This window comes from Cryptomeria japonica, unplaced genomic scaffold (genome assembly GCF_030272615.1).
Source record: "Cryptomeria japonica unplaced genomic scaffold, Sugi_1.0 HiC_scaffold_38, whole genome shotgun sequence".
NCBI classification, from domain to species: Eukaryota; Viridiplantae; Streptophyta; class Pinopsida; order Cupressales; family Cupressaceae; genus Cryptomeria; species Cryptomeria japonica.
In genome coordinates, this window is record NW_026728860.1 from 101,890 (window position 1) to 173,978 (window position 72,089).

General features: G+C 30.6%; 2 protein-coding genes across 2 annotated transcripts in view; both read left to right on the forward strand.

The window, feature by feature from the left end:
- LOC131862173 (uncharacterized) overlaps positions 1–5,103 on the forward strand; it is a 16,477-nt gene extending 11,374 nt beyond the window's left edge. The window contains exon 3 of the mRNA XM_059214985.1: positions 4,964–5,103. Coding sequence (XP_059070968.1) covers positions 4,964–5,103 — 140 coding nt within the window. The remainder of the gene's footprint in view (positions 1–4,963) is intronic.
- Positions 5,104–16,598: 11,495 nt separating this feature from the next.
- LOC131862174 (uncharacterized) lies at positions 16,599–33,020 on the forward strand. The gene is made up of 3 exons (XM_059214986.1): positions 16,599–16,785; positions 24,007–24,135; positions 32,881–33,020. Exons 1-3 carry the CDS (start codon positions 16,599–16,601, stop codon positions 33,018–33,020), a joined length of 456 nt encoding a protein of 151 aa, XP_059070969.1.
- The last annotated feature ends 39,069 nt before the right edge of the window (positions 33,021–72,089 follow it).

The following is a 72,089-nucleotide window of genomic DNA, read 5'->3' on the forward strand; positions in this document are numbered from 1 at the left end:
GGTTATGTTAGCATAAAGATTGGGGATAAGGTAAACCATAGGTTGGATTTATAATCGAGGTCGCTTCAGGGTTATGGTTGACATTCAAATTAGGGTTGAAATAGTAAATATGGTTAAGGTTAATTTTAGGGTTAGGATTATGGTCAGGGTTAAGTTTTACTTATAAGGAACATAAGTTTATGGTTAGGGTTTAGTGTCAGGGTTACAATTAAGTTTAGGGTTTACATCAAAGTTAGGGTTAGAATTACGGTTATGGTTAAATTGGTATTAATGTTCTATTAGGATTAGGGTTTGGGCTAGGTTAAGGTTAGGAATAGATTACGATAAAATCTCCATTTGAATTAGGGTTACATTTAGGGCAGGATTTTTGTCAGGGTTAGGGTTTAGGATTATGGTTAGGTTAGAGTTAGGATTAGGGTTGGGGTTGGGGTTAGGATTATGATTAGGGTTATGGTTAAGTTTATTATTGAAATCATGTTTAGCACTAAGGTTAGGTTTAGGATGATGGTTTGGCTTTGGCTTAGGCTTAGGCTTAGGGTCATAGTTAGGATTATGGTTAGGGTTAGGATTTACATCAAGCTAGGGTCAAGGTTAAGATTAGGGTTTGGGTCAAGGTTAGGGTTAGGATTTGGGCTAGGGTCATTGTTAATATCATTGTTTGAATTAGGTTTAGGCTTAGGGTTAGGGTGAGGATTATGGTTAATGTTAAGGTTTGAGATTAAGGATAGGGTGAGGGTAATGGTTTGAGTTAGGGTTTAGGGTTAGCATTAGGATTATGGGTAGGATTTACTCTTAGGATTAAGGATAGGTTTTGGGTTTTGGTTAGGGTTAGGGTTTAGGGTTATGGTTAAGATTGTAGTTAGTTTTAGGGTTTAAATATAGGTCAAGTTATAGCTTAATTATAATTATGATTCGTGCATATTGAGGGTTATGGTTACATTTACTTAGGGTTATGGTTAGGCTAGAATTAGGGTTACTATTGTGCTATAATGCTTAGATTCATTTATATTTAGATTAGGAGAATAATAATTATGATTAAGGTTATGGTTAGGGTTTGAGAAGGGTTACGGATAGAATTATAATTAGGGTTAGGGTTTGGATCATCATTAGGATTAAAATTAGATTCAAGGTTTGGGATAGGGATAGAACCTTGGTATCAAAGATAGAACCCCAAGTTTAGTGAGTCACATATTTGTAAATTTACAATATGTTTTAATTAATTTGAAATGGATATAATCATTTAAGAAAATACAAAACCAAAAATAAATCTAAAATTATAATAAATCTATTAAAATAGATTTTAATTTTTATACCCAAAAACATGAAATTTTATAAAATAGTATATACTATAATTTATATAAATTTTATGAAATATTCAAAATAAGTTACATGTGCATATCCATGACTAAGATGGTGGTAATTGCATAGATTGAGCTCAAACCTTCTAAGCAATTGGTAAGTTCTGATCAATCAAACTTTTCACAAAAAATGAACTTAAAGTCCTAAAATTATGAAAGAATCTAGGTCAACCTTTCTATGTATCCGTGGTACTACACAAGTGGTAAAATTTATGAGCATTGTATAATTCATTTGGATATCTTATGAGAGAAAATTTTGAATGCATTGTAAAAATATTAATTAACATTGATTTTCTATTGTTAATATATATGAGATAGACATATTTATCGACAAGAAAATTGACCACCAAGAAAATGTCCAAATTTACAATATTCAAATTAGCAAATTGTATTCATAGATTCAATTGGAACCATTATTAATATGATTTAAAATTAATTTATATTAAATATATGAAATAAAATCTTGATAACATAAAACAGATAATAATCTACTTAAAGCACCATCATTGATTTGATTTCTATGCTTATCAAAAGAGTAATATTATTTTAGTACCATTTATTTTGTGCATTATTAGTATCTATTCAATTAACGCACTTAAATCTCAATTTTTTATATGCAAGCTATAATAGTATTCAAATAGGGTTAGGGTTTAAGGATAAAGCATGGTGTGCAGGTTAGGATTATATAATAAAGCTTTATTTTAAGGTCAAAGTTAAGGTTTAACTAGGCAAATCTATATAAGGATTATTGTTAGGGTTATGGTTCAATTAATGTTAGGATTAGGGTTAGGATTATGATTATTTTTATGATTAAGGTTTATGTTTTTTGTTAGGATTATGGTTAGGATTAGGACTATGGTTATGGCGAGGGATAGGTTTACTTCATGTTTAGTATTAGTGTTTGGTTAGGGCTAAGGCTAGGGTTTAGGGTTAGAATTTAAAGTTAGGGTTAGGATTGTGTTTAGGGATAGGGTATACATCATTGTTAGGGATAGAGTTAGGGTTAGCAATATGTTTTGCATTATATTTAGGGTTAAGTTTATAGGGTTATGGTTAGGTTTTGTTGTCAAGGATAATAAATATTTAGAGTTATGGTTATGTTGCAGTTGTTATTATAGGATAATGCATTCATAAAACTTATTATCAGTTTATTATAAAATATTTAAAAAATCCTTCACTATTATGTACTTTTGTTATGAATTGGTTTTCATTATTTAAATATTTTTATGAGATTGATACATTTAAATTTTGTTGTAATAAAAAAAAGGCATTTTAAAATAGATTAAACTTAGTTTTAATTAAAATAATCTTATTAATACAAATACGAAAATAGTTTAAACTTTCTTTTGATTTAGATTACTTGTTTTATTCTAACTCTACTCTTATAAAAATTAAATGATAACCCAATACAACATTAATGCTATCCCTAATACAACCCTAACCCTAACCGTAACTAAACCACAATCTTATTTAAGGGTATAACATTTGAGAAATATAAATTTTGTTTTTTCAATATAGAAACATTATATTTTGATGACTAAAATTATTTGTTTAAATATGTGATTTTGATTTTTTTAATTTAGAAAAATTAAATTTTATGTTTACAATTTAGAAACATACAAGTTTGTTTTTATCTTTCTAAATTGATAACTAATATTCTTGCAACATTATCTTAACAAAAACGAGAAAAATAGTATGTTCTATCATTCTATGCAAATACAATTTAGAAACATTACATTTTTATTACTACAATTTAGAAATTGAAAAATCACATGTGTATAAATTTGATTTTTTCAATATAGAAACATTATATCTTGATGACTAAAATTATTTGTTCTAATATGTGATTTTGATTTTTTAAATTTAGAAAACTTAAATTTTATGTTTACAATTTAGAAACATACAAGTTTGTTTTTTATCTTTCTAAATTGATAACTACGATTCTTGCAACATTATCTTAACAAAAAAGAGAAAAACGGTATGTTCTATCACTCTATGCAAATATAATTTAGAAACATAAAAATTCCTTTTGATCTTGAAAAATCACATGTATATAAATTTGTTTCTTTCAATATCGAAACATTATATTTTGATGACTAAAAATATTTGTTTAAATATGTGATTTTGATTTTTTAAATTTAGAAAAATTAAATTTTATGTTTACAATTTAGAAACATACAAGTTTGTTTAGGAGAAAAACGGTATGTTCTATCACTGTATGCAAATATAATTTAGAAACATTATATTTTTATTACTACAACTTAGAAACATAGATTTGATTTTTTCAATATAGAAACCTTATATTTGGATGACTAAAATTATTTGTTTAAATATGTGATTTTGATTTTTTAAATTTAGAAAAATTAAATTTTATGTTTACAATTTAGAAACATACAAGTTCTTTTTTATCTTTTTAAATTGATAACTAAGATTCTTGCAACATTATCTTAACAAAAAAGAGAAAAACGGTATGTTCTATCACTCTATGCAAATATAATTTAGAAACATTTTATTTTTATTACTACAATTTAGAAACTTAAAAATTATTTTTGATCTTGAAAAGTCACGCGTATATAAATTTGATTTTTTCAATATAGAAACATTATATTTTGATGACTAAAATTATTTGTTTAAACATGTGATTTTGATTTTTAAAATTTAGAAAAATTAAATTTTATGTTTACAATTTAGAAAGATAAAAGTTTATTTTTATCTTTCTAAATTGATAACTAAGATTCTTGCAACATTATCTTAACAAAAAAGAGAAAAATGGTATGCTCTATCATTCTATGCAAATATAATTTACAAACATTATATTTTTATTACTACAATTTAGAAAGATAAAAAAAAATTTTTGATCTTGAAAAATCACATGTGCGTATAAATTTTATTTTTTCAATATAGAAACATTATATTTTGATCACTACAATTATTTGTTCAAATATGTGATTTTGATTTTTTAAATTTAGAAAAATTACTACAATTATTTGTTCAAATATGTTATTTTGATTTTTTAAAATTAGAAAAATTAAATTTTATGTTTACAATTTAGAAACGTACAAGTTTTTTTTTATCTTTTTAAATCGATAACTAAGATTCTTGCAACATTATCTTAACAAAAAAGAGAAAAATGGTATGTTCTATCACTGTGTGCAAATATAATTTAGAAACATTATATTTTTATTACTACAATTTAGAAAAATAAAAAAGATTTTTGATCTTGAAAACTCACGTGTGTATAAATTTGATTTTTTCAATATAGAAGCCTTATATCTGGATGACTAAAATTATTTGTTTAAATATGTGATTTTGATTTTTTAAATTTAGAAAAAATTAAATTTTATGTTTACAATTTAGAAACATACAAGCTTTTTTTTATCTTTCTAAATTGAGGAAAGCTAAGAGGTCTAGTAGTGAGTCTACCAAAAAGAGCTTGACCATTGACTCGGAGATTCATAACTTGGAAGAGGAAGATGTGAAAGGAACAAAGCAAGAAAAAGTTGAGAGTAGCTTGGGGGAAAGAAGGTCAGCTAGGCTTTGTGACAAAGAGAGGAATCAACCTACCAAGACTGAGACTAATTTTTATGAAATTTATTATATTGAAGATGAGGCTGACTCTCAGGATAATTCTAAGGATGAGGATGTTAATGTGGATGAGGAAAAACAGACTGAAATCCCTAATGAGAACATGGACGAAGAAGAGGAAATTAAAGAAGAAAACAACAAATCGGAAAGTGAACATTAGTCCCTTTTCAAAGAGCACAATGGCCTAGTGTCCTCTAAAGATATGGAAATGGGTCCCTGTTTGCCTTTGAGGTCGACCCCAGATGCTAACAACACTAGTTAGGAGCAATTGAATGACATGAAGGAGAAAATTGCAAGGCTAGAAAAGAAATATGATGAACATGATAGTATAATGAAACTTTAGTGTGATGCTTTTAATTCTCTCTGTAATATCACAAATGGGATAATGAAGAATGCAGTCCTAGGTACGGTTTCTGGTAAAGGTAGACTGAATACAATTAGGAAGAAGAATGGAAAGAAGGGTATAAGAGAAATGACAGAGGAGGATGAAGAAGATCAGAAGGAGACATGGAAGCAGAATGTCGGCAGGCTCGAGTGGGAATGGAATCTAATAAAGAAGTAATGGTCTCTTGGTTTTCTCTATTTTGGTCTTTTTGTTATGTTTTTCTTTAGATGGCTACTTGGGACATGTGTGCCCAATTTGATAAAGTTATGTTAATTAATTATACTAAGACTGGCTCGGTTATGTTGATAAAGATAATGCTGGAAACATCATTAGTAGTATAGCTTATGATAATCGGTATTGTGATACTTCTGCTATTAACATTGGGTATGATACTAGCATCCGTAGAAATAGTCTCAGGGGTAGGAAAATTTTTGATCATTTTTTATTAGAACTGGTTCCTTTTTGTTAGCTATTTTATAGTTGGTGTTTGGTTTATGATGTAATTCTGCTTCTCTTTTCATTCAGGGCCATCTCCCTGCTTATCTAATAAAAAAAAATAAGACTAAGACAATAACCTTAAATAAATAGAATATGTTATTAATTAATTAATTATTTCCATACCTGGAATGGCATTGTTTCCCTTAATAACTAACCTTTGATATTCTTTTCTCCGTTCATTAAGATGGAACTTTCAGTCACAAGATTTGAACAAGGAACAGATCATATCTTGCTTCTAAAACTGACCTTTTCCAACACATAATCTTTTGGCATTTCAAAATTTGTTACTATTTATTCTTGTATAAACTTCTCAACATTATTTTATAGACTTTAGGTTCTTCATGGAATTGGTTGTGCTTGCGTATTAGAAAATTTATACCGATCTTCTGTATACTGCCGTGCCAACGGGTGGCTGCAGTTTATTCTTTATTTATGCACGATACGTATTAAATATGTATTCTAATCCGGGAAGACTAAATCAACATTTATTTCGACTACGTGAATGAATAAAAATATACAAGTGAAAGAAACGGTTGAAAATTTACACCGATCTTGTAAATACAGCCGCACCACCGGGTGGACTATTGATGCACTATAGAATGAACGAATCCAGTTTTATTTGTCTGTCTTGAGAATGGATGAGAACAGGAGAGGAGCGAAAATTGGTTTCAGTGGCTGTCCATACGGTGAGATTCGGAAGCAGGGTCTTCAGTATTACGGAAGAGGCGCACATGTGACCAGTTTTGGTCTGATAAAACAGACTTCTTTGAGAGCGGTACGGCCATGGAATATGGTTGCTGAGGCCGCACAGGTGCCCAATCCGTCTCTGATAAAATAGATTTCTTTGGGGGCGGTTGGGGCGAAGGACATGGAATAGTGGTATGGCTGCACCTGGCCGAAACATGCACTATAAACAGAAGGAAGTACACAAAAAACAGTACTATCAGTTTCCAACGCATGAAATTCTCCATAATTTCTTTATTGTGTTAAGCGCACAGAAAACACTTTACGTTTCAACTAAATGATCAGTTAGCAGCCGGAAACTGATATGACATCCAATGCAATACTCTCATCTATATATAGAGGGAGCCCCAAATTTAAGAAGCTCCTACGAGGACCTTTGTTCCGTCAAATGATGCATTCAATGTGTTGTGCGTAGTGGAGACCAAAAAAATTACGATCTGCTCCCTATTCAAATTAGAAGCTTTGACTAACTAATTACATCTTAAGAAAGCATGAAAGAAATCTCCCAAAATTAATTCAAAGTGCGGGGCTTCCTAATTTTAAAAAAGTAAGACCTAGCTTACATATATTTTATTTTAATCAAATATATATATAATACATTCAGATATCCTTATGGAGACGCCTATTAGAATTCGGGTACATGATAAAAATAGGCGATAAGGATATATGAAATTTTAAATATCTATTTAGACTATTTTATATAATTTATGTGTTGCAAGATCAAAGCAAATACTAAAATCTAAGATATATTAAACTTTATTTCATGATAATATTAAACTTTATTTAATTGGAGTAATATGGTTATGGTTAGCATTAGGGTTAAGGTTAGTGTTATGGTTAGGGTTAAGGTTTACATAATGGTTCGGGTTAGATTTATGATTAGGGTTTGGGTTATGATAATGTTTAGGGTTTATATCATGGTTAGGGTTAGCATCAACATTAGGGTTTGGTTTTGGTTTAGGATTATGGTTAGCATTAACGTTTAGTATTACAGTTAGGATTATGGTTAGGGTTAGGGTCATGGTTACGGTTTAATATTATGGTTCAATTTATGGTTAAGGTTAGGGTTTAGTGTTAGGGTTTAGTGTCAGGGTGACAATTATAACTGGGGGTATGGTTAGGATTGTAGTTAGTTTTAGGGTTTAAATATAGCTCAAGTTATAGCTTAATTATAATTATGATTCGTGCATATTGAGGGTTATGGTTACATTTACTTAGGGTTATGGTTAAGCTAGAATTAGGGTTACTATTGTGCTATAATGCTTAGATTCATTTATATTTAGATTAGGAGAATAATAATTATGATTAAGGTTATGGTTATGGTTTGAGAAGGGTTACGGATATAATTATAATTAGGGTTAGGGCTTGGATCATCATTAGGATTAAAATTAGATTCAAGGTTTGGGATAGGGATAGAACCTTGGTATCAAAGATAGAACCCCAAGTTTAGTGAGTCACATATTTGTAAATTTACAATATGTTTTAATTAACTTGAAATGGATATAATCATTTAAGAAAATACAAAACCAAAAATAAATCTAAAATTATAATAAATCTATTAAAACAGATTTTAATTTTTATACCCAAAAACATGAAATTTTATAAAATAGTATATACTATAATTTATATAAATTTTATGAAATATTCAAAATAAGTTACATGTGCATATCCATGACTAAGATGGTGGTAATTGCATAGATTGAGCTCAAACCTTCTAAGCAATTGGTAAGTTCTTATCAATCAAACTTTTCACAAAAAATGAACTTAAAGTCCTAAAATTATGAAAGAATCTAGGTCAACCTTTCTATGTATCCGTGGTACTACACAAGCGGTAAAATTTATGAGCATTGTATAATTCATTTGGATATCTTATGAGAGAAAATTTTGAATGCATTGTAAAAATATTAATTAACATTGATTTTCTATTGTTAATATATATGAGATAGACATATTTATCGACAAGAAAATTGACCGCCAAGAAAATGTCCAACTTTACAATATTCAAATTAGCAAATTGTATTCATAGATTCAATTGGATTCATTATAAATTGGAGCGAAAATTAATTTATATTAAATATATGAAATAAAATGTTGATAACATAAAACAGATAATAATCTACTTAAAGCACCATCATTGATTTGATTTCTATGCTTATCAAAAGAGTAATATTATTTTAGTACCATTTATTTTGTGCATTATTAGTATCTATTCAATTAACGCACTTAAATCTCAATTTTTTATATGCAAGCTATAATAGTATTCAAATAGGGTTAGGGTTTAAGGATAAAGCATGGTGTGCAGGTTAGGATTATATAATAAAGCTTTATTTTAAGGTCAAAGTTAAGGTTTAACTAGGCAAATCTATATAGGGATTATTGTTAGGGTTATGGTTCAATTAATGTTAGGATTAGGGTTAGGATTATGATTATTTTTATGATTAAGGTTTATGTTTTTTGTTAGGATTATGGTTAGGATTAGGACTATGGTTATGGCGAGGGATAGGTTTACTTCATGTTTAGTATTAGTGTTAAGGTTAGGGCTAAGGCTAGGGTTTAGGGTTAGAATTTAAAGTTAGGGTTAGGATTATGTTTTGGGATAGGGTATACATCATTGTTAGGGATAGAGTTAGGGTTAGCAATATGTTTTGCATTATATTTAGGGTTAAGTTTATAGGGTTGTGGTTAGGTTTTATTGTCAAGGATAATAAATATTTAGAGTTATGGTTATGTTGCAGTTGTTATTATAGGATAATGCATTCATAAAACTTATTATCAGTTTATTATAAAATATTTAAAAAATCCTTCACTATTATGTACTTTTGTTATGAATTGGTTTTCATTATTTAAATATTTTTATGAGATTGATACATTTAAATTTTGTTGTAATAAAATAAAGGCATTTTAAAATAGATTAAACTTAGTTTTAATTAAAATAATCTTATTAATACAAATACGAAAATAGTTTAAACTTTCTTTTGATTTAGATTACTTGTTTTATTCTAACTCTACTCTTATAAAAATTAAATGATAACCCAATACAACATTCATGCTATCCCTAATACAACCCTAACCCTAACCGTAACTAAACCACAATCTTATTTAAGGGTATAACATTTGAGAAATATAAATTTTGTTTTTTCAATATAGAAACATTATATTTTGATGACTAAAATTATTTGTTTAAATATGTGATTTTGATTTTTTTAATTTAGAAAAATTAAATTTTATGTTTACAATTTAGAAACATACAAGTTTGTTTTTATCTTTCTAAATAGATAACTAATATTCTTGCAACATTATCTTAACAAAAACGAGAAAAACAGTATGTTCTATCATTCTATGCAAATACAATTTAGAAACATTACATTTTTATTACTACAATTTAGAAATTGAAAAATCACATGTGTATAAATTTGATTTTTTCAATATAGAAACATTATATCTTGATGACTAAAATTATTTGTTCAAATATGTGATTTTGATTTTTTAAATTTCGAAAACTTAAATTTTATGTTTACAATTTAGAAACATACAAGTTTGTTTTTTATCTTTCTAAATTGATAACTACGATTCTTGCAACATTATCTTAACAAAAAAGAGAAAAACGGTATGTTCTCTCACTCTATGCAAATATAATTTAGAAACATAAAAATTCCTTTTGATCTTGAAAAATCACATGTATATAAATTTGTTTCTTTCAATATCGAAACATTATATTTTGATGACTAAAAATATTTGTTTAAATATGTGATTTTGATTTTTTAAATTTAGAAAAGTTAAATTTTATGTTTACAATTTAGAAACATACAAGTTTGTTTAGGAGAAAAACGGTATGTTCTATCACTGTATGCAAATATAATTTAGAAACATTATATTTTTATTACTACAACTTAGAAACATAGATTTGATTTTTTCAATATAGAAACCTTATATTTGGATGACTAAAATTATTTGTTTAAATATGTGATTTTGATTTTTTAAATTTTGAAAAATTAAATTTTATGTTTACAATTTAGAAACATACAAGTTCTTTTTTATCTTTTTAAATTGATAACTAAGATTCTTGCAACATTATCTTAACAAAAAAGAGAAAAACGGTATGTTCTATCACTCTATGCAAATATAATTTAGAAACATTTTATTTTTATTACTACAATTTAGAAACTTAAAAATTATTTTTGATCTTGAAATGTCACGCGTGTATAAATTTGATTTTTTCAATATAGAAACATTATATTTTGATGACTAAAATTATTTGTTTAAACATGTGATTTTGATTTTTGAAATTTAGAAAAATTAAATTCTATGTTTACACTAAGATTCTTGCAACATTATCTTAACAAAAAAGAGAAAAACGGTATGCTCTATCATTCTATGCAAATATAATTTACAAACATTATATTTTTATTACTACAATTTAGAAAAAAAAAAAAAAAAAATTGATCTTGAAAAATCACATGTGCGTATAAATTTTATTTTTTCAATATAGAAACATTATATTTTGATCACTACAATTATTTGTTCAAATATGTGATTTTGATTTTTTAAATTTAGAAAAATTAAATTTTATGTTTACAATTTAGAAACATACAAGTTTTTTTTTATCTTTTTAAATCGATAACTAAGATTCTTGCAACATTATCTTAAGAAAAAACAGAAAAACGGTATGTTCTATCACTGTATGCAAATATAATTTAGAAACATTATATTTTTATTACTACAATTTAGAAACATAAAAAAGATTTTTGATCTTGAAAACTCACGTGTGTATAAATTTGATTTTTTCAACATTATATTTTTATTACTACAATTTAGAAACATAAAAAAGATTTTTGATCTTGAAAACTCACGTGTGTATAAATTTGATTTTTTCAATATAGAAGCCTTATATCTGGATGACTAAAATTATTTGTTTAAATATGTGATTTTGATTTTTTAAATTTAGAAAAAATTAAATTTTATGTTTACAATTTAGAAACATACAAGCTTTTTTTTATCTTTCTAAATTGAGGAAAGCTAAGAGGTCTAGTAGTGAGTCTACGAAAAAGAGCTTGACCATTGACTCGGAGATTCATAACTTGGAAGAGGAAGATGTGAAAGGAACAAAGCAAGAAAAAGTTGAGAGTAGCTCGAGGGAAAGAAGGTCAGCTAGGCTTTGTGACAAAGAGAGGAATCAACCTACCAAGACTGAGACTAATTTTTATGAAATTTATTATATTGAAGATGAGGCTGACTCTCAGGATAATTCTAAGGATGAGGATGTTAATGTGGATGACGAAAAACAGACTGAAATCCCTAATGAGAACATGGACGAAGAAGAGGAAATTAAAGAAGAAAACAACAAATCGGAAAGTGAACATTAGTCCCTTTTCAAAGAGCACAATGGCCTAGTCTCCTCTAAAGATATGGAAATGGGTCCCTGTTTGCCTTTATGGTTGACCCAGGAGGCTAACAACACTAGTTAGGAGCAATTGAATGACATGAAGGAGAAAATTGCAAGGCTAGAAAAGAAATATGATGAACATGATAGTATAATGAAACTTTAGTGCGATGCTTTTAATTCTCTCTGTAATATCACAGATGGGATAATGAACAATGCAGTCCTAGGTACGGTTTCTGGTAAAGGTAGACCGAATAAAATTAGGAAGAAGAATGGAAAGAAGGGTATAAGAGAGATGACGGAGGAGGACGAAGAAGATCAGAAGGAGACATGGAAGTAGAATGTCGGCAGGCTCGAGTGGGAATGGAATCTAATAAAGATGTAATGGTCTCTTTATTTTCTCTATTTTGGTCTTTTTGTTATGTTTTTCTTTAGATGGCTACTTGGGGCCTGCGTGCCCAATTTGACAGACTTTATGTTAATTAATTATACTAAGACTAGCTCGGTTATGTTGATAAAGATAATGCTGGAAACATCATTAGTAGTATAGCTTATGATAATCGGTATTGTGATACTTCTGCTATTAACATTGGGTATGATACTAGCATCCGTAGAAATAGTCTCAGGGGTAGGAAAATTTTTGATCATTTTTTATTAGAACTGGTTCCTTTTTGTTAGCTATTTTATAGTTGGTGTTTGGTTTATGATGTAATTCTGCTTCTCTTTTCATTCAGGGCCATCTCCCTGCTTATCTAATAATAAAAAAAAAGACTAAGACAATAACCTTAAATAAATAGAATATGTTATTAATTAATTAATTATTTCCATACCTGGAATGGCATTGTTTCCCTTAACAACTAGCCTTTGATATTCTTTTCTCCGTTCATTAAGATTGGAACTTTCAGTCACAAGATTTGAACAAGGAACAGATCATATCTTGCTTCTAAAACTGACCTTTTCCAACACATAATCTTTTGGCATTTCAAAAATTGTTTACTATTTATTCATGTATAAACTTCTCAACATTATTTTATAGCCTTTAGGTTCTTCATGGAATTGGTTGTGCTTGCGTATTAGAAAATTTATACCGATCTTCGGTATACTGCCGTGCCAACGGGTGGCTGTAGTTTATTCTTTATTTATGGACGATACGTATTAAATATGTATTCTAATCCGGGAAGACTAAATCAACATTTATTTCGACTACGTGAATGAATAAAAATTTACAAGTGAAAGAAACGGTTGAAAATTTACACCGATCTTGTAAATACAGCCGCACCACCGGGTGGACTATTGATGCACTATAGAATGAACGAATCCAGTTTTATTTGTCTGTCTTGAGAATGGATGAGAACAGGAGAGGAGCGAAAATTGGTTTCAGTGGCTGTCCATACGGTGAGATTCGGAAGCAGGGTCTTCAGCATTACGAAAGAGGCGCACATGTGACCAGTTTTGGTCTGATAAAACAGACTTCTTGGAGAGCGGTACGGCCATGGAATATGGTTGCTGAGGCCGCACAGGTGCCCAATCCGTCTCTGAGAAAATAGATTTCTTTGGGGGCGGTTGGGGCGAAGGACATGGAATAGTGGTATGGCTGCACCTGGCCGAAACATGCACTATAAACAGAAGGAAGTACACAAAAAACAGTACTATCAGTTTCCAACGCATGAAATTCTCCATAATTTCTTTATTGTGTTAAGCGCACGGAAAACACTTTACGTTTTAACTAAATGATCAGTTAGCAGCCGGAAACTGATATGACATCCAATGCAATACTCTCATCTATATATACAGGGAGCCCCAAATTTAAGAAGCTCCTACGAGGACCTTTGTTCCGTCAAATGATGCATTCAATGTGTTGTGCGTAGTGGAGACGAAAAAAATTACGATCTGCTCCCTATTCAAATTAGAAGCTTTGACTAACTAATTGCATGTTAAGAAAGCATGAAAGAAATCTCCCAAAATTAATTCAAGTGCCGGGCTTCCTAATTTTAAAAAAGTAAGACCTAGCTTACATATATTTTATTTTAATCAAATATATATATAATACATTCAGATATCCTTATGGAGACGCCTATTAGAATTCGGGTACATGATTAAAATAGGCGATAAGGATATATGAAATTTTAAATATCTATTTAGACTATTTTATATAATTTATGTGTTGCAAGATCAAAGCAAATACTAAAATCTAAGATATATTAAACTTTATTTCATGATAATATTAAACTTTATTTAATTGGAGTAATATGGTTATGGTTAGCATTAGGGTTAAGGTTAGTGTTATGGTTAGGGTTAAGGTTTACATAATGGTTCGGGTTAGGTTTATGATTAGGGTTTGGGTTATGATAATGCTTAGGGTTTATATCATGGTTAGGGTTAGCATCAACATTAGGGTTTGGTTTTGGTTTAGGATTATGGTTAGCATTAAGGTTTAGGATTACAGTTAGGATTATGGTTAGGGTTAGGGTCATGGTTACGGTTTAATATTACGGTTCAATTTATGGTTAAGGTTAGGGTTTAGTGTTAGGGTTTAGTGTCAGGGTGACAGTTATAACTGAGGGTATGCTTAGGATTAGGATTCAGTTTATGGTTATGTTTTGGATTAGGGTTAAGGTTAGTATTATGGTCAGGGTTAAGGTTTATATCATGGTTAGGGTAAGGAATATAATAACAACTGGGGTGTATATCATGGTTAGGGTTAGCATCAAGTTTTGTTTTTCGCATGGGATCATGGTTAGTGTTAGGGTTAGTATTGGGGTTAGTCTTGGTGATTATAATTAGGGTAAAGTTTAAAGATTATAATTAAAATTAGGATGAAAACTCACGTGTGTATAAATTTGATTTTTTCAATATAGAAGCCTTATATCTGGATGACTAAAATTATTTGTTTAAATATGTGATTTTGATTTTTTAAATTTAGAAAAAATTAAATTTTATGTTTACAATTTAGAAACATACAAGCTTTTTTTTATCTTTCTAAATTGAGGAAAGCTAAGAGGTCTAGTAGTGAGTCTACCAAAAAGAGCTTGACCATTGACTCGGAGATTCATAACTTGGAAGAGGAAGATGTGAAAGGAACAAAGCAAGAAAAAGTTGAGAGTAGCTTGGGGGAAAGAAGGTCAGCTAGGCTTTGTGACAAAGAGAGGAATCAACCTACCAAGACTGAGACTAATTTTTATCAAATTTATTATATTGAAGATGAGGCTGACTCTCAGGATAATTCTAAGGATGAGGATGTTAATGTGGATGAGGAAAAACAGACTGAAATCCCTAATGAGAACATGGACGAAGAAGAGGAAATTAAAGAAGAAAACAACAAATCGGAAAGTGAACATTAGTCCCTTTTCAAAGAGCACAATGGCCTAGTGTCCTCTAAAGATATGGAAATGGGTCCCTGTTTTCCGTTGAGGTTGACCCAGGAGGCTAACAACACTAGTTAGGAGCAATTGAATGACATGAAGGAGAAAATTGCAAGGCTAGAAAAGAAATATGATGAACATGATACTATAATGAAACTTTAGTGTGATGCTTTTAATTCTCTCTGTAATATCACAGATGGGATAATGAAGAATGCAGTCCTAGGTACGGTTTCTGGTAAAGGTAGACCGAATAAAATTAGGAAGAAGAATGGAAAGAAAGGTATAAGAGAAATGACAGAGGAGGACGAAGAAGATCAGAAGGAGACATGGAAGCAGAATGTCGGCAGGCTCGAGTGGGAATGGAATCTAATAAAGAAGTAATGGTCTCTTGGTTTTCTCTATTTTGGTCTTTTTGTTATGTTTTTCTTTAGATGGCTACTTGGGACCTGTGTGCCCAATTTGACAGACTTTATGTTAATTAATTATACTAAGACTGGCTCGGTTATGTTGATAAGGATAATGCTGGAAACATCATTAGTAGTATAGCTTATGATAATCGGTATTGTGATACTTCTAGGAAAATTTTTGATCATTTTTTATTAGAACTGGTTCCTTTTTGTTAGCTATTTTATAGTTGGTGTTTGGTTTATGATGTAATTCTGCTTCTCTTCTCATTCAGGGCCATCTCCCTGCTTATCTAATAAAAAAAAATAAGACTAAGACAATAACCTTAAATAAATAGAATATGTTATTAATTAATTAATTATTTCCATACCTGGAATGGCATTGTTTCCCTTAATAACTAACCTTTGATATTCTTTTCTCCGTTCATTAAGATGGAACTTTCAGTCACAAGATTTGAACAAGGAACAGATCATATCTTGCTTCTAAAACTGACCTTTTCCAACACATAATCTTTTGGCATTTCAAAATTTGTTACTATTTATTCTTGTATAAACTTCTCAACATTATTTTATAGCCTTTAGGTTCTTCATGGAATTGGTTGTGCTTGCGTATTAGAAAATTTATACCGATCTTCTGTATACTTTCGTGCCAACGGGTGGCTGCAGTTTATTCTTTATTTATGCACGATACGTATTAAATATGTATTCTAATCCGGGAAGACTAAATCAACATTTATTTCGACTACGTGAATGAATAAAAATATACAAGTGAAAGAAACGGTTGAAAATTTACACCGATCTTGTAAATACAGCCGCACCACCGGGTGGACTATTGATGCACTATAGAATGAACGAATCCAGTTTTATTTGTCTCACTTGAGAATGGATGAGAACAGGAGAGGAGCGAAAATTGGTTTCAGTGGCTGTCCATACGGTGAGATTCGGAAGCAGGGTCTTCAGCATTACGAAAGAGGCGCACATGTGACCAGTTTTGGTCTGATAAAACAGACTTCTTTGAGACGGTACGGCCATGGAATATGGTTGCTGAGGCCGCACAGGTGCCCAATCCGTCTCTGATAAAATAGATTTCTTTGGGGGCGGTTGGGGCGAAGGACATGGAATAGTGGTATGCCTGCACCTGGCCGAAACATGCACTATAAACAGAAGGAAGTACACAAAAAACAGTACTATCAGTTTCCAACGCATGAAATTCTCCATAATTTCTTTATTGTGTTAAGCGCACAGAAAACACTTTACGTTTCAACTAAATGATCAGTTAGCAGCCGGAAACTGATATGACATCCAATGCAATACTCTCATCTATATATAGAGGGAGCCCCAAATTTAAGAAGCTCCTACGAGGACGTTTGTTCCGTCAAATGATGCATTCAATGTGTTGTGCGTAGTGGAGACGAAAAAAATTACGATCTGCTCCCTATTCAAATTAGAAGCTTTGACTAACTAATTACATCTTAAGAAAGCATGAAAGAAATCTCCCAAAATTAATTCAAAGTGCCGGGCTTCCTAATTTTAAAAAAGTAAGACCTAGCTTACATATATTTTATTTTAATCAAATATATATATAATACATTCAGATATCCTTATGGAGACGCCTATTAGAATTCGGGTACATGATAAAAATAGGCGATAAGGATATATGAAATTTTAAATATCTATTTAGACTATTTTATATAATTTATGTGTTGCAAGATCAAAGCAAATACTAAAATCTAAGATATATTAAACTTTATTTAATGATAATATTAAACTTTATTTAATTGGAGTAATATGGTTATGGTTAGCATTAGGGTTAAGGTTAGTGTTATGGTTAGGGTTAAGGTTTACATAATGGTTCGGGTTAGATTTATGATTAGGGTTTGGGTTATGATAATGTTTAGGGTTTATATCATGGTTAGGGTTAGCATCAACATTAGGGTTTGGTTTTGGTTTAGGATTATGGTTAGCATTAAGGTTTAGGATTACAGTTAGGATTATGGTTAGGGTTAGGGTCATGGTTACGGTTTAATATTACGGTTCAATTTATGGTTAAGGTTAGGGTTTAGTGTTAGGGTTTAGTGTAAGGGTGACAATTATAACTGGGGGTATGGTTAGGATTAGGATTCAGTTTATGGTTATGTTTTGGATTAGGGTTAAGGTTAGTATTATGGTCAGGGTTAAGGTTTATATCATGGTTAGGGTTAGGAATATAATAACAATTGGGGTATATATCATGGTTAGGGTTAGCATCAAGTTTTGTTTTTCGCATGGGATCATGGTTAGTGTTAGGGTTAGTATTGGGGTTAGTCTTGGTGATTATAATTAGGGTAAAGTTTAAAGATAATAATTAAAATTAGGATTAGGGTTAGGGTTAGGTCTAGAATTATAATTAGGATTAGGGATAGGGTTAGGGTTAAGATTGCATAGAAAGATAGTCTATGATGATAGCTACAAGAGTTAGGGTTTGCGTCAGGATTAGGGTTGTTAGGGTTAGGGATTAGATTAGAGGGAGTTATAGTATTATAGATAAAATGATAGTTATAATTGGTTTTAGTTAACGATTATAGTTATTATTGTAGGATAATGCTTGGGGTAAGGGTTCAGGTTCAGGTTCAATTAGAATCAATATTAGGAATAGGGATAGGGTTTAATTAAGGTTAGCATTACAACTAAATTAAGGTTACATTTAGTGTTATGACTCAGGAAGGGTTAGGATTCAAGGATAAAGCATGTTGTTAGGGTTATGGTTAGGATTAGGTTTTAGGGTTAAGACTAAGTATTATTGTTAGGGTTAGGGTTAATAATTATAATTAGTGTAAAAGTTATAATGAGGGTTAGGTTTAAGGTTTGGTATTGGGGTTAGTCTTAGTGATTATAATTAGGGTAAGTTTTAAAGATTATAAATAGTGATTATAATTTAAATTAGGGTTAGGGTTAGAATTAAAATTAGGATCAGGGTTAGGGTTAGGCTTAAGATTGGAATGAAAGATATTCTGTGATGAGAGGTGTAAGAGTTAGGGTTTGTGTTAGGATTAGGGTTGTTAGGGTTAGGGTTAGATATAAGGTTAGGTTTAGGGTCATTATCAGGTTAGGGTTAGGGTTAGGGTCTAGATTAGAGGGTGTAATAGTATTATAACTAAAATAATGGTTGTAATTGGTAGGATAATGCTTGGGGTAAAGGCTCAGGTTCAATTAGAATCAGTATTAGGATTAGAGATAGGGTTTAATTAGGATTGAGGTTAGAATTACAACTAAATTAATAGAGCTTTGTTTGAAGGTTAGCATTAGAATTTAGTTAGGGTTATGGGTTATGTTAGCATAAAGATTGGGGATAAGGTAAACCATAGGTTGGATTTATAATCGAGGTCGCTTCAGGGTTATGCTTGATGGTTATGGTTAAATTGGTATTAATGTTCTATTAGGATTAGGGTTTGGGCTAGGTTAAGGTTAGGAATAGATTACGATAAAATCTCCATTTGAATTAGGGTTACATTTAGGGCAGGATTTTTGTCAGGGTTAGGGTTTAGGATTATGGTTAGGTTAGAGTTAGGATTAGGGTTGGGGTTGGGGTTAGGATTATGATTAGGGTTATGGTTAAGTTTATTATTGAAATCATGTTTAGCACTAAGGTTAGGTTTAGGATGATGGTTTGGCTCTGGCTTAGGCTTAGGCTTAGGGTCATAGTTAGGATTATGGTTAGGGTTAGGATTTACATCAAGCTAGGGTCAAGGTTAAGATTAGGGTTTGGGTCAAGGTTAGGGTTAGGATTTGGGCTAGGGTCATTGTTAATATCATTGTTTGAGTTAGGTTTAGGCTTAGGGTTAGGGTGAGGATTATGGTTAATGTTAGGGTTTGAGATTAAGGATAGGGTTAGGGTAATGGTTTGAGTTAGGGTTTAGGGTTAGCATTAGGATTATGGGTAGGGCTTACTCTTAGGATTAAGGATAGGTTTTGGGTTTTGGTTAGGGTTAGGGTTTAAATATAGCTCAAGTAATAGCTTAATTATAATTATGATTCGAGCATATTGAGGGTTATGGTTACATTTACTTAGGGTTATGGTTAGGCTAGAATTAGGGTTACTATTGTGCTATAATGCTTAGATTCATTTATATTTAGCTTAGGAGAATAATAATAATGATTAAGGTTATTGTTAGGGTTTGAGAAGGGTTACGGATAGAATTATAATTAGGGTTAGGGTTTGGATCATCATTAGGATTAAAATTAGATTCAAGGTTTGGGATAGGGATAGAACCTTGGTATCAAAGATAGAACCCCAAGTTTAGTGAGTCACATATTTGTAAATTTACAATATGTTTTAATTAATTTGAAATGGATATAATCATTTAAGAATATAAAAAACCAAAAATAAATCTAAAATTATAATAAATCTATTAAAATAGATTTTAATTTTTATACCCAAAAACATGAAATTTTATAAAATAGTATATACTATAATTTATATAAATTTTATGAAATATTCAAAATAAGTTACATGTGCATATCCATGACTAAGATGGTGGTAATTGCATAGAAATTTACAATATGTTTTAATTAATTTGAAATGGATATAATCATTTAAGAAAATAAAAAACCAAAAATAAATCTAAAATTATAATAAATCTATTAAAATAGATTTTAATTTTTATACCCAAAAACATGAAATTTTATAAAATAGTATATACTATAATTTATATAAATTTTATGAAATATTCAAAATAAGTTACATGTGCATATCCATGACTAAGATGGTGGTAATTGCATAGATTGAGCTCAAACCTTCTAAGCAATTGGTAAGTTCTTATCAATCAAACTTTTCACAAAAAATGAACTTAAAGTCCTAAAATTATGAAAGAATCTAGGTCAACCTGTCTATGTATCTGTGGTACTACACAAGTGGTAAAATTTATGAGCATTGTATAATTCATTTGGATATCTTATGAGAGAAAATTTTGAATGCATTGTAAAAATATTAATTAACATTGATTTTCTATTGTTAATATATATGAGATAGACATATTTATCGACAAGAAAATTGACCACCAAGAAAATGTCCAAATTTACAATATTCAAATTAGCAAATTGTATTCATAGATTCAATTGGAACCATTATTAATATGATTTAAAATTAATTTATATTAAATATATGAAATAAAATCTTGATAACATAAAACAGATAATAATCTATTTAAAGCACCATCATTGATTTGATTTCTATGCTTATCAAAAGAGTAATATTATTTTAGTACCATTTATTTTGTGCATTATTAGTATCTATTCAATTAACGCACTTAAATCTCAATTTTTTATATGCAAGCTATAATAATATTCAAATAGGGTTAGGGTTTAAGGATAAAGCATGGTGTGCAGGTTAGGATTATATAATAAAACTTTATTTTAAGGTCAAAGTTAAGGTTTAACTAGGAAAATCTATATAAGGATTATTGTTAGGGTTATGGTTCAATTAATGTTAGGATTAGGGTTAGGATTATGATTATTTTTATGATTAAGGTTTATGTTTTTGGTTAGGATTATGGTTAGGATTAGGACTATGGTTATGGCGAGGGATAGGTTTACTTCATGTTTAGTATTAGTGTTAAGGTTAGGGCTAAGGCTAGGGTTTAGGGTTAGAATTTAAAGTTAGGGTTACGATTATGTTTAGGGATAGGGTATACATCATTGTTAGGGATAGAGTTAGGGTTAGCAATATGTTTTGCATTATATTTAGGGTTAAGTTTATAGGGTTATGGTTAGGTTTTATTGTCAAGGATAATAAATATTTAGAGTTATGGTTATGTTGCAGTTGTTATTATAGGATAATAAAACTTATTATCAATTTATTATAAAATATTTAAAAAATCCTTCACTATTATGTACTTTTGTTATGAATTGGTTTTAATTATTTAAATATTTTTATGAGATTGATACATTTAAATTTTGTTGTAATAAAATAAAGGCATTTTAAAATAGATTAAACTTAGTTTTAATTAAAATAATCTTATTAATACAAGTATGAAAATAGTTTAAACTTTCTTTTGATTTAGATTACTTGTTTTATTCTAACTCTACTCTTATAAAAATTAAATGATAACCCAATACAACATTAATGCTATCCCTAATACAACCCTAACCCTAACCGTAACTAAAGTCACAATCTTATTTAAGGGTATAACATTTGAGAAATATAAATTTTGTTTTTTCAATATAGAAACATTATATTTTGATGACTAAAATTATTTGTTTAAATATGTGATTTTGATTTTTTTAAGTTAGAAAAATTAAATTTTATGTTTACAATTTAGAAACATACAAGTTTGTTTTTATCTTTCTAAATTGATAACTAATATTCTTGCAACATTATCTTAACAAAAACGAGAAAAATAGTATGTTCTATCATTCTATGCAAATACAATTTAGAAACATTACATTTTTATTACTACAATTTAGAAATTGAAAAATCACATGTGTATAAATTTGATTTTTTCAATATAGAAACATTATATCTTGATGACTAAAATTATTTGTTCAAATATGTGATTTTGATTTTTTAAATTTCGAAAACTTAAATTTTATGTTTACAATTTAGAAACATACAAGTTTGTTTTTTATCTTTCTAAATTGATAACTACGATTCTTGCAAGATTATCTTAACAAAAAAGAGAAAAACGGTATGTTCTATCACTCTATGCAAATATAATTTAGAAACATAAAAATTCCTTTTGATCTTGAAAAATCACGTGTATATAAATTTGTTTCTTTCAATATCGAAACATTATATTTTGATGACTAAAAATATTTGTTTAAATATGTGATTTTGATTTTTTAAATTTAGAAAAATTAAATTTTATGTTTACAATTTAGAAACATACAAGTTTTTTTAGGAGAAAAACGGTATGTTCTATCACTGTATGCAAATATAATTTAGAAACATTATATTTTTATTACTACAACTTAGAAACATAGATTTGATTTTTTCAATATAGAAACCTTATATTTGGATGACTAAAATTATTTGTTTAAATATGTGATTTTGATTTTTTAAATTTAGAAAAATTAAATTTTATGTTTACAATTTAGAAACATACAAGTTCTTTTTTATCTTTTTAAATTGATAACTAAGATTCTTGCAACATTATCTTAACAAAAAAGAGAAAAACGGTATGTTCTATCACTCTGTGCAAATATAATTTAGAAACATTTTATTTTTATTACTACAATTTAGAAACTTAAAAATTATTTTTGATCTTGAAAAGTCACGCGTGTATAAATTTGATTTTTTCAATATAGAAACATTATATTTTGATGACTAAAATTATTTGTTTAAACATGTGATTTTGTTTTTTAAAATTTAGAAAAATTAAATTTTATGTTTACAATTTAGAAAGATAAAAGTTTATTTTTATCTTTCTAAATTGATAACTAAGATTCTTGCAACATTATCTTAACAAAAAAGAGAAAAACGGTATGCTCTATCATTCTATGCAAATATAATTTACAAACATTATATTTTTATTACTACAATTTAAAAAGATAAAAAATATTTTTTGATCTTGAAAAATCACATGTGCGTATAAATTTTATTTTTTCAATATAGAAACATTATATTTTGATCACTACAATTATTTGTTCAAATATGTGATTTTGATTTTTTAAATTTAGAAAAATTACTACAATTATTTGTTCAAATATGTGATTTTGATTTTTTAAATTTAGAAAAATTAAATTTTATGTTTACAATTTAGAAACGTACAAGTTTTTTTTTTATCTTTTTAAATCGATAACTAAGATTCTTGCAACATTATCTTAACAAAAAAGAGAAAAACAGTATGTTCTATCACTGTATGCAAATATAATTTAGAAACATTATATTTTTATTACTACAATTTAGAAACATAAAAATGATTTTTGATCTTGAAAACTCACGTGTGTATAAATTTGATTTTTTCAATCTAGAAGCCTTATATCTGGATGACTAAAATTATTTGTTTAAATATGTGATTTTGATTTTTTAAATTTAGAAAAAATTAAATTTTATGTTTACAATTTAGAAACATACAAGCTTTTTTTTATCTTTCTAAATTGAGGAAAGCTAAGAGGTCTAGTAGTGAGTCTACCAAAAAGAGCTTGACCATTGACTCGGAGATTCATAACTTGGAAGAGGAAGATGTGAAAGGAACAAAGCAAGAAAAAGTTGAGAGTAGCTTGGGGGAAAGAAGGTCAGCTAGGCTTTGTGACAAAGAGACGAATCAACCTACCAAGACTGAGACTAATTTTTATGAAATTTATTATATTGAAGATGAGGCTGACTCCAAGGATAATTCTAAGGATGAGGATGTTAATGTGGATGAGGAAAAACAGACTGAAATCCCTAATGAGAACATGGACGAAGAAGACGAAATTAAAGAAGAAAACAACAAATCGGAAAGTGAACATTAGTCCCTTTTCAAAGAGCACAATGGCCTAGTGTCCTCTAAAGATATGGAAATGGGTCCCTGTTTGCCTTTGAGGTCGACCCAGGAGGCTAACAACACTAGTTAGGAGCAATTGAATGACATGAAGGAGAAAATTGCAAGGCTAGAAAAGAAATATGATGAACATGATAGTATAATGAAACTTTAGTGTGATGCTTTTAATTCTCTCTATAATATCACAGATGGGATAATGAAGAATGCAGTCCTAGGTACGGTTTCTGGTAAAGGTAGACCGAATAAAATTAGGAAGAAGAATGGAAAGAAGGGTATAAGAGAAATGACAGAGGAGGACGAAGAAGATCAGAAGGAGACATGGAAGCAGAATGTCGGCAGGCTCGAGTGGGAATGGAATCTAATAAAGAAGTAATGGTCTCTTGGTTTTCTCTATTTTGGTCTTTTTGTTATGTTTTTCTTTAGATGGCTAATTGGGACCTGTGTGCCCAATTTGACAGACTTTATGTTAATTAATTATACTAAGACTGGCTCGGTTATGTTGATAAGGATAATGCTGGAAACATCATTAGTTGTATAGCTTATGATAATCGGTATTGTGATACTTCTGCTATTAACATTGGGTATGATACTAGCATCCGTAGAAATAGTCTCAGGGGTAGGAAAATTTTTGATCATTTTTTATTAGAACTGGTTCCTTTTTGTTAGCTATTTTATAGTTGGTGTTTGGTTTATGATGTAATTCTGCTTCTCTTTTCATTCAGGGCCATCTCCCTGCTTATCTAATAAAAAAAAATAAGACTAAGACAATAACCTTAAATAAATAGAATATGTTATTAATTAATTAATTATTTCCATACCTGGAATGGCATTGTTTCCCTTAACAACTAACCTTTGATATTCTTTTCTCCGTTCATTAAGATGGAACTTTCAGTCACAAGATTTGAACAAGGAACAGATCATATCTTGCTTCTAAAACTGACCTTTTCCAACACATAATCTTTTGGCATTTCAAAATTTGTTTACTATTTATTCTTGTATAAACTTCTCAACATTATTTTATAGCCTTTAGGTTCTTCATGGAATTGGTTGTGCTTGCGTATTAGAAAATTTATACCGATCTTCTGTATACTGCCGTGCCAACGGGTGGCTGCAGTTTATTCTTTATTTATGCACGATACGTATTAAATATGTATTGTAATCCGGGAAGACTAAATCAACATTTATTTCGACTACGTGAATGAATAAAAATATACAAGTGAAAGAAACGGTTGAAAATTTACACCGATCTTGTAAATACAGCCGCACCACCGGGTGGACTATTGATGCACTATAGAATGAACGAATCCAGTTTTATTTGTCTCACTTGAGAATGGATGAGAACAGGAGAGGAGAGAAAATTGGTTTCAGTGGCTGTCCATACGGTGAGATTCGGAAGCAGGGTCTTCAGCATTACGAAAGAGGCGCACATGTGACCAGTTTTGGACTGATAAAACAGACTTCTTGGAGAGCGGTACGGCCATGGAATATGGTTGCTGAGGCCGCACAGGTGCCCAATCCGTCTCTGATAAAATAGATTTCTTTGGGGGCGGTTGGGGCGAAGGACATGGAATAGTGGTATGGCTGCACCTGGCCGAAACATGCACTATAAACAGAAGGAAGTACACAAAAAACAGTACTATCAGTTTCCAACGCATGAAATTCTCCATAATTTCTTTATTGTGTTAAGCGCACAGAAAACACTTTACGTTTCAACTAAATGATCAGTTAGCAGCCGGAAACTGATATGACATCCAATGCAATACTCTCATCTATATATACAGGGAGCCCCAAATTTAAGAAGCTCCTACGAGGACCTTTGTTCCGTCAAATGATGCATTCAATGTGTTGTGCGTAGTGGAGACGAAAAAAATTACGATCTGCTCCCTATTCAAATTAGAAGCTTTGACTAACTAATTACATCTTAAGAAAGCATGAAAGAAATCTCCCAAAATTAATTCAAAGTGCCGGGCTTCCTAATTTTAAAAAGGTAAGACCTAGCTTACATATATTTTATTTTAATCAAATATATATATAATACATTCAGATATCCTTATGGAGACGCCTATTAGAATTCGGTACATGATAAAAATAGGCGATAAGGATATATGAAATTTTAAATATCTATTTAGACTATTTTATATAATTTATGTGTTGCAAGATCAAAGCAAATACTAAAATCTAAGATATATTAAACTTTATTTAATGATAATATTAAACTTTATTTAATTGGAGTAATATGGTTATGGTTAGCATTAGGGTTAAGGTTAGTGTTATGGTTAGGGTTAAGGTTTACATAATGGTTCGGGTTAGATTTATGATTAGGGTTTGGGTTATGATAATGTTTAGGGTTTATATCATGGTTAGGGTTAGCATCAACATTAGGGTTTGGTTTTGGTTTAGGATTATGGTTAGCATTAAGGTTTAGGATTACAGTTAGGATTATGGTTAGGGTTAGGGTCATGGTTACGGTTTAATATTACGGTTCAATTTATGGTTAAGGTTAGGGTTTAGTGTTAGGGTTTAGTGTCAGGGTGACAATTATAACTGGGGGTATGGTTAGGATTAGGATTCAGTTTATGGTTATGTTTTGGATTAGGGTTAAGGTTAGTATTATGGCAGGGTTAAGGTTTATATCATGGTTAGGGTTAGGAATATAATAACAATTGGGGTGTATATCATGGTTAGGGTTAGCATCAAGTTTTGTTTTTCGCATGGGATCATGGTTAGTGTTAGGGTTAGTCTTGGTGATTATAATTAGGGTAAAGTTTAAAGATTATAATTAAAATTAGGATTAGGGTTAGGGTTAGGTCTAGAATTATAATTAGGATTAGGGATAGGGTTAGGGTTAAGATTGCATAGAAAGATAGTCTATGATGATAGCTACAAGAGTTAGGGTTTGCGTCAGGATTAGGGTTGTTAGGGTTAGGGATTAGATTAAAGGGAGTTATAGTATTATAGATAAAATGATAGTTATAATTGGTTTTAGTTAACGATTATAGTTATTATTGTAGGATAATGCTTGGGGTAAGGGTTCAGGTTCAGGTTCAATTAGAATCAATATTAGGAATAGGGATAGGGTTTAATTAGGATTAGGGTTAGCATTACAACTAAATTAAGGTTACATTTAGTGTTATGACTCGGGAAGGGTTAGGATTCAAGGATAAAGCATGTTGTTAGGGTTATGGTTAGGATTAGGTTTTAGGGTTAAGACTAAGTATTATTGTTAGGGTTAGGGTTAATAATTATAGTTAGTGTAAAAGTTATAATTAGGGTTAGGTTTAAGGTTGGTATTGGGGTTAGTCTTAGTGATTATAATTAGGGTAAGTTTTAAAGATTATAAATAGTGATTATAATTTAAATTAGGGTTAGTGTTAGAATTAAAATTAGGATTAGGGTTAGGGTTAGGTTTAAGATTGGAATAAAAGATATTTTGTGATGAGAGGTGTAAGAGTTAGGGTTTGTGTTAGGATTAGGGTTGTTAGGGTTAGGGTTAGATATAAGGTTAGGTTTAGGGTCATTATCAGGTTAGGGTTAGGGTTAGGGTCTAGATTAGAGGGTGTAATAGTATTATAACTAAAATAATAGTTGTAATTGGTAGGATAATGCTTGGGGTAAAGGTTCAGGTTCAATTAGAATCAGTATTAGGGTTAGGGATAGAGTTTAATTAGGATTAAGGTTAGAATTACAACTAAATTAATAGAGCTTTGTTTGAAGGTTAGCATTAGAATTTAGTTAGGGTTATGGGTTATGTTAGCATAAAGATTGGGGATAAGGTAAACCATAGGTTGGATTTATAATCGAGGTCGCTTCAGGGTTATGGTTGACATTCAAATTAGGGTTGAAATAGTAAATATGGTTAAGGTTAATTTTAGGGTTAGGATTATGGTCAGGGTTAAGTTTTACTTATAAGGAACATAAGTTTATGGTTAGGGTTTAGTGTCAGGGTTACAATTAAGTTTAGGGTTTACATCAAAGTTAGGGTTAGAATTACGGTTATGGTTAAATTGGTATTAATGTTCTATTAGGATTAGGGTTTGGGCTAGGTTAAGGTTAGGAATAGATTACGATAAAATCTCCATTTGAATTAGGGTTACATTTAGGGCAGGATTTTTGTCAGGGTTAGGGTTTAGGATTATGGTTAGGTTAGAGTTAGGATTAGGGTTGGGGTTGGGGTTAGGATTATGATTAGGGTTATGGTTAAGTTTATTATTGAAATCATGTTTAGCACTAAGGTTAGGTTTAGGATGATGGTTTGGCTTTGGCTTAGGCTTAGGCTTAGGGTCATAGTTAGGATTATGGTTAGGGTTAGGATTTACATCAAGCTAGGGTCAAGGTTAAGATTAGGGTTTGGGTCAAGGTTAGGGTTAGGATTTGGGCTAGGGTCATTGTTAATATCATTGTTTGAATTAGGTTTAGGGTTAGGGTTAGGGTGAGGATTATGGTTAATGTTAAGGTTTGAGATTAAGGATAGGGTGAGGGTAATGGTTTGAGTTAGGGTTTAGGGTTAGCATTAGGATTATGGGTAGGATTTACTCTTAGGATTAAGGATAGGTTTTGGGTTTTGGTTAGGGTTAGGGTTTAGGGTTATGGTTAAGATTGTAGTTAGTTTTAGGGTTTAAATATAGCTCAAGTTATAGCTTAATTATAATTATGATTCGTGCATATTGAGGGTTATGGTTACATTTACTTAGGGTTATGGTTAGGCTAGAATTAGGGTTACTATTGTGCTATAATGCTTAGATTCATTTATATTTAGATTAGGAGAATAATAATTATGATTAAGGTTATGGTTAGGGTTTGAGAAGGGTTACGGATAGAATTATAATTAGGGCTAGGGTTTGGATCATCATTAGGATTAAAATTAGATTCAAGGTTTGGGATAGGGATAGAACCTTGGTATCAAAGATAGAACCCCAAGTTTAGTGAGTCACATATTTGTAAATTTACAATATGTTTTAATTAATTTGAAATGGATATAATCATTTAAGAAAATACAAAACCAAAAATAAATCTAAAATTATAATAAATCTATTAAAATAGATTTTAATTTTTATACCCAAAAACATGAAATTTTATAAAATAGTATATACTATAATTTATATAAATTTTATGAAATATTCAAAATAAGTTACATGTGCATATCCATGACTAAGATGGTGGTAATTGCATAGATTGAGCTCAAACCTTCTAAGCAATTGGTAAGTTCTGATCAATCAAACTTTTCACAAAAAATGAACTTAAAGTCCTAAAATTATGAAAGAATCTAGGTCAACCTTTCTATGTATCCGTGGTACTACACAAGTGGTAAAATTTATGAGCATTGTATAATTCATTTGGATATCTTATGAGAGAAAATTTTGAATGCATTGTAAAAATATTAATTAACATTGATTTTCTATTGTTAATATATATGAGATAGACATATTTATCGACAAGAAAATTGACCACCAAGAAAATGTCCAAATTTACAATATTCAAATTAGCAAATTGTATTCATAGATTCAATTGGAACCATTATTAATATGATTTAAAATTAATTTATATTAAATATATGAAATATAATCTTGATAACATAAAACAGATAATAATCTACTTAAAGCACCATCATTGATTTGATTTCTATGCTTATCAAAAGAGTAATATTATTTTAGTACCATTTATTTTGTGCATTATTAGTATCTATTCAATTAACGCACTTAAATCTCAATTTTTTATATGCAAGCTATAATAGTATTCAAATAGGGTTAGGGTTTAAGGATAAAGCATGGTGTGCAGGTTAGGATTATATAATAAAGCTTTATTTTAAGGTCAAAGTTAAGGTTTAACTAGGCAAATCTATATAAGGATTATTGTTAGGGTTATGGTTCAATTAATGTTAGGATTAGGGTTAGGATTATGATTATTTTTATGATTAAGGTTTATGTTTTTTGTTAGGATTATGGTTAGGATTAGGACTATGGTTATGGCGAGGGATAGGTTTACTTCATGTTTAGTATTAGTGTTAGGTTAGGGCTAAGGCTAGGGTTTAGGGTTAGAATTTAAAGTTAGGGTTAGGATTGTGTTTAGGGATAGGGTATACATCATTGTTAGGGATAGAGTTAGGGTTAGCAATATGTTTTGCATTATATTTAGGGTTAAGTTTATAGGGTTATGGTTAGGTTTTCTTGTCAAGGATAATAAATATTTAGAGTTATGGTTATGTTGCAGTTGTTATTATAGGATAATGCATTCATAAAACTTATTATCAGTTTATTATAAAATATTTAAAAAATCCTTCACTATTATGTACTTTTGTTATGAATTGGTTTTCATTATTTAAATATTTTTATGAGATTGATACATTTAAATTTTGTTGTAATAAAAAAAAGGCATTTTAAAATAGATTAAACTTAGTTTTAATTAAAATAATCTTATTAATACAAATACGAAAATAGTTTAAACTTTCTTTTGATTTAGATTACTTGTTTTATTCTAACTGTACTCTTATAAAAATTAAATGATAACCCAATACAACATTAATGCTATCCCTAATACAACCCTAACCCTAACCGTAACTAAACCACAATCTTATTTAAGGGTATAACATTTGAGAAATATAAATTTTGTTTTTCAATATAGAAACATTATATTTTGATGACTAAAATTATTTGTTTAAATATGTGATTTTGATTTTTTTAATTTAGAAAAATTAAATTTTATGTTTACAATTTAGAAACATACAAGTTTGTTTTTATCTTTTTAAATTGATAACTAATATTCTTGCAACATTATCTTAACAAAAACGAGAAAAATAGTATGTTCTATCATTCTATGCAAATACAATTTAGAAACATTACATTTTTATTACTACAATTTAGAAATTGAAAAATCACATGTGTATAAATTTGATTTTTTCAATATAGAAACATTATATCTTGATGACTAAAATTATTTGTTCTAATATGTGATTTTGATTTTTTAAATTTAGAAAACTTAAATTTTATGTTTACAATTTAGAAACATACAAGTTTGTTTTTTATCTTTCTAAATTGATAACTACGATTCTTGCAACATTATCTTAACAAAAAAGAGAAAAACGGTATGTTCTATCACTCTATGCAAATATAATTTAGAAACATAAAAATTCCTTTTGATCTTGAAAAATCACATGTATATAAATTTGTTTCTTTCAATATCGAAACATTATATTTTGATGACTAAAAATATTTGTTTAAATATGTGATTTTGATTTTTTAAATTTAGAAAAATTAAATTTTATGTTTACAATTTAGAAACATACAAGTTTGTTTAGGAGAAAAACGGTATGTTCTATCACTGTATGCAAATATAATTTAGAAACATTATATTTTTATTACTACAACTTAGAAACATAGATTTGATTTTTTCAATATAGAAACCTTATATTTGGATGACTAAAATTATTTGTTTAAATATGTGATTTTGATTTTTTAAATTTAGAAAAATTAAATTTTATGTTTACAATTTAGAAACATACAAGTTCTTTTTTATCTTTTTAAATTGATAACTAAGATTCTTGCAACATTATCTTAACAAAAAAGAGAAAAACGGTATGTTCTATCACTCTATGCAAATATAATTTAGAAACATTTTATTTTTATTACTACAATTTAGAAACTTAAAAATTATTTTTGATCTTGAAAAGTCACGCGTGTATAAATTTGATTTTTTCAATATAGAAACATTATATTTTGATGACTAAAATTATTTGTTTAAACATGTGATTTTGATTTTTAAAATTTAGAAAAATTAAATTTTATGTTTACAATTTAGAAAGATAAAAGTTTATTTTTATCTTTCTAAATTGATAACTAAGATTCTTGCAACATTATCTTAACAAAAAAGAGAAAAACGGTATGCTCTATCATTCTATGCAAATATAATTTACAAACATTATATTTTTATTACTACAATTTAGAAAGATAAAAAATATTTTTTGATCTTGAAAAATCACATGTGCGTATAAATTTTATTTTTTCAATATAGAAACATTATATTTTGATCACTACAATTATTTGTTCAAATATGTGATTTTGATTTTTTAAATTTAGAAAAATTACTACAATTATTTGTTCAAATATGTTATTTTGATTTTTTAAAATTAGAAAAATTAAATTTTATGTTTACAATTTAGAAACGTACAAGTTTTTTTTTATCTTTTTAAATCGATAACTAAGATTCTTGCAACATTATCTTAACAAAAAAGAGAAAAATGGTATGTTCTATCACTGTGTGCAAATATAATTTAGAAACATTATATTTTTATTACTACAATTTAGAAAAATAAAAAAGATTTTTGATCTTGAAAACTCACGTGTGTATAAATTTGATTTTTTCAATATAGAAGCCTTATATCTGGATGACTAAAATTATTTGTTTAAATATGTGATTTTGATTTTTTAAATTTAGAAAAAATTAAATTTTATGTTTACAATTTAGAAACATACAAGCTTTTTTTTATCTTTCTAAATTGAGGAAAGCTAAGAGGTCTAGTAGTGAGTCTACCAAAAAGAGCTTGACCATTGACTCGGAGATTCATAACTTGGAAGAGGAAGATGTGAAAGGAACAAAGCAAGAAAAAGTTGAGAGTAGCTTGGGGGAAAGAAGGTCAGCTAGGCTTTGTGACAAAGAGAGGAATCAACCTACCAAGACTGAGACTAATTTTTATGAAATTTATTATATTGAAGATGAGGCTGACTCTCAGGATAATTCTAAGGATGAGGATGTTAATGTGGATGAGGAAAAACAGACTGAAATCCCTAATGAGAACATGGACGAAGAAGAGGAAATTAAAGAAGAAAACAACAAATCGGAAAGTGAACATTAGTCCCTTTTCAAAGAGCACAATGGCCTAGTGTCCTCTAAAGATATGGAAATGGGTCCCTGTTTGCCTTTGAGGTCGACCCCAGATGCTAACAACACTAGTTAGGAGCAATTGAATGACATGAAGGAGAAAATTGCAAGGCTAGAAAAGAAATATGATGAACATGATAGTATAATGAAACTTTAGTGTGATGCTTTTAATTCTCTCTGTAATATCACAAATGGGATAATGAAGAATGCAGTCCTAGGTACGGTTTCTGGTAAAGGTAGACTGAATAAAATTAGGAAGAAGAATGGAAAGAAGGGTATAAGAGAAATGACAGAGGAGGACGAAGAAGATCAGAAGGAGACATGGAAGCAGAATGTCGGCAGGCTCGAGTGGGAATGGAATCTAATAAAGAAGTAATGGTCTCTTGGTTTTCTCTATTTTGGTCTTTTTGTTATGTTTTTCTTTAGATGGCTAATTGGGACCTGTGTGCCCAATTTGACAGACTTTATGTTAATTAATTATACTAAGACTGGCTCGGTTATGTTGATAAGGATAATGCTGGAAACATCATTAGTTGTATAGCTTATGATAATCGGTATTGTGATACTTCTGCTATTAACATTGGGTATGATACTAGCATCCGTAGAAATAGTCTCAGGGGTAGGAAAATTTTTGATCATTTTTTATTAGAACTGGTTCCTTTTTGTTAGCTATTTTATAGTTGGTGTTTGGTTTATGATGTAATTCTGCTTCTCTTTTCATTCAGGGCCATCTCCCTGCTTATCTAATAAAAAAAAATAAGACTAAGACAATAACCTTAAATAAATAGAATATGTTATTAATTAATTAATTATTTCCATACCTGGAATGGCATTGTTTCCCTTAATAACTAACCTTTGATATTCTTTTCTCCGTTCATTAAGATGGAACTTTCAGTCACAAGATTTGAACAAGGAACAGATCATATCTTGCTTCTAAAACTGACCTTTTCCAACACATAATCTTTTGGCATTTCAAAATTTGTTACTATTTATTCTTGTATAAACTTCTCAACATTATTTTATAGACTTTAGGTTCTTCATGGAATTGGTTGTGCTTGCGTATTAGAAAATTTATACCGATCTTCTGTATACTGCCGTGCCAACGGGTGGCTGCAGTTTATTCTTTATTTATGCACGATACGTATTAAATATGTATTCTAATCCGGGAAGACTAAATCAACATTTATTTCGACTACGTGAATGAATAAAAATATACAAGTGAAAGAAACGGTTGAAAATTTACACCGATCTTGTAAATACAGCCGCACCACCGGGTGGACTATTGATGCACTATAGAATGAACGAATCCAGTTTTATTTGTCTGTCTTGAGAATGGATGAGAACAGGAGAGGAGCGAAAATTGGTTTCAGTGGCTGTCCATACGGTGAGATTCGGAAGCAGGGTCTTCAGTATTACGGAAGAGGCGCACATGTGACCAGTTTTGGTCTGATAAAACAGACTTCTTTGAGAGCGGTACGGCCATGGAATATGGTTGCTGAGGCCGCACAGGTGCCCAATCCGTCTCTGATAAAATAGATTTCTTTGGGGGCGGTTGGGGCGAAGGACATGGAATAGTGGTATGGCTGCACCTGGCCGAAACATGCACTATAAACAGAAGGAAGTACACAAAAAACAGTACTATCAGTTTCCAACGCATGAAATTCTCCATAATTTCTTTATTGTGTTAAGCGCACAGAAAACACTTTACGTTTCAACTAAATGATCAGTTAGCAGCCGGAAACTGATATGACATCCAATGCAATACTCTCATCTATATATAGAGGGAGCCCCAAATTTAAGAAGCTCCTACGAGGACCTTTGTTCCGTCAAATGATGCATTCAATGTGTTGTGCGTAGTGGAGACCAAAAAAATTACGATCTGCTCCCTATTCAAATTAGAAGCTTTGACTAACTAATTACATCTTAAGAAAGCATGAAAGAAATCTCCCAAAATTAATTCAAAGTGCGGGGCTTCCTAATTTTAAAAAAGTAAGACCTAGCTTACATATATTTTATTTTAATCAAATATATATATAATACATTCAGATATCCTTATGGAGACGCCTATTAGAATTCGGGTACATGATAAAAATAGGCGATAAGGATATATGAAATTTTAAATATCTATTTAGACTATTTTATATAATTTATGTGTTGCAAGATCAAAGCAAATACTAAAATCTAAGATATATTAAACTTTATTTCATGATAATATTAAACTTTATTTAATTGGAGTAATATGGTTATGGTTAGCATTAGGGTTAAGGTTAGTGTTATGGTTAGGGTTAAGGTTTACATAATGGTTCGGGTTAGATTTATGATTAGGGTTTGGGTTATGATAATGTTTAGGGTTTATATCATGGTTAGGGTTAGCATCAACATTAGGGTTTGGTTTTGGTTTAGGATTATGGTTAGCATTAAGGTTTAGTATTACAGTTAGGATTATGGTTAGGGTTAGGGTCATGGTTACGGTTTAATATTATGGTTCAATTTATGGTTAAGGTTAGGGTTTAGTGTTAGGGTTTAGTGTCAGGGTGACAATTATAACTGGGGGTATGGTTAGGATTGTAGTTAGTTTTAGGGTTTAAATATAGCTCAAGTTATAGCTTAATTATAATTATGATTCGTGCATATTGAGGGTTATGGTTACATTTACTTGGGTTATGGTTAAGCTAGAATTAGGGTTACTATTGTGCTATAATGCTTAGATTCATTTATATTTAGATTAGGAGAATAATAATTATGATTAAGGTTATGGTTATGGTTTGAGAAGGGTTACGGATATAATTATAATTAGGGTTAGGGCTTGGATCATCATTAAGATTAAAATTAGATTCAAGGTTTGGGATAGGGATAGAACCTTGGTATCAAAGATAGAACCCCAAGTTTAGTGAGTCACATATTTGTAAATTTACAATATGTTTTAATTAACTTGAAATGGATATAATCATTTAAGAAAATACAAAACCAAAAATAAATCTAAAATTATAATAAATCTATTAAAACAGATTTTAATTTTTATACCCAAAAACATGAAATTTTATAAAATAGTATATACTATAATTTATATAAATTTTATGAAATATTCAAAATAAGTTACATGTGCATATCCATGACTAAGATGGTGGTAATTGCATAGATTGAGCTCAAACCTTCTAAGCAATTGGTAAGTTCTTATCAATCAAACTTTTCACAAAAAATGAACTTAAAGTCCTAAAATTATGAAAGAATCTAGGTCAACCTTTCTATGTATCCGTGGTACTACACAAGCGGTAAAATTTATGAGCATTGTATAATTCATTTGGATATCTTATGAGAGAAAATTTTGAATGCATTGTAAAAATATTAATTAACATTGATTTTCTATTGTTAATATATATGAGATAGACATATTTATCGACAAGAAAATTGACCGCCAAGAAAATGTCCAACTTTACAATATTCAAATTAGCAAATTGTATTCATAGATTCAATTGGATTCATTATAAATTGGAGCGAAAATTAATTTATATTAAATATATGAAATAAAATGTTGATAACATAAAACAGATAATAATCTACTTAAAGCACCATCATTGATTTGATTTCTATGCTTATCAAAAGAGTAATATTATTTTAGTACCATTTATTTTGTGCATTATTAGTATCTATTCAATTAACGCACTTAAATCTCAATTTTTTATATGCAAGCTATAATAGTATTCAAATAGGGTTAGGGTTTAAGGATAAAGCATGGTGTGCAGGTTAGGATTATATAATAAAGCTTTATTTTAAGGTCAAAGTTAAGGTTTAACTAGGCAAATCTATATAGGGATTATTGTTAGGGTTATGGTTCAATTAATGTTAGGATTAGGGTTAGGATTATGATTATTTTTATGATTAAGGTTTATGTTTTTTGTTAGGATTATGGTTAGGATTAGGACTATGGTTATGGCGAGGGATAGGTTTACTTCATGTTTAGTATTAGTGTTAAGGTTAGGGCTAAGGCTAGGGTTTAGGGTTAGAATTTAAAGTTAGGGTTAGGATTATGTTTAGGGATAGGGTATACATCATTGTTAGGGATAGAGTTAGGGTTAGCAATATGTTTTGCATTATATTTAGGGTTAAGTTTATAGGGTTGTGGTTAGGTTTTATTGTCAAGGATAATAAATATTTAGAGTTATGGTTATGTTGCAGTTGTTATTATAGGATAATGCATTCATAAAACTTATTATCAGTTTATTATAAAATATTTAAAAAATCCTTCACTATTATGTACTTTTGTTATGAATTGGTTTTCATTATTTAAATATTTTTATGAGATTGATACATTTAAATTTTGTTGTAATAAAATAAAGGCATTTTAAAATAGATTAAACTTAGTTTTAATTAAAATAATCTTATTAATACAAATACGAAAATAGTTTAAACTTTCTTTTGATTTAGATTACTTGTTTTATTCTAACTCTACTCTTATAAAAATTAAATGATAACCCAATACAACATTCATGCTATCCCTAATACAACCCTAACCCTAACCGTAACTAAACCACAATCTTATTTAAGGGTATAACATTTGAGAAATATAAATTTTGTTTTTTCAATATAGAAACATTATATTTTGATGACTAAAATTATTTGTTTAAATATGTGATTTTGATTTTTTTAATTTAGAAAAATTAAATTTTATGTTTACAATTTAGAAACATACAAGTTTGTTTTTATCTTTCTAAATTGATAACTAATATTCTTGCAACATTATCTTAACAAAAACGAGAAAAACAGTATGTTCTATCATTCTATGCAAATACAATTTAGAAACATTACATTTTTATTACTACAATTTAGAAATTGAAAAATCACATGTGTATAAATTTGATTTTTTCAATATAGAAACATTATATCTTGATGACTAAAATTATTTGTTCAAATATGTGATTTTGATTTTTTAAATTTCGAAAACTTAAATTTTATGTTTACAATTTAGAAACATACAAGTTTGTTTTTTATCTTTCTAAATTGATAACTACGATTCTTGCAACATTATCTTAACAAAAAAGAGAAAAACGGTATGTTCTCTCACTCTATGCAAATATAATTTAGAAACATAAAAATTCCTTTTGATCTTGAAAAATCACATGTATATAAATTTGTTTCTTTCAATATCGAAACATTATATTTTGATGACTAAAAATATTTGTTTAAATATGTGATTTTGATTTTTTAAATTTAGAAAAGTTAAATTTTATGTTTACAATTTAGAAACATACAAGTTTGTTTAGGAGAAAAACGGTATGTTCTATCACTGTATGCAAATATAATTTAGAAACATTATATTTTTATTACTACAACTTAGAAACATAGATTTGATTTTTTCAATATAGAAACCTTATATTTGGATGACTAAAATTATTTGTTTAAATATGTGATTTTGATTTTTTAAATTTTGAAAAATTAAATTTTATGTTTACAATTTAGAAACATACAAGTTCTTTTTTATCTTTTTAAATTGATAACTAAGATTCTTGCAACATTATCTTAACAAAAAAGAGAAAAACGGTATGTTCTATCACTCTATGCAAATATAATTTAGAAACATTTTATTTTTATTACTACAATTTAGAAACTTAAAAATTATTTTTGATCTTGAAATGTCACGCGTGTATAAATTTGATTTTTTCAATATAGAAACATTATATTTTGATGACTAAAATTATTTGTTTAAACATGTGATTTTGATTTTTGAAATTTAGAAAAATTAAATTCTATGTTTACACTAAGATTCTTGCAACATTATCTTAACAAAAAAGAGAAAAACGGTATGCTCTATCATTCTATGCAAATATAATTTACAAACATTATATTTTTATTACTACAATTTAGAAAAAAAAAAAAAAAAAATTGATCTTGAAAAATCACATGTGCGTATAAATTTTATTTTTTCAATATAGAAACATTATATTTTGATCACTACAATTATTTGTTCAAATATGTGATTTTGATTTTTTAAATTTAGAAAAATTAAATTTTATGTTTACAATTTAGAAACATACAAGTTTTTTTTTATCTTTTTAAATCGATAACTAAGATTCTTGCAACATTATCTTAAGAAAAAACAGAAAAACGGTATGTTCTATCACTGTATGCAAATATAATTTAGAAACATTATATTTTTATTACTACAATTTAGAAACATAAAAAAGATTTTTGATCTTGAAAACTCACGTGTGTATAAATTTGATTTTTTCAACATTATATTTTTATTACTACAATTTAGAAACATAAAAAAGATTTTTGATCTTGAAAACTCACGTGTGTATAAATTTGATTTTTTCAATATAGAAGCCTTATATCTGGATGACTAAAATTATTTGTTTAAATATGTGATTTTGATTTTTTAAATTTAGAAAAAATTAAATTTTATGTTTACAATTTAGAAACATACAAGCTTTTTTTTATCTTTCTAAATTGAGGAAAGCTAAGAGGTCTAGTAGTGAGTCTACGAAAAAGAGCTTGACCATTGACTCGGAGATTCATAACTTGGAAGAGGAAGATGTGAAAGGAACAAAGCAAGAAAAAGTTGAGAGTAGCTCGAGGGAAAGAAGGTCAGCTAGGCTTTGTGACAAAGAGAGGAATCAACCTACCAAGACTCAGACTAATTTTTATGAAATTTATTATATTGAAGATGAGAACATGGACGAAGAAGAGGAAATTAAAGAAGAAAACAACAAATCGGAAAGTGAACATTAGTCCCTTTTCAAAGAGCACAATGGCCTAGTCTCCTCTAAAGATATGGAAATGGGTCCCTGTTTGCCTTTATGGTTGACCCAGGAGGCTAACAACACTAGTTAGGAGCAATTGAATGACATGAAGGAGAAAATTGCAAGGCTAGAAAAGAAATATGATGAACATGATAGTATAATGAAACTTTAGTGCGATGCTTTTAATTCTCTCTGTAATATCACAGATGGGATAATGAACAATGCAGTCCTAGGTACGGTTTCTGGTAAAGGTAGACCGAATAAAATTAGGAAGAAGAATGGAAAGAAGGGTATAAGAGAGATGACGGAGGAGGACGAAGAAGATCAGAAGGAGACATGGAAGTAGAATGTCGGCAGGCTCGAGTGGGAATGGAATCTAATAAAGATGTAATGGTCTCTTTATTTTCTCTATTTTGGTCTTTTTGTTATGTTTTTCTTTAGATGGCTACTTGGGGCCTGCGTGCCCAATTTGACAGACTTTATGTTAATTAATTATACTAAGACTAGCTCGGTTATGTTGATAAAGATAATGCTGGAAACATCATTAGTAGTATAGCTTATGATAATCGGTATTGTGATACTTCTGCTATTAACATTGGGTATGATACTAGCATCCGTAGAAATAGTCTCAGGGGTAGGAAAATTTTTGATCATTTTTTATTAGAACTGGTTCCTTTTTGTTAGCTATTTTATAGTTGGTGTTTGGTTTATGATGTAATTCTGCTTCTCTTTTCATTCAGGGCCATCTCCCTGCTTATCTAATAATAAAAAAAAAGACTAAGACAATAACCTTAAATAAATAGAATATGTTATTAATTAATTAATTATTTCCATACCTGGAATGGCATTGTTTCCCTTAACAACTAGCCTTTGATATTCTTTTCTCCGTTCATTAAGATTGGAACTTTCAGTCACAAGATTTGAACAAGGAACAGATCATATCTTGCTTCTAAAACTGACCTTTTCCAACACATAATCTTTTGGCATTTCAAAAATTGTTTACTATTTATTCATGTATAAACTTCTCAACATTATTTTATAGCCTTTAGGTTCTTCATGGAATTGGTTGTGCTTGCGTATTAGAAAATTTATACCGATCTTCGGTATACTGCCGTGCCAACGGGTGGCTGTAGTTTATTCTTTATTTATGCACGATACGTATTAAATATGTATTCTAATCCGGGAAGACTAAATCAACATTTATTTCGACTACGTGAATGAATAAAAATTTACAAGTGAAAGAAACGGTTGAAAATTTACACCGATCTTGTAAATACAGCCGCACCACCGGGTGGACTATTGATGCACTATAGAATGAACGAATCCAGTTTTATTTGTCTGTCTTGAGAATGGATGAGAACAGGAGAGGAGCGAAAATTGGTTTCAGTGGCTGTCCATACGGTGAGATTCGGAAGCAGGGTCTTCAGCATTACGAAAGAGGCGCACATGTGACCAGTTTTGGTCTGATAAAACAGACTTCTTGGAGAGCGGTACGGCCATGGAATATGGTTGCTGAGGCCGCACAGGTGCCCAATCCGTCTCTGAGAAAATAGATTTCTTTGGGGGCGGTTGGGGCGAAGGACATGGAATAGTGGTATGGCTGCACCTGGCCGAAACATGCACTATAAACAGAAGGAAGTACACAAAAAACAGTACTATCAGTTTCCAACGCATGAAATTCTCCATAATTTCTTTATTGTGTTAAGCGCACGGAAAACACTTTACGTTTTAACTAAATGATCAGTTAGCAGCCGGAAACTGATATGACATCCAATGCAATACTCTCATCTATATATACAGGGAGCCCCAAATTTAAGAAGCTCCTACGAGGACCTTTGTTCCGTCAAATGATGCATTCAATGTGTTGTGCGTAGTGGAGACGAAAAAAATTACGATCTGCTCCCTATTCAAATTAGAAGCTTTGACTAACTAATTGCATGTTAAGAAAGCATGAAAGAAATCTCCCAAAATTAATTCAAGTGCCGGGCTTCCTAATTTTAAAAAAGTAAGACCTAGCTTACATATATTTTATTTTAATCAAATATATATATAATACATTCAGATATCCTTATGGAGACGCCTATTAGAATTCGGGTACATGATTAAAATAGGCGATAAGGATATATGAAATTTTAAATATCTATTTAGACTATTTTATATAATTTATGTGTTGCAAGATCAAAGCAAATACTAAAATCTAAGATATATTAAACTTTATTTCATGATAATATTAAACTTTATTTAATTGGAGTAATATGGTTATGGTTAGCATTAGGGTTAAGGTTAGTGTTATGGTTAGGGTTAAGGTTTACATAATGGTTCGGGTTAGGTTTATGATTAGGGTTTGGGTTATGATAATGCTTAGGGTTTATATCATGGTTAGGGTTAGCATCAACATTAGGGTTTGGTTTTGGTTTAGGATTATGGTTAGCATTAAGGTTTAGGATTACAGTTAGGATTATGGTTAGGGTTAGGGTCATGGTTACGGTTTAATATTACGGTTCAATTTATGGTTAAGGTTAGGGTTTAGTGTTAGGGTTTAGTGTCAGGGTGACAGTTATAACTGAGGGTATGCTTAGGATTAGGATTCAGTTTATGGTTATGTTTTGGATTAGGGTTAAGGTTAGTATTATGGTCAGGGTTAAGGTTTATATCATGGTTAGGGTAAGGAATATAATAACAACTGGGGTGTATATCATGGTTAGGGTTAGCATCAAGTTTTGTTTTTCGCATGGGATCATGGTTAGTGTTAGGGTTAGTATTGGGGTTAGTCTTGGTGATTATAATTAGGGTAAAGTTTAAAGATTATAATTAAAATTAGGATGAAAACTCACGTGTGTATAAATTTGATTTTTTCAATATAGAAGCCTTATATCTGGATGACTAAAATTATTTGTTTAAATATGTGATTTTGATTTTTTAAATTTAGAAAAAATTAAATTTTATGTTTACAATTTAGAAACATACAAGCTTTTTTTTATCTTTCTAAATTGAGGAAAGCTAAGAGGTCTAGTAGTGAGTCTACCAAAAAGAGCTTGACCATTGACTCGGAGATTCATAACTTGGAAGAGGAAGATGTGAAAGGAACAAAGCAAGAAAAAGTTGAGAGTAGCTTGGGGGAAAGAAGGTCAGCTAGGCTTTGTGACAAAGAGAGGAATCAACCTACCAAGACTGAGACTAATTTTTATCAAATTTATTATATTGAAGATGAGGCTGACTCTCAGGATAATTCTAAGGATGAGGATGTTAATGTGGATGAGGAAAAACAGACTGAAATCCCTAATGAGAACATGGACGAAGAAGAGGAAATTAAAGAAGAAAACAACAAATCGGAAAGTGAACATTAGTCCCTTTTCAAAGAGCACAATGGCCTAGTGTCCTCTAAAGATATGGAAATGGGTCCCTGTTTTCCGTTGAGGTTGACCCAGGAGGCTAACAACACTAGTTAGGAGCAATTGAATGACATGAAGGAGAAAATTGCAAGGCTAGAAAAGAAATATGATGAACATGATACTATAATGAAACTTTAGTGTGATGCTTTTAATTCTCTCTGTAATATCACAGATGGGATAATGAAGAATGCAGTCCTAGGTACGGTTTCTGGTAAAGGTAGACCGAATAAAATTAGGAAGAAGAATGGAAAGAAAGGTATAAGAGAAATGACAGAGGAGGACGAAGAAGATCAGAAGGAGACATGGAAGCAGAATGTCGGCAGGCTCGAGTGGGAATGGAATCTAATAAAGAAGTAATGGTCTCTTGGTTTTCTCTATTTTGGTCTTTTTGTTATGTTTTTCTTTAGATGGCTACTTGGGACCTGTGTGCCCAATTTGACAGACTTTATGTTAATTAATTATACTAAGACTGGCTCGGTTATGTTGATAAGGATAATGCTGGAAACATCATTAGTAGTATAGCTTATGATAATCGGTATTGTGATACTTCTAGGAAAATTTTTGATCATTTTTTATTAGAACTGGTTCCTTTTTGTTAGCTATTTTATAGTTGGTGTTTGGTTTATGATGTAATTCTGCTTCTCTTCTCATTCAGGGCCATCTCCCTGCTTATCTAATAAAAAAAAATAAGACTAAGACAATAACCTTAAATAAATAGAATATGTTATTAATTAATTAATTATTTCCATACCTGGAATGGCATTGTTTCCCTTAATAACTAACCTTTGATATTCTTTTCTCCGTTCATTAAGATGGAACTTTCAGTCACAAGATTTGAACAAGGAACAGATCATATCTTGCTTCTAAAACTGACCTTTTCCAACACATAATCTTTTGGCATTTCAAAATTTGTTACTATTTATTCTTGTATAAACTTCTCAACATTATTTTATAGCCTTTAGGTTCTTCATGGAATTGGTTGTGCTTGCGTATTAGAAAATTTATACCGATCTTCTGTATACTTTCGTGCCAACGGGTGGCTGCAGTTTATTCTTTATTTATGCACGATACGTATTAAATATGTATTCTAATCCGGGAAGACTAAATCAACATTTATTTCGACTACGTGAATGAATAAAAATATACAAGTGAAAGAAACGGTTGAAAATTTACACCGATCTTGTAAATACAGCCGCACCACCGGGTGGACTATTGATGCACTATAGAATGAACGAATCCAGTTTTATTTGTCTCACTTGAGAATGGATGAGAACAGGAGAGGAGCGAAAATTGGTTTCAGTGGCTGTCCATACGGTGAGATTCGGAAGCAGGGTCTTCAGCATTACGAAAGAGGCGCACATGTGACCAGTTTTGGCTGATAAAACAGACTTCTTTGAGACGGTACGGCCATGGAATATGGTTGCTGAGGCCGCACAGGTGCCCAATCCGTCTCTGATAAAATAGATTTCTTTGGGGGCGGTTGGGGCGAAGGACATGGAATAGTGGTATGCCTGCACCTGGCCGAAACATGCACTATAAACAGAAGGAAGTACACAAAAAACAGTACTATCAGTTTCCAACGCATGAAATTCTCCATAATTTCTTTATTGTGTTAAGCGCACAGAAAACACTTTACGTTTCAACTAAATGATCAGTTAGCAGCCGGAAACTGATATGACATCCAATGCAATACTCTCATCTATATATAGAGGGAGCCCCAAATTTAAGAAGCTCCTACGAGGACGTTTGTTCCGTCAAATGATGCATTCAATGTGTTGTGCGTAGTGGAGACGAAAAAAATTACGATCTGCTCCCTATTCAAATTAGAAGCTTTGACTAACTAATTACATCTTAAGAAAGCATGAAAGAAATCTCCCAAAATTAATTCAAAGTGCCGGGCTTCCTAATTTTAAAAAAGTAAGACCTAGCTTACATATATTTTATTTTAATCAAATATATATATAATACATTCAGATATCCTTATGGAGACGCCTATTAGAATTCGGGTACATGATAAAAATAGGCGATAAGGATATATGAAATTTTAAATATCTATTTAGACTATTTTATATAATTTATGTGTTGCAAGATCAAAGCAAATACTAAAATCTAAGATATATTAAACTTTATTTAATGATAATATTAAACTTTATTTAATTGGAGTAATATGGTTATGGTTAGCATTAGGGTTAAGGTTAGTGTTATGGTTAGGGTTAAGGTTTACATAATGGTTCGGGTTAGATTTATGATTAGGGTTTGGGTTATGATAATGTTTAGGGTTTATATCATGGTTAGGGTTAGCATCAACATTAGGGTTTGGTTTTGGTTTAGGATTATGGTTAGCATTAAGGTTTAGGATTACAGTTAGGATTATGGTTAGGGTTAGGGTCATGGTTACGGTTTAATATTACGGTTCAATTTATGGTTAAGGTTAGGGTTTAGTGTTAGGGTTTAGTGTAAGGGTGACAATTATAACTGGGGGTATGGTTAGGATTAGGATTCAGTTTATGGTTATGTTTTGGATTAGGGTTAAGGTTAGTATTATGGTCAGGGTTAAGGTTTATATCATGGTTAGGGTTAGGAATATAATAACAATTGGGGTATATATCATGGTTAGGGTTAGCATCAAGTTTTGTTTTTCGCATGGGATCATGGTTAGTGTTAGGGTTAGTATTGGGGTTAGTCTTGGTGATTATAATTAGGGTAAAGTTTAAAGATTATAATTAAAATTAGGATTAGGGTTAGGGTTAGGTCTAGAATTATAATTAGGATTAGGGATAGGGTTAGGGTTAAGATTGCATAGAAAGATAGTCTATGATGATAGCTACAAGAGTTAGGGTTTGCGTCAGGATTAGGGTTGTTAGGGTTAGGGATTAGATTAGAGGGAGTTATAGTATTATAGATAAAATGATAGTTATAATTGGTTTTAGTTAACGATTATAGTTATTATTGTAGGATAATGCTTGGGGTAAGGGTTCAGGTTCAGGTTCAATTAGAATCAATATTAGGAATAGGGATAGGGTTTAATTAAGGTTAGCATTACAACTAAATTAAGGTTACATTTAGTGTTATGACTCAGGAAGGGTTAGGATTCAAGGATAAAGCATGTTGTTAGGGTTATGGTTAGGATTAGGTTTTAGGGTTAAGACTAAGTATTATTGTTAGGGTTAGGGTTAATAATTATAATTAGTGTAAAAGTTATAATGAGGGTTAGGTTTAAGGTTTGGTATTGGGGTTAGTCTTAGTGATTATAATTAGGGTAAGTTTTAAAGATTATAAATAGTGATTATAATTTAAATTAGGGTTAGGGTTAGAATTAAAATTAGGATCAGGGTTAGGGTTAGGCTTAAGATTGGAATGAAAGATATTCTGTGATGAGAGGTGTAAGAGTTAGGGTTTGTGTTAGGATTAGGGTTGTTAGGGTTAGGGTTAGATATAAGGTTAGGTTTAGGGTCATTATCAGGTTAGGGTTAGGGTTAGGGTCTAGATTAGAGGGTGTAATAGTATTATAACTAAAATAATGGTTGTAATTGGTAGGATAATGCTTGGGGTAAAGGCTCAGGTTCAATTAGAATCAGTATTAGGATTAGAGATAGGGTTTAATTAGGATTGAGGTTAGAATTACAACTAAATTAATAGAGCTTTGTTTGAAGGTTAGCATTAGAATTTAGTTAGGGTTATGGGTTATGTTAGCATAAAGATTGGGGATAAGGTAAACCATAGGTTGGATTTATAATCGAGGTCGCTTCAGGGTTATGGTTGACGGTTATGGTTAAATTGGTATTAATGTTCTATTAGGATTAGGGTTTGGGCTAGGTTAAGGTTAGGAATAGATTACGATAAAATCTCCATTTGAATTAGGGTTACATTTAGGGCAGGATTTTTGTCAGGGTTAGGGTTTAGGATTATGGTTAGGTTAGAGTTAGGATTAGGGTTGGGGTTGGGGTTAGGATTATGATTAGGGTTATGGTTAAGTTTATTATTGAAATCATGTTTAGCACTAAGGTTAGGTTTAGGATGATGGTTTGGCTCTGGCTTAGGCTTAGGCTTAGGGTCATAGTTAGGATTATGGTTAGGGTTAGGATTTACATCAAGCTAGGGTCAAGGTTAAGATTAGGGTTTGGGTCAAGGTTAGGGTTAGGATTTGGGCTAGGGTCATTGTTAATATCATTGTTTGAGTTAGGTTTAGGCTTAGGGTTAGGGTGAGGATTATGGTTAATGTTAGGGTTTGAGATTAAGGATAGGGTTAGGGTAATGGTTTGAGTTAGGGTTTAGGGTTAGCATTAGGATTATGGGTAGGGCTTACTCTTAGGATTAAGGATAGGTTTTGGGTTTTGGTTAGGGTTAGGGTTTAAATATAGCTCAAGTAATAGCTTAATTATAATTATGATTCGAGCATATTGAGGGTTATGGTTACATTTACTTAGGGTTATGGTTAGGCTAGAATTAGGGTTACTATTGTGCTATAATGCTTAGATTCATTTATATTTAGCTTAGGAGAATAATAATAATGATTAAGGTTATTGTTAGGGTTTGAGAAGGGTTACGGATAGAATTATAATTAGGGTTAGGGTTTGGATCATCATTAGGATTAAAATTAGATTCAAGGTTTGGGATAGGGATAGAACCTTGGTATCAAAGATAGAACCCCAAGTTTAGTGAGTCACATATTTGTAAATTTACAATATGTTTTAATTAATTTGAAATGGATATAATCATTTAAGAATATAAAAAACCAAAAATAAATCTAAAATTATAATAAATCTATTAAAATAGATTTTAATTTTTATACCCAAAAACATGAAATTTTATAAAATAGTATATACTATAATTTATATAAATTTTATGAAATATTCAAAATAAGTTACATGTGCATATCCATGACTAAGATGGTGGTAATTGCATAGAAATTTACAATATGTTTTAATTAATTTGAAATGGATATAATCATTTAAGAAAATAAAAAACCAAAAATAAATCTAAAATTATAATAAATCTATTAAAATAGATTTTAATTTTTATACCCAAAAACATGAAATTTTATAAAATAGTATATACTATAATTTATATAAATTTTATGAAATATTCAAAATAAGTTACATGTGCATATCCATGACTAAGATGGTGGTAATTGCATAGATTGAGCTCAAACCTTCTAAGCAATTGGTAAGTTCTTATCAATCAAACTTTTCACAAAAAATGAACTTAAAGTCCTAAAATTATGAAAGAATCTAGGTCAACCTGTCTATGTATCTGTGGTACTACACAAGTGGTAAAATTTATGAGCATTGTATAATTCATTTGGATATCTTATGAGAGAAAATTTTGAATGCATTGTAAAAATATTAATTAACATTGATTTTCTATTGTTAATATATATGAGATAGACATATTTATCGACAAGAAAATTGACCACCAAGAAAATGTCCAAATTTACAATATTCAAATTAGCAAATTGTATTCATAGATTCAATTGGAACCATTATTAATATGATTTAAAATTAATTTATATTAAATATATGAAATAAAATCTTGATAACATAAAACAGATAATAATCTATTTAAAGCACCATCATTGATTTGATTTCTATGCTTATCAAAAGAGTAATATTATTTTAGTACCATTTATTTTGTGCATTATTAGTATCTATTCAATTAACGCACTTAAATCTCAATTTTTTATATGCAAGCTATAATAATATTCAAATAGGGTTAGGGTTTAAGGATAAAGCATGGTGTGCAGGTTAGGATTATATAATAAAACTTTATTTTAAGGTCAAAGTTAAGGTTTAACTAGGAAAATCTATATAAGGATTATTGTTAGGGTTATGGTTCAATTAATGTTAGGATTAGGGTTAGGATTATGATTATTTTTATGATTAAGGTTTATGTTTTTGGTTAGGATTATGGTTAGGATTAGGACTATGGTTATGGCGAGGGATAGGTTTACTTCATGTTTAGTATTAGTGTTAAGGTTAGGGCTAAGGCTAGGGTTTAGGGTTAGAATTTAAAGTTAGGGTTACGATTATGTTTAGGGATAGGGTATACATCATTGTTAGGGATAGAGTTAGGGTTAGCAATATGTTTTGCATTATATTTAGGGTTAAGTTTATAGGGTTATGGTTAGGTTTTATTGTCAAGGATAATAAATATTTAGAGTTATGGTTATGTTGCAGTTGTTATTATAGGATAATAAAACTTATTATCAATTTATTATAAAATATTTAAAAAATCCTTCACTATTATGTACTTTTGTTATGAATTGGTTTTAATTATTTAAATATTTTTATGAGATTGATACATTTAAATTTTGTTGTAATAAAATAAAGGCATTTTAAAATAGATTAAACTTAGTTTTAATTAAAATAATCTTATTAATACAAGTATGAAAATAGTTTAAACTTTCTTTTGATTTAGATTACTTGTTTTATTCTAACTCTACTCTTATAAAAATTAAATGATAACCCAATACAACATTAATGCTATCCCTAATACAACCCTAACCCTAACCGTAACTAAAGTCACAATCTTATTTAAGGGTATAACATTTGAGAAATATAAATTTTGTTTTTTCAATATAGAAACATTATATTTTGATGACTAAAATTATTTGTTTAAATATGTGATTTTGATTTTTTTAAGTTAGAAAAATTAAATTTTATGTTTACAATTTAGAAACATACAAGTTTGTTTTTATCTTTCTAAATTGATAACTAATATTCTTGCAACATTATCTTAACAAAAACGAGAAAAATAGTATGTTCTATCATTCTATGCAAATACAATTTAGAAACATTACATTTTTATTACTACAATTTAGAAATTGAAAAATCACATGTGTATAAATTTGATTTTTTCAATATAGAAACATTATATCTTGATGACTAAAATTATTTGTTCAAATATGTGATTTTGATTTTTTAAATTTCGAAAACTTAAATTTTATGTTTACAATTTAGAAACATACAAGTTTGTTTTTTATCTTTCTAAATTGATAACTACGATTCTTGCAAGATTATCTTAACAAAAAAGAGAAAAACGGTATGTTCTATCACTCTATGCAAATATAATTTAGAAACATAAAAATTCCTTTTGATCTTGAAAAATCACGTGTATATAAATTTGTTTCTTTCAATATCGAAACATTATATTTTGATGACTAAAAATATTTGTTTAAATATGTGATTTTGATTTTTTAAATTTAGAAAAATTAAATTTTATGTTTACAATTTAGAAACATACAAGTTTTTTTAGGAGAAAAACGGTATGTTCTATCACTGTATGCAAATATAATTTAGAAACATTATATTTTTATTACTACAACTTAGAAACATAGATTTGATTTTTTCAATATAGAAACCTTATATTTGGATGACTAAAATTATTTGTTTAAATATGTGATTTTGATTTTTTAAATTTAGAAAAATTAAATTTTATGTTTACAATTTAGAAACATACAAGTTCTTTTTTATCTTTTTAAATTGATAACTAAGATTCTTGCAACATTATCTTAACAAAAAAGAGAAAAACGGTATGTTCTATCACTCTGTGCAAATATAATTTAGAAACATTTTATTTTTATTACTACAATTTAGAAACTTAAAAATTATTTTTGATCTTGAAAAGTCACGCGTGTATAAATTTGATTTTTTCAATATAGAAACATTATATTTTGATGACTAAAATTATTTGTTTAAACATGTGATTTTGTTTTTTAAAATTTAGAAAAATTAAATTTTATGTTTACAATTTAGAAAGATAAAAGTTTATTTTTATCTTTCTAAATTGATAACTAAGATTCTTGCAACATTATCTTAACAAAAAAGAGAAAAACGGTATGCTCTATCATTCTATGCAAATATAATTTACAAACATTATATTTTTATTACTACAATTTAAAAAGATAAAAAATATTTTTTGATCTTGAAAAATCACATGTGCGTATAAATTTTATTTTTTCAATATAGAAACATTATATTTTGATCACTACAATTATTTGTTCAAATATGTGATTTTGATTTTTTAAATTTAGAAAAATTACTACAATTATTTGTTCAAATATGTGATTTTGATTTTTTAAATTTAGAAAAATTAAATTTTATGTTTACAATTTAGAAACGTACAAGTTTTTTTTTTATCTTTTTAAATCGATAACTAAGATTCTTGCAACATTATCTTAACAAAAAAGAGAAAAACAGTATGTTCTATCACTGTATGCAAATATAATTTAGAAACATTATATTTTTATTACTACAATTTAGAAACATAAAAATGATTTTTGATCTTGAAAACTCACGTGTGTATAAATTTGATTTTTTCAATCTAGAAGCCTTATATCTGGATGACTAAAATTATTTGTTTAAATATGTGATTTTGATTTTTTAAATTTAGAAAAAATTAAATTTTATGTTTACAATTTAGAAACATACAAGCTTTTTTTTATCTTTCTAAATTGAGGAAAGCTAAGAGGTCTAGTAGTGAGTCTACCAAAAAGAGCTTGACCATTGACTCGGAGATTCATAACTTGGAAGAGGAAGATGTGAAAGGAACAAAGCAAGAAAAAGTTGAGAGTAGCTTGGGGGAAAGAAGGTCAGCTAGGCTTTGTGACAAAGAGACGAATCAACCTACCAAGACTGAGACTAATTTTTATGAAATTTATTATATTGAAGATGAGGCTGACTCCAAGGATAATTCTAAGGATGAGGATGTTAATGTGGATGAGGAAAAACAGACTGAAATCCCTAATGAGAACATGGACGAAGAAGACGAAATTAAAGAAGAAAACAACAAATCGGAAAGTGAACATTAGTCCCTTTTCAAAGAGCACAATGGCCTAGTGTCCTCTAAAGATATGGAAATGGGTCCCTGTTTGCCTTTGAGGTCGACCCAGGAGGCTAACAACACTAGTTAGGAGCAATTGAATGACATGAAGGAGAAAATTGCAAGGCTAGAAAAGAAATATGATGAACATGATAGTATAATGAAACTTTAGTGTGATGCTTTTAATTCTCTCTATAATATCACAGATGGGATAATGAAGAATGCAGTCCTAGGTACGGTTTCTGGTAAAGGTAGACCGAATAAAATTAGGAAGAAGAATGGAAAGAAGGGTATAAGAGAAATGACAGAGGAGGACGAAGAAGATCAGAAGGAGACATGGAAGCAGAATGTCGGCAGGCTCGAGTGGGAATGGAATCTAATAAAGAAGTAATGGTCTCTTGGTTTTCTCTATTTTGGTCTTTTTGTTATGTTTTTCTTTAGATGGCTAATTGGGACCTGTGTGCCCAATTTGACAGACTTTATGTTAATTAATTATACTAAGACTGGCTCGGTTATGTTGATAAGGATAATGCTGGAAACATCATTAGTTGTATAGCTTATGATAATCGGTATTGTGATACTTCTGCTATTAACATTGGGTATGATACTAGCATCCGTAGAAATAGTCTCAGGGGTAGGAAAATTTTTGATCATTTTTTATTAGAACTGGTTCCTTTTTGTTAGCTATTTTATAGTTGGTGTTTGGTTTATGATGTAATTCTGCTTCTCTTTTCATTCAGGGCCATCTCCCTGCTTATCTAATAATAAAAAAAAAGACTAAGACAATAACCTTAAATAAATAGAAGATGTTATTAATTAATTAATTATTTCCATACCTGGAATGGCATTGTTTCCCTTAACAACTAGCCTTTGATATTCTTTTCTCCGTTCATTAAGATTGGAACTTTCAGTCACAAGATTTGAACAAGGAACAGATCATATCTTGCTTCTAAAACTGACCTTTTCCAACACATAATCTTTTGGCATTTCAAAAATTGTTTACTATTTATTCATGTATAAACTTCTCAACATTATTTTATAGCCTTTAGGTTCTTCATGGAATTGGTTGTGCTTGCGTATTAGAAAATTTATACCGATCTTCGGTATACTGCCGTGCCAACGGGTGGCTGTAGTTTATTCTTTATTTATGCACGATACGTATTAAATATGTATTCTAATCCGGGAAGACTAAATCAACATTTATTTCGACTACGTGAATGAATAAAAATTTACAAGTGAAAGAAACGGTTGAAAATTTACACCGATCTTGTAAATACAGCCGCACCACCGGGTGGACTATTGATGCACTATAGAATGAACGAATCCAGTTTTATTTGTCTGTCTTGAGAATGGATGAGAACAGGAGAGGAGCGAAAATTGGTTTCAGTGGCTGTCCATACGGTGAGATTCGGAAGCAGGGTCTTCAGCATTACGAAAGAGGCGCACATGTGACCAGTTTTGGTCTGATAAAACAGACTTCTTGGAGAGCGGTACGGCCATGGAATATGGTTGCTGAGGCCGCACAGGTGCCCAATCCGTCTCTGAGAAAATAGATTTCTTTGGGGGCGGTTGGGGCGAAGGACATGGAATAGTGGTATGGCTGCACCTGGCCGAAACATGCACTATAAACAGAAGGAAGTACACAAAAAACAGTACTATCAGTTTCCAACGCATGAAATTCTCCATAATTTCTTTATTGTGTTAAGTGCACGGAAAACACTTTACGTTTTAACTAAATGATCAGTTAGCAGCCGGAAACTGATATGACATCCAATGCAATACTCTCATCTATATATACAGGGAGCCCCAAATTTAAGAAGCTCCTACGAGGACCTTTGTTCCGTCAAATGATGCATTCAATGTGTTGTGCGTAGTGGAGACGAAAAAAATTACGATCTGCTCCCTATTCAAATTAGAAGCTTTGACTAACTAATTGCATGTTAAGAAAGCATGAAAGAAATCTCCCAAAATTAATTCAAGTGCCGGGCTTCCTAATTTTAAAAAAGTAAGACCTAGCTTACATATATTTTATTTTAATCAAATATATATATAATACATTCAGATATCCTTATGGAGACGCCTATTAGAATTCGGGTACATGATTAAAATAGGCGATAAGGATATATGAAATTTTAAATATCTATTTAGACTATTTTATATAATTTATGTGTTGCAAGATCAAAGCAAATACTAAAATCTAAGATATATTAAACTTTATTTCATGATAATATTAAACTTTATTTAATTGGAGTAATATGGTTATGGTTAGCATTAGGGTTAAGGTTAGTGTTATGGTTAGGGTTAAGGTTTACATAATGGTTCGGGTTAGGTTTATGATTAGGGTTTGGGTTATGATAATGCTTAGGGTTTATATCATGGTTAGGGTTAGCATCAACATTAGGGTTTGGTTTTGGTTTAGGATTATGGTTAGCATTAATGTTTAGGATTACAGTTAGGATTATGGTTAGGGTTAGGGTCATGGTTACGGTTTAATATTACGGTTCAATTTATGGTTAAGGTTAGGGTTTAGTGTTAGGGTTTAGTGTCAGGGTGACAGTTATAACTGAGGGTATGCTTAGGATTAGGATTCAGTTTATGGTTATGTTTTGGATTAGGGTTAAGGTTAGTATTATGGTCAGGGTTAAGGTTTATATCATGGTTAGGGTAAGGAATATAATAACAATTGGGGTGTATATCATGGTTAGGGTTAGCATCAAGTTTTGTTTTTCGCATGGGATCATGGTTAGTGTTAGGGTTAGTATTGGGGTTAGTCTTGGTGATTATAATTAGGGTAAAGTTTAAAGATTATAATTAAAATTAGGATGAAAACTCACGTGTGTATAAATTTGATTTTTTCAATATAGAAGCCTTATATCTGGATGACTAAAATTATTTGTTTAAATATGTGATTTTGATTTTTTAAATTTAGAAAAAATTAAATTTTATGTTTACAATTTAGAAACATACAAGCTTTTTTTTATCTTTCTAAATTGAGGAAAGCTAAGAGGTCTAGTAGTGAGTCTACCAAAAAGAGCTTGACCATTGACTCGGAGATTCATAACTTGGAAGAGGAAGATGTGAAAGGAACAAAGCAAGAAAAAGTTGAGAGTAGCTTGGGGGAAAGAAGGTCAGCTAGGCTTTGTGACAAAGAGAGGAATCAACCTACCAAGACTGAGACTAATTTTTATCAAATTTATTATATTGAAGATGCGGCTGACTCTCAGGATAATTCTAAGGATGAGGATGTTAATGTGGATGAGGAAAAACAGACTGAAATCCCTAATGAGATCATGGACGAAGAAGAGGAAATTAAAGAAGAAAACAACAAATCGGAAAGTGAACATTAGTCCCTTTTCAAAGAGCACAATGGCCTAGTGTCCTCTAAAGATATGGAAATGGGTCCCTGTTTTCCGTTGAGGTTGACCCAGGAGGCTAACAACACTAGTTAGGAGCAATTGAATGACATGAAGGAGAAAATTGCAAGGCTAGAAAAGAAATATGATGAACATGATACTATAATGAAACTTTAGTGTGATGCTTTTAATTCTCTCTGTAATATCACAGATGGGATAATGAAGAATGCAGTCCTAGGTACAGTTTCTGGTAAAGGTAGACCGAATAAAATTAGGAAGAAGAATGGAAAGAAAGGTATAAGAGAAATGACAGAGGAGGACGAAGAAGATCAGAAGGAGACATGGAAGCAGAATGTCGGCAGGCTCGAGTGGGAATGGAATCTAATAAAGAAGTAATGGTCTCTTGGTTTTCTCTATTTTGGTCTTTTTGTTATGTTTTTCTTTAGATGGCTACTTGGGACCTGTGTGCCCAATTTGACAGACTTTATGTTAATTAATTATACTAAGACTGGCTCGGTTATGTTGATAAGGATAATGCTGGAAACATCATTAGTAGTATAGCTTATGATAATCGGTATTGTGATACTTCTGCTATTAACATTGGGTATGATACTAGCATCCGTAGAAATAGTCTCAGGGGTAGGAAAATTTTTGATCATTTTTTATTAGAACTGGTTCCTTTTTGTTAGCTATTTTATAGTTGGTGTTTGGTTTATGATGTAATTCTGCTTCTCTTTTCATTCAGGGTCATCTCCCTGCTTATCTAATAAAAAAAAATAAGAGTAAGACAATAACCTTAAATAAATAGAATATGTTATTAATTAATTAATTATTTCCATACCTGGAATGGCATTGTTTCCCTTAACAACTAACCTTTGATATTCTTTTCTCCGTTCATTAAGATGGAACTTTCAGTCACAAGATTTGAACAAGGAACAGATCATATCTTGCTTCTAAAACTGACCTTTTCCAACACATAATCTTTTGGAATTTCAAAATTTGTTTACTATTTATTCTTGTATAAGCTTCTCAACATTATTTTATAGCCTTTAGGTTCTTCATGGAATTGGTTGTGCTTGCGTATTAGAAAATTTATACCGATCTTCTGTATACTGCCGTGCCAACGGGTGGCTGCAGTTTATTCTTTATTTATGCACGATACGTATTAAATATGTATTCTAATCCGGGAAGACTAAATCAACATTTATTTCGACTACGTGAATGAATAAAAATATACAAGTGAAAGAAACGGTTGAAAATTTACACCGATCTTGTAAATACAGCCGCACCACCGGGTGGACTATTGATGCACTATAGAATGAACGAATCCAGTTTTATTTGTCTGTCTTGAGAATGGATGAGAACAGGAGAGGAGCGAAAATTGGTTTCAGTGGCTGTCCATACGGTGAGATTCGGAAGCAGGGTCTTCAGCATTACGAAAGAGGCGCACATGTGACCAGTTTTGGTCTGATAAAACAGACTTCTTGGAGAGCGGTACGGCCATGGAATATGGTTGCTGAGGCCGCACAGGTGCCCAATCCGTCTCTGATAAAATAGATTTCTTTGGGGGCGGTTGGGGCGAAGGACATGGAATAGTGGTATGCCTGCACCTGGCCGAAACATGCACTATAAACAGAAGGAAGTACACAAAAAACAGTACTATCAGTTTCCAACGCATGGAATTCTCCATAATTTCTTTATTGTGTTAAGCGCACAGAAAACACTTTACGTTTCAACTAAATGATCAGTTAGCAGCCGGAAACTGATATGACATCCAATGCAATACTCTCATCTATATATAGAGGGAGCCCCAAATTTAAGAAGCTCCTACGAGGACCTTTGTTCCGTCAAATGATGCATTCAATGTGTTGTGCGTAGTGGAGACCAAAAAAATTACGATCTGCTCCCTATTCAAATTAGAAGCTTTGACTAACTAATTACATCTTAAGAAAGCATGAAAGAAATCTCCCAAAATTAATTCAAAGTGCCGGGTTTCCTAATTTTAAAAAAGTAAGACCTAGCTTACATATATTTTATTTTAATCAAATATATATATAATACATTCAGATATCCTTATGGAGACGCCTATTAGAATTCGGGTACATGATAAAAATAGGCGATAAGGATATATGAAATTTTAAATATCTATTTAGACTATTTTATATAATTTATGTGTTGCAAGATCAAAGCAAATACTAAAATCTAAGATATATTAAACTTTATTTAATGATAATATTAAACTTTATTTAATTTGAGTAATATGGTTATGGTTAGCATTAGGGTTAAGGTTAGTGTTATGGTTAGGGTTAAGGTTTACATAATGGTTCGGGTTAGATTTATGATTAGGGTTTGGGTTATGATAATGTTTAGGGTTTATATCATGGTTAGGGTTAGCATCAACATTAGGGTTTGGTTTTGGTTTAGGATTATGGTTAGCATTAAGGATTAGGATTACAGTTAGGATTATGGTTAGGGTTAGGGTCATGGTTACGGTTTAATATTACAGTTCAATTTATGGTTAAGGTTAGGGTTTAGTGTTAGGGTTTAGTGTCAGGGTGACAATTATAACTGGGGGTATGGTTAGGATTAGGATTCAGTTTATGGTTATGTTTTGGATTAGGGTTAAGGTTAGTATTATGGTCAGGGTTAAGGTTTATATCATGGTTAGGGTTAGGAATATAATAACAATTGGGGTGTATATCATGGTTAGGGTTAGCATCAAGTTTTGTTTTTCGCATGGGATCATGGTTAGTGTTAGGGTTAGTATTGGGGTTAGTCTTGGTGATTATAATTAGGGTAAAGTTTAAAGATTATAATTAAAATTAGGATTAAGGTTAGGGTTAGGTCTAGAATTATAATTAGGATTAGGGATAGGGTTAGGGTTAAGATTGCATAGAAAGATAGTCTATGATGATAGCTACAAGAGTTAGGGTTTGCGTCAGGATTAGGGTTGTTAGGGTTAGGGATTATATTAGAGGGAGTTATAGTATTATAGATAAAATGATAGTTATAATTGGTTTTAGTTAACGATTATAGTTATTATTGTAGGATAATGCTTGGGGTAAGGGTTCAGGTTCAGGTTCAATTAGAATCAATATTAGGAATAGGGGTAGGGTTTAATTAGGATTAGGGTTAGCATTACAACTAAATTAAGGTTACATTTAGTGTTATGACTCAGGAAGGGTTAGGATTCAAGGATAAAGCATGTTGTTAGGGTTATGGTTAGGATTAGGTTTTAGGGTTAAGACTAAGTATTATTGTTAGGGTTAGGGTTAATAATTATAATTAGTGTAAAAGTTATAATTAGGGTTAGGTTTAAGGTTGGTATTGGGGTTAGTCTTAGTGATTATAATTAGGGTAAGTTTTAAAGATTATAAATAGTGATTATAATTTAAATTAGGGTTAGGGTTAGAATTCAAATTAGGATCAGGGTTAGGGTTAGGTTTAAGATTGGAATGAAAGATATTCTGTGATGAGAGGTGTAAGAGTTAGGGTTTGTGTTAGGATTAGGGTTGTTAGGGTTAGGGTTAGATATAAGGTTAGGTTTAGGGTCATTATCAGGTTAGGGTTAGGGTTAGGGTCTAGATTAGAGGGTGTAATAGTATTATAACTAAAATAATAGTTGTAATTGGTAGGATAATGCTTGGGGTAAAGGTTCAGGTTCAATTAGAATCAGTATTAGGGTTAGGGATAGGGTTTAATTAGGATTAAGGTTAGAATTACAACTAAATTAATAGAGCTTTGTTTGAAGGTTAGCATTAGAATTTAGTTAGGGTTATGGGTTATGTTAGCATAAAGATTGGGGATAAGGTAAACCATAGGTTGGATTTATAATCGAGGTCGCTTCAGGGTTATGGTTGACATTCAAATTAGGGTTGAAATAGTAAATATGGTTAAGGTTAATTTTAGGGTTAGGATTATGGTCAGGGTTAAGGTTTACTTATAAGGAACATAAGTTTATGGTTAGGGTTTAGTGTCAGGGTTACAATTAAGTTTAGGGTTTACATCAAAGTTAGGGTTAGAATTACGGTTATGGTTAAATTGGTATTAATGTTCTATTAGGATTAGGGTTTGGGCTAGGTTAAGGTTAGGAATAGATTACGATAAAATCTCCATTTGAATTAGGGTTACATTTAGGGCAGGATTTTTGTCAGGGTTAGGGTTTAGGATTATGGTTAGGTTAGAGTTAGGATTAGGGTTGGGGTTGGGGTTAGGATTATGATTAGGGTTATGGTTAAGTTTATTATTGAAATCATGTTTAGCACTAAGGTTAGGTTTAGGATGATGGTTTGGCTTTGGCTTAGGCTTAGGCTTAGGGTCATAGTTAGGATTATGGTTAGGGTTAGGATTTACATCAAGCTAGGGTCAAGGTTAAGATTAGGGTTTGGGTCAAGGTTAGGGTTAGGATTTAGGTTAGGGTCATTGTTAATATCATTGTTTGAGTTAGGTTTAGGCTTAGGGTTAGGGTGAGGATTATGGTTAATGTTAGGGTTTGAGATTAAGGATAGGGTTAGGGTAATGGTTTGAGTTAGGGTTTAGGGTTAGCATTAGGATTATGGGTAGGATTTACTCTTAGGATTAAGGATAGGTTTTGGGTTTTGGTTAGGGTTAGGGTTAGGGTTTAGGGTTATGGTTAAGATTGTAGTTAGTTTTAGGGTTTAAATATAGCTCAAGTTATAGCTTAATTATAATTATGATTCGAGCATATTGAGGGTTATGGTTACATTTACTTAGGGTTATGGTTAGGCTAGAATTAGGGTTACTATTGTGCTATAATGCTTAGATTCATTTATATTTAGATTAGGAGAATAATAATTATGATTAAGGTTATGGTTAGGGTTTGAGAAGGGTTACGGATAGAACTATAATTAGGGTTAGGGTTTGGATCATCATTAGGATTAAAATTAGATTCAAGGTTTGGGATAGGGATAGAACCTTGGTATCAAAGATAGAACCCCAAGTTTAGTGAGTCACATATTTGTAAATTTACAATATGTTTTAATTAATTTGAAATGGATATAATCATTTAAGAAAATACAAAACCAAAAATAAATCTAAAATTATAATAAATCTATTAAAATAGATTTTAATTTTTATACCCAAAAACATGAAATTTTATAAAATAGTATATACTATAATTTATATAGATTTTATGAAATATTCAAAATAAGTTACATGTGCATATCCATGACTAAGATGGTGGTAATTGCATAGATTGAGCTCAAACCTTCTAAGCAATTGGTAAGTTCTTATCAATCAAACTTTTCACAAAAAATGAACTTAAAGTCCTAAAATTATGAAAGAATCTAGGTCAACCTTTCTATGTATCCGTGGTACTACACAAGTGGTAAAATATTAATTAACATTGATTTTCTATTGTTAATATATATGAGATAGACATATTTATCGACAAGAAAATTGACCACCAAGAAAATGTCCAAATTTACAATATTCAAATTAGCAAATTGTATTCATAGATTCAATTGGAACCATTATTAATATGATTTAAAATTAATTTATATTAAATATATGAAATAAAATCTTGATAACATAAAACAGATAATAATCTACTTAAAGCACCATCATTGATTTGATTTCTATGCTTATCAAAAGAGTAATATTATTTTAGTACCATTTATTTTGTGCATTATTAGTATCTATTCAATTAACGCACTTAAATCTCAATTTTTTATATGCAAGCTATAATAGTATTCAAATAGGGTTAGGGTTTAAGGATAAAGCATGGTGTGCAGGTTAGGATTATATAATAAAGCTTTATTTTAAGGTCAAAGTTAAGGTTTAACTAGGCAAATCTATATAAGGATTATTGTTAGGGTTATGGTTCAATTAATGTTAGGATTAGGGTTAGGATTATGATTATTTTTATGATTAAGGTTTATGTTTTTGGTTAGGATTATGGTTAGGATTAGGACTATGGTTATGGCGAGGGATAGGTTTACTTCATGTTTAGTATTAGTGTTAATGTTAGGGCTAAGGCTAGGGTTTAGGGTTAGAATTTAAAGTTAGGGTTAGGATTATGTTTAGGGATAGGGTATACATCATTGTTAGGGATAGAGTTAGGGTTAGCAATATGTTTTGCATTATATTTAGGGTTAAGTTTATAGGGTTATGGTTAGCTTTTATTGTCAAGGATAATAAATATTTAGAGTTATGGTTATGTTGCAGTTGTTATTATAGGATAATGCATTCATAAAACTTATTATCAGTTTAATATAAAATATTTAAAAAATCCTTCACTATTATGTACTTTTGTTATGAATTGGTTTTCATTATTTAAATATTTTTATGAGATTGATACATTTAAATTTTGTTGTAATAAAATAAAGGCATTTTAAAATAGATTAAACTTAGTTTTAATTAAAATAATCTTATTAATACAAATATGAAAATAGTTTAAACTTTCTTTTGATTTAGATTACTTGTTTTATTCTAACTCTACTCTTATAAAAATTAAATGATAACCCAATACAACATTAATGCTATCCCTAATACAACCCTAACCCTAACCGTAACTAAACCACAATCTTATTTAAGGGTATAACATTTGAGAAATATAAATTTTGTTTTTTCAATATAGAAACATTATATTTTGATGACTAAAATTATTTGTTTAAATATGTGATTTTGAGTTTTTTAATTTAGAAAAATTAAATTTTATGTTTACAATTTAGAAACATACAAGTTTGTTTTTATCTTTTTTTTTTATATTAAAAATAGAGTAATCAAAAAGATAAGTAATAGCCTGAAGAAGTCCCAAGAAGAAATCAGCTCCGGAGGCAAGCCTCACACGGAGAGAGTGTCACAACCCAAAAAAGTTGAGTATATAAGTTACATTACATTCGGAACCAATATTTACAAAAGAGCAGAAAATTGAAAGAGATTAATAAAGTAAATCTTCAAACTAATCCACCCAAGCAGTCCATCCAAGAGGCCCTTCCATCCAAGCTATGCCTTTATTGGCTTGGATTTGAGCAATCTTTTTTATCTGATCATAAGTTGCACTTTTATTTTTGGTTACCTCCTTGTGTAATTTTTTCACCGTTTTGTTGAAGAGATCCAAGTTGTTCATGTGCCTACGGTAATCGTACCCGTCTTTCATTTCAAACTCGAACATTGTGGAGCGTCCCATTTTGAGTAATCTGATAAGTTTTTCCTTCTCGATCATCATTGTGATACAAACCTGCGAGGAAATTTTAAGAAGGGTGAGTTTTAAGAACAACTCAGTAAGAGATCTATGCACACCTTGAAACCTTTCTTCATTTCTACATTTCCAAAGCTGCCATAAAATGTTAGAGGAGATAATGAACCATAACATATTAGAATCATTTTTAAGACCATGTATATAGCCCGTAGCTATTTCAAAAATATCAATCAATTTAGGGTATGTTATTCCACATAAGGCCCAAATCTTCTTTGCAAATTTACATTCAAAGAATATGTGTCTACATGATTCAGGTTTATTACAAAGATAACAGAAATCATTAGGCCTCAAGTACCTATTGATGGGGAGCCTATTAAGCATCATAGGCCATTTAAAACATCTGATCTTGGGATCAATAGAGGATTTCCAGATTCTATTAAAAATTTTATTCCAATCCTTCATCTCCAGATCAGTATACCACAAGTTATTCACATGCTTTATAATATCTTGGTTATTATTCAAAGAATTATATACATTTTTAGCTTTGATTTTATATAGTAGGGTGCCATCCGTCCATTTGCTATTGCTGTATCTGTGTGAGTCAATGAAACATCTGGAGGGGATATTTGAGCAAGCTTTAGATATCATGAAGTAAGTTTTTTTATGAGCGGCCAGAAGATTGTATTTATTTTTTAACTCTTCCCAACTGATCAAGCAGTCATTCTCAAATAAATCAATGAAGGTGGAGATTCCTAATTTATTCCAGAATTTAGCCGAGCAGCCTTGAGTCAGGGCAAGAGGCTTCCCTTGGCGATACAGATTCCACCATATGGACCTCTCACCATGAAGAAGGTTGTCCGAGTGAAAGGAATTATCAGAAATACAGTGTCGCGAGGACTCCCAAGCTTTCCATATGGTTTTAAAGACAAGAGATCCATGAACATATGTTGGTAATTTGCCAAATAATATATCAACAAATGGTAGCTCTTTCCATGATTTAGCCTTTTTTGGGTAGCCCCTCAAAATATTGTTTCTGACAAGTACTTTCCAAGGTTCATCTCCTTCAACATAGTGAGAGACCCATTTGGTGGCAAGAGCTATACCTTGGAGCCTGAGGTCTTTCAGGCCTAGCCCACCATATTTTTTATCAGTACTGCACCAATCCCAATTAACGGCGTGATGCTTTTTGTTACCTTTACCGTCAGACCAAAGGAAGCTCCTTATGGTCTTCTGGATTTCCAATATTTGGTAGTTGTTAAACATCCAAGCTGAAGCGTAGTATATGTTGTATGAAGATAATATTTTTTGGCAAACTTGAAGTCTTCCAGCAAGAGACAAGGATCGGTTGTACCAGTTATTAATCTTTTTGGTGATCTTGGACTTAACCCAGATCCACATATCCTTAATAGAAGGATCAACAGCGAAAGGGATACCCAGGTATTTGAGAATATTGTTGGGGCCCCCCCATTGGAATCCATAGTTCAAAAACCAACCCGGAGGTTGCTCGTTCCAGCCAAGACAAATGCATTTGCCTTGAGAGAGTCTAGCACCCGAAATCTTGCAGAAAAGGTCAAGCTTTTTGGTAAGATAACTAAAGTTAATATCTTCCATTTTAACAAATAAGCTAGTATCATCAGCGAATTGGCAGATGTTCAACTCTTCATTGTTAGGTAAGGTGATGCCTTTGATAGCCGGGGATATAGTATTATCAGTAAGAATATAGGATAAAGCTTCAGAAGCAATGACAAAAAGAGCAGGGGCAAGAGGACATCCCTGTCTAATAGATCGGGTCAGAGGAAAGGGATCAGATAAGGATCCATTAATTTCAACTTGAGCCATAGCATCTTTAAGAAGGATCTTTATGTAGTTACAGAAGATGTTAGGGAATCCAAAGGCCTTGAGCATAATATCAATAAAATTCCATTCAATTCTATCATATGCTTTCTCAAAGTCTAAGAGAAATATAGCAACGTTCTGATTGGAAGACTTAGCCCAGTTCATTGCTTACCAGCTGGTTATGAGGTTTTCCAAGATATATCTACCTTTAATAAATCCAGTTTGAGTGGATCCAACAAATTTAGGCAAGATGCTTTCCAATCTGTAAGCTAATACTTTGGCAAGAATTTTATATGAGACATTCAATAAGGTAATTGGTCTCCAAATTTTTATACTTTTTTTGTCTCCCTCTTTAGGGATAAGGTTGATAATACCTCTGTTGATAATACTGCCCAAAGACCCTTTATTAAAGGCTTCATTATAAAGGTCAAGGAGATCCGAGCTTATCCATCCAATATTAGCTTGATAAAACTCAGTCGGGATCCCATCAGGACCATGAGTTTTATCTTTCTTAAGAGAAGAGATAGCATTAATAATTTCCTGTTTAGTTATACTTTGCCCCAGAGTGTCCGAATCGGTCTGCGTTAATTTTTTGGGGATAATGGAACTAATTGTGTTCCTGAGAGCAGAGGATTCTCTGTTATCCTCGGAAGTAAACAGAGTACAGTAATAGTTAGCAAAAGCTTTCTTAATGTCATTAGGATCAACTAACTCCTTATTATCAACATAAATGCTAGTAATATTTTCATTAATATGTTTTTGCTTAAGATAGTTAAAAAAGAATTTGGAGCCTTTATCACCGTTTTGTATCCAATGTGTCCTGCATCTAAGCTTGGCACCATTGACAAGTTTTTGTTGATGCAAGCGAAGGTTGTCCCTAGCAGTCGAAACAATAGTGACTAAGTTATGATTGGAAGGGTCATTTTGCAGAAGAGTTTTAGCAGTTTTAAGCTTATCAGCAAGATTTCTCTCAGCCAATCTATAATTCTTGGCCTCTTTTTGTCCAATTGTTTGAAGCAGGGTTTTCCAAGCAAGCATATTTTTTTGCCATCTATCACAGCATGAAAGGGACAGGTATCCATTCTTATTGACCGAACTAATGAGTTGGATAGCAATCAAGATGTCATCATCTTCCAGCAAGGAAGTATTGAGGATATATCTAGAGTTACCATTCCGAGGGGCTTGAGGAATACATGTGAGTTTGATACAGGCAGATATGGGATGATGATCCGAGAGGGCCGTAGGATGAACCGAAATAGCATTGCCAAATTTATCAGGGATAAAGGAAAAGCTATTCGAATGAGCGTAGAATCTATCAAGTCTAGCATATATACGAGAAGTGCCTTGCTGAAAGTTACACCAGGTGTACCTAAGATTAGGAGAAATATTGACATCATTTTTAATAGGATCAAAAAGTTTTTTATATTGGATCATATTATTCCAATGTTAAATCTCAGCCGGCTTCCAGCTAAAGGGTCTGCCACCCGATTTATCAATTTGAGATTCAATCATGTTGAAGTCTCCTCCCAAAATCCATGGGATGTCTGGAAGGGAGGTTAACCAAAGCCAAAGGTTAGCCCTCTCCATAGGGTCATTAGGGGCATAGACAGAGCATATTCCAAAGGAAACATTATTGAAACAGAAAGATGCCCACACCGAACTATTGCATGGAGATCGACCTTTATCCATAATGTACTTGGTCCATTTCAGATTGATAAGCAGCGCAGTACCACCCCTACCTTTTGAGTGAGCAGTACAGATTTTTATGGAGTCTTTCCAGATAATGTCAAGACTACAATCTAACATAAAATCAACAGCTTTGAGTTCTTGTAACATAATGAAATCTTTGTTCTTAATAGTGTCTAAAAAACGCTTAGGAATATATTTCCTATCCGGGGATTCAAGACCCCTTACGTTCCATGAGATAAAATTCATTCTAGATTGTTGTCAGTGGGAACGCAAATAAGTTCCATGGACCCTTCTGTCCTATTAGAAATGCTTTGAGAGGATAATTCTTCAGTCCCGCACCCGCCAGGACTTTTGTTTTTTGACCCCGGAGGTCTACCCCGTCTCTTAGATCTGGGGAAATCTTTCTGCCATTCTAAGTCATCTGCTTCCGCTTCAGAAATCTTAGAGCAGACATTCCCACTTTCAGGTCTAAGCCACAGAGTAGAGATATTTTGGTCTTTTGTAGGCTCGGTAGGAATAGTTGTCTTGTTACTTTTATTTGCTAGAACTATTTCCAGATAATATCCTTCATCAATTTCTTTGAAGGTCTTAGTTTTAGTGGAGGTAGGGTTAATATTAACTGGTGTGGGAGGAACATAGGTCGTAGGAGTCACAGGTGGAATGTTAGCTTTGTTAGTTTTGTTATCTTGAGCTTCCGGGTTTTCAATTTTCCTTCTTCTTTTTTTGTCTGATTTCCTTTGGACTTCTTGAAACCCATCTGTCATATTAACATCTATAGTGGGTTCGGCCATTTTGGTAGAGGCTTGATCATTCATGAGCGTAACAGGTGTGGGAGATAGCACTGGAGATACCACAACGGTATTAGCAGGAGGGACAGGGTTTTTCATAGTTGCTAAATCAATAGGTTTAGGATTAGGATTAGCCCCATTTTTTTTATTGATAATGGGGCATTCTCGGCGAAGATGTCCTTCCTTTTTACACAAAAAACAAGCATTCAGACCCCCAAGGATTTCCAGCGGACATGAGATAACCTCTCCAAGAATGTTGATCTCGAGGGCCGAAGGAATTTCTATACCAGGTTTAATCGAAACTAAAGCCCTAGCGTCCATGTGAGGAACCAGCCGAGTAGAATCATCAAATCTAATAACCTTACCAAGTGGTTCCAGGAGTTGGGTAATGAAACGCCAAAGATATGGGGGCAGATTTTTAACAATGATCCATCTTGGTGCCGACAGAGCAAGCACCTCTTCATGGATAGCTTCCGAAGTCCATGCTAATGCGCGAAAGGTAGTATTACCCACATTCCAATACTGCCATTTGAGAACAGCTTCCTGCGCTTCCGTAGTTTTAAAGAAGATAACAAAAAACCCCTTCTGCACCTGCCTACAGAAAGATATGCTATGCCCTAGCTTGAGATTCCAATAATTGTAAAACCAATCATCAAGAAATTTCCTAGCAGGGCATCTTTCTATATCAACAGTAGCAAAGAAAATGGCAAAATTTTTTAATCTATTTTTTTCCCTCACAATTTCACCTAGCATTTCAGGATTAGGCGAAATGGAAAAAGGTTTCAAGGTGTTCACAGAGCCCTTACCTGGCTCGGCCTCATCTTGCTGATGCGATATACAAAATTTAGCTGAAGCAGTGACAGTGGTGTTGGCCACCGCTTCAGAGAAGGTTTTTGTTGATGAAAAAACATTGTGATTATCATTTTTGCTGTTAATCAGTTTAGATGCAGGGGATGCAACAGAGGCATTAATGGGCGTTATGGCAGAACTAACGTCTTCTGCAGAGGGTAATAAAGGCGGGCTAGACATCTTATATTTTTAAAAAAACAAAAGGAGAATGGAACGTGCACACCTGTGACATCGGTAGAGGAGCCCTAGTTGATGCGGTCGCCACGTTGCAATTCTTATTCGGATGCAGAGTTCATTCGAGGATGCAGCGCGAGAAAACGCAGACCGTTTTTCCTGTTTCTTTTATTCGGGTTGATAATTTTAATAAATATTCAGTTTGTTTTTATCTTTCTAAATTGATAACTAATATTCTTGCAACATTATCTTAACAAAAACGAGAAAAATAGTATGTTCTATCATTCTATGCAAATACAATTTAGAAACATTACATTTTTATTACTACAATTTAGAAATTGAAAAATCACATGTGTATAAATTTGATTTTTTCAATATAGAAACATTATATCTTGATGACTAAAATTATTTGTTCAAATATGTGATTTTGATTTTTTAAATTTAGAAAACTTAAATTTTATGTTTACAATTTAGAAACATACAAGTTTGTTTTTTATCTTTCTAAATTGATAACTACGATTCTTGCAACATTATCTTAACAAAAAAGAGAAAAACGGTATGTTCTATCACTCTATGCAAATATAATTTAGAAACATAAAATTTTCCTTTTGATCTTGAAAAATCACGTGTATATAAATTTGTTTCTTTCAATATCGAAACATTATATTTTGATGACTAAAAATATTTGTTTAAATATGTGATTTTGATTTTTTAAATTTAGAAAAATTAAATTTTATGTTTACAATTTAGAAACATACAAGTTTGTTTAGGAGAAAAATGGTATGTTCTATCACTGTATGCAAATATAATTTAGAAACATTATATTTTTATTACTACAACTTAGAAACATAGATTTAATTTTTTCAATATAGAAACCTTATATTTGGATGACTAAAATTATTTGTTTAAATATGTGATTTTGATTTTTTAAATTTAGAAAAATTTAATTTTATGTTTACAATTTAGAAACATACAAGTTCTTTTTTATCTTTTTAAATTGATAACTAAGATTCTTGCAACATTATCTTAACAAAAAAGAGAAAAACGGTATGTTCTATCACTCTATGCAAATATAATTTAGAAACATTTTATTTTTATTACTACAATTTAGAAACTTAAAAATTATTTTTGATCTTGAAAAGTCACGCGTGTATAAATTTGATTTTTTCAATATAGAAACATTATATTTTGATGACTAAAATTATTTGTTTAAACATGTGATTTTGATTTTTAAAATTTAGAAAAATAAAATTTTATGTTTACAATTTAGAAAGATAAAAGTTTATTTTTATCTTTCTAAATTGATAACTAAGATTCTTGCAACATTATCTTAACAAAAAAGAGAAAAACGGTATGCTCTATCATTCTATGCAAATATAATTTACAAACATTATATTTTTATTACTACAATTTAGAAAGATAAAAATTATTTTTTGATCTTGAAAAATCACATGTGCGTATAAATTTTATTTTTTCAATATAGAAACATTATATTTTGATCACTACAATTATTTGTTCAAATATGTGATTTTGATTTTTTAAATTTAGAAAAATTACTACAATTATTTGTTCAAATATGTGATTTTGATTTTTTAAATTTAGAAAAATTACTACAATTATTTGTTCAAATATGTGATTTTGATTTTTTAAATTTAGAAAAATTAAATTTTATGTTTACAATTTAGAAACATACAAGTTTTTTTTTATCTTTTTAAATCGATAACTAAGATTCTTGCAACATTATCTTAAGAAAAAAGAGAAAAACGGTATGTTCTATCACTGTATGCAAATATAATTTAGAAACATTATATTTTTATTACTACAATTTAGAAACATAAAAAAGATTTTTGATCTTGAAAACTCACGTGTGTATAAATTTGATTTTTTCAATATAGAAGCCTTATATCTGGATGACTAAAATTATTTGTTTAAATATGTGATTTTGATTTTTTAAATTTAGAAAAAATTAAATTTTATGTTTACAATTTAGAAACATAAAAGCTTTTTTTTATCTTTCTAAATTGAGGAAAGCTAAGAGGTCTAGTAGTGAGTCTACCAAAAAGAGCTTGACCATTGACTCGGAGATTCATAACTTGGAAGAGGAAGATGTGAAAGGAACAAAGCAAGAAAAAGTTGAGCGTAGCTTGGGGGAAAGAAGGTCAGCTAGGCTTTGTGACAAAGAGAGGAATCAACCTACCAAGACTGAGACTAATTTTTATGAAATTTATTATATTGAAGATGAGGCTGACTCTCAGGATAATTCTAATGATGAGGATGTTAATGTGGATGAGGAAAAACAGAATGAAATCCCTAATGAGAACATGGACAAAGAAGAGGAAATTAAAGAAGAAAACAACAAATCGGAAAGGGAACATTAGTCCCTTTTCAAAGAGCACAATGGCCTAGTGTCCTCTAAAGATATGGAAATGGGTCCCTGTTTGCCTTTGAGGTCGACCCAGGAGGCTAACAACACTAGTTAGGAGCAATTGAATGACATGAAGGAGAAAATTGCAAGGCTAGAAAAGAAATATGATGAACATGATAGTATAATGAAACTTTAGTGCGATGCTTTTAATTCTCTCTGTAATATCACAGATGTGATAATGAAGAATGCAGTCCTAGGTACGGTTTCTGGTAAAGGTAGACCGAATAAAATTAGGAAGAAGAATGGAAAGAAGGGTATAAGAGAAATGACAGAGGAGGACGAAGAAGGTCAAAAGGAGACATGGAAGCAGAATGTCGGCAGGCTCGAGTGGGAATGGAATCTAATAAAGAAGTAATGGTCTCTTGGTTTTCTCTATTTTGGTCTTTTTGTTAAGTTTTTCTTTAGATGGCTACTTGGGGCCTGCGTGCCCAATTTGACAGACTTTATGTTAATTAATTATACTAAGACTAGCTCGGTTATGTTGATAAAGATAATGCTGGAAACATCATTAGTAGTATAGCTTATGATAATCGGTATTGTGATACTTCTGCTATTAACATTGGGTATGATACTAGCATCCGTAGAAATAGTCTCAGGGGTAGGAAAATTTTTGATCATTTTTTATTAGAACTGGTTCCTTTTTGTTAGCTATTTTATAGTTGGTGTTTGGTTTATGATGTAATTCTGCTTCTCTTTTCATTCAGGGCCATCTCCCTGCTTATCTAATAATAAAAAAAAAGACTAAGACAATAACCTTAAATAAATAGAATATGTTATTAATTAATTAATTATTTCCATACCTGGAATGGCATTGTTTCCCTTAACAACTAGCCTTTGATATTCTTTTCTCCGTTCATTAAGATTGGAACTTTCAGTCACAAGATTTGAACAAGGAACAGATCATATCTTGCTTCTAAAACTGACCTTTTCCAACACATAATCTTTTGGCATTTCAAAAATTGTTTACTATTTATTCATGTATAAACTTCTCAACATTATTTTATAGCCTTTAGGTTCTTCATGGAATTGGTTGTGCTTGCGTATTAGAAAATTTATACCGATCTTCGGTATACTGCCGTGCCAACGGGTGGCTGCAGTTTATTCTTTATTTATGCACGATACGTATTAAATATGTATTCTAATCCGGGAAGAATAAATCAACATTTATTTCGACTACGTGAATGAATAAAAATTTACAAGTGAAAGAAACGGTTGAAAATTTACACCGATCTTGTAAATACAGCCGCACCACCGGGTGGACTATTGATGCACTATAGAATGAACGAATCCAGTTTTATTTGTCTGTCTTGAGAATGGATGAGAACAGGAGAGGAGCGAAAATTGGTTTCAGTGGCTGTCCATACGGTGAGATTCGGAAGCAGGGTCTTCAGCATTACGAAAGAGGCGCACATGTGACCAGTTTTGGTCTGATAAAACAGACTTCTTGGAGAGCGGTACGGCCATGGAATATGGTTGCTGAGGCCGCACAGGTGCCCAATCCGTCTCTGATAAAATAGATTTCTTTGGGGGCGGTTGGGGCGAAGGACATGGAATAGTGGTATGGCTGCACCTGGCCGAAACATGCACTATAAACAGAAGGAAGTACACAAAAAACAGTACTATCAGTTTCCAACGCATGAAATTCTCCATAATTTCTTTATTGTGTTAAGCGCACGGAAAACACTTTACGTTTCAACTAAATGATCAGTTAGCAGCCGGAAACTGATATGACATCCAATGCAATACTCTCATCTATATATACAGGGAGCCCCAAATTTAAGAAGCTCCTACGAGGACCTTTGTTCCGTCAAATGA

Bases quoted from the DNA above. Each gene is read 5' to 3' on its own strand.
- LOC131862174 (XM_059214986.1), top strand. From the start codon at position 16,599: ATGGATGAGAACAGGAGAGGAGCGAAAATTGGTTTCAGTGGCTGTCCA. The intron at 16,786-24,006 runs GTCTCTGATAAA...ATTATATTGAAG, and splicing joins GCCGCACAGGTGCCCAATCC to ATGAGGCTGACTCCAAGGAT. The intron at 24,136-32,880 runs GTGAACATTAGT...ATTATATTGAAG, and splicing joins AGAAAACAACAAATCGGAAA to ATGAGGCTGACTCTCAGGAT.